Source organism: Parasteatoda tepidariorum, chromosome 7 (assembly GCF_982258835.1).
Source record: "Parasteatoda tepidariorum strain Cologne lab strain chromosome 7, Ptep-v5.0, whole genome shotgun sequence".
Taxonomy (NCBI): domain Eukaryota; kingdom Metazoa; phylum Arthropoda; class Arachnida; order Araneae; family Theridiidae; genus Parasteatoda; species Parasteatoda tepidariorum.
This window is the reverse complement of record NC_141761.1, coordinates 16,474,804-16,536,513: the sequence shown is the minus strand read 5'-3', so window position 1 is coordinate 16,536,513 and position 61,710 is coordinate 16,474,804. Positions and strand designations below refer to the sequence as shown.

The 61,710-nt window shown below is 28.7% G+C and overlaps 1 protein-coding gene and 1 long non-coding RNA gene across 7 annotated transcripts; both read right to left on the bottom strand.

Annotated features, from left to right (window-relative positions):
- Window positions 1-3,029: 3,029 nt before the first annotated feature.
- On the bottom strand, window positions 3,030-49,588 carry LOC147806916 (uncharacterized). Of its 6 annotated transcripts, none has more exons than XR_015435378.1 (5): window positions 40,278-40,516; window positions 36,792-36,935; window positions 33,079-33,202; window positions 13,003-13,077; window positions 3,030-9,131 (listed from the first exon to the last, which is right to left on the bottom strand). It is a non-coding gene; the product is annotated as an uncharacterized LOC147806916 (long non-coding RNA). The 6 variants fall into 6 exon arrangements; XR_015435379.1 differs by lacking the exon at window positions 3,030-9,131 and adding an exon at window positions 46,296-49,588 and having other exon boundaries at window positions 12,836-13,077; window positions 40,278-40,349; XR_015435381.1 differs by lacking the exon at window positions 3,030-9,131 and adding an exon at window positions 37,137-37,157 and having other exon boundaries at window positions 12,836-13,077; window positions 40,332-40,508.
- On the bottom strand, window positions 19,834-23,858 carry LOC107436711 (E3 SUMO-protein ligase ZBED1). Its single transcript, XM_043051631.3, has 2 exons — window positions 23,656-23,858; window positions 19,834-21,753 (listed from the first exon to the last, which is right to left on the bottom strand). The coding sequence occupies exon 2, from the start codon at window positions 21,739-21,741 to the stop codon at window positions 19,834-19,836; it is 1,908 nt and encodes a 635-aa protein (XP_042907565.2). The 5' UTR covers window positions 21,742-21,753; window positions 23,656-23,858.
- Window positions 49,589-61,710: the final 12,122 nt, after the last annotated feature.

Below are 61,710 nucleotides of genomic sequence, written 5' to 3'. Positions count from 1 at the left end.
AAGGTCACTGTCGATATTAGATCATTTTACGACGAACAGTTCGAACGGAACGGAATTTCCTGATTGGTTAAACGTTAGTCACTGCCTTAAATTTAACTATAGACAATTTGGTTTTGTCACATATTTTAAGTATAACATCAGTGACAATATCTGGCTTATAGCTCCATTTGATAAAAGAAATGACTTATTGCGCGAATTTAAATATGGAATTTTTTTTATGTCAGATAAATTCAATGAGCAACATGATGTGGTAACACGTGAGAGCTTCTTCGCAAAATTTATACTCTTTTAACGTTCTCTGATACCACACGTTTTTTTTATTTAGATTTATTTTAAACCCTTTTTCCAGAAAAATTTAATTTAAAATCAACAGTAATTGAATAGAAAAAAAATATTTATGCATTTAAAGGCAAAACTAATAGGAATGTTGTATTTATTTGTTTAAGTGAAACGTAAAAAATCGCCACATTATTATTGATGCCAATAATGCTTAATTAATTTAAATAATGTACGCACATTGAAATAAGCTTAGTACTAAAAAGCAGTAGTAACGGTGTTTGTCTAAAAGAAGCGTAAGGAATCGTCATATTATCAATAACGACAATGATGCTTTGTTAATGTTGGTAATTTGGACATAAGAAACTGATCAAAAATATAGGAGAAAGGATACTTAGTCATTTTGAATCGATATCTTATTACTGACACTAATGCTTTATTAGTATTGATAATATGTATTAATTGAAATTAAAAAAAATATATAAGCTATGCTCTAAACAGCAAAGTTAAAGGGGAAAAAAATTGCTAGGAAAACCATAGAAAATCACCATTCACAGATAATGCTTAATTTATTTGTATCCCTGACGGTATTGTGTACTACTGGTATTATACTCATTAGTGCAGTTTTGATAAAAATTCTACAACGGGTTTTCCGCGGTTTCAGAAAATATTTTTCCAGTGGTAGCAAAGATAATTTATTAATATTATAATGAATGAGAGCACAAGAACTTTGTTCTTTCACTACTAAATCACTACTAAATATTTTAATAATAAATTAAAGGTTAGACAGAGAAATGGCTATTCTCCAAAATCCCTATCAAGTTTTCTAATAAGAATTCGGTTTGTTTTTTAAATTTCGGCTTTAGTTGGCTGTCACTGACAAATATATTTTTCACAAAATTTAAATGTTGAAGGGTTATATAATAAGTACCAAATGTGCTAATATAGATATGAAATATTATAATGATATACTTCGTTATGATTAAAACAGAACCGATACTAAGCAGTTTAAGTACCGATACTTTATAACGCCCCCTCAAAAAGGATATGTACCGGAAAAAATTATTTGATAATGGTAAGGTTTAATTATTATTGGTTTAGTTGCAAGTAATAACATCATGCCAAGTGATGCTAAATACATTTTCTCTTTATTTTAATGGGAGGAATTACAAAAAGGAGGTTTTACTTCAATAACGTAAAGCCATTGTAAATGGCACCAAATAATATTGAATAATAAAAAAAGTAATTTTAGGTATATTAATTGAAAAGCTTAGTAGAAGAAGCAGGTAAGTGATATTTTCATAATGAAAAAAAAGTTGTATCTGAACTATTTCATTGCGAATTTAATACAAGACAGGACTAATAATTCTTTGCTTTATTGTTCCCAATTTTAAATAAAATCTAACTACCTAAAAAATAAAACCTTATTGCCTAATGTGAAATAAAAAATCATACAAGCATACTAAAAGTTTATGTGATTTGTTGTGTTAAGATTTATAGAAAGGCAAAACCAGTGATTCATCAATTCCCTTAAAAATGTCACTTACCTGGTTCTTCCATTAAGCTCTTTCATAGTGGCATAATATATATGCTTTTCAGTTATGAGCATGATTTCGTTGTGTTTCTCTACAGTGATTTATTGATACTTTATTTTTTATTCACCCCGTGCGAAGAACGAGCATTCAACTAGTTATTCTATAAAGAAGAATGTTCAAGAACTGTTTTACACGCCTTAAGTCAAAATTTTTGATCGTATTTTTTAAAAAAAATTGATGATTTATGCTGGACAGGATGATTCGACATCATCTAACATTTTACATTATGTGTTCATGATTTTTGATATGCCAACAAACTTCTATCATTCCATGGTGGAAAATGCTACTTTAATGCTAGGATGGTTAGCAATCAAGAGAAGTTGGACCAACAATCCGTGATGGTTCCAACTATACATTTCTATGATAGTTTAGTAGGAATTCTTGTTGGTTCTCAAAAATATACAAACAAAAAGAATTTTTTTTATTTTTTATATTGGACCATCATAAATCAGTTCAAATTCCTACATTGGGGTGATGGTTGCTCATGATCGTTACAGCATTTGATTTTTAAGAATCTATGATGGACATTTTCGATGGATCAGCAAGAGCAAACTTTTAAAACAAGTTGCTGTTCTTTTATGGACCATCATAAATGAGTCCAAATTCCTACATTGAAATGATGTTTACTTATGTTGGTTACTATCAAAAATATAATGGATCATGATAGAATTATTGATGATTACCATCAAGATCATTTTGATCCATCAATAGAAAACTATCAGGAATTTTGACCTTTGGTATGCCAAGAGGAAGGATAAAAGCAGGTATATATATATATTGGTATTGCAAATACTATATTCAACTAATTTACTGGCTAACAATTTGAAGTATCGGTATAATATGAAGTATATACTATAGGGCCAACGCTAAGGACTTCAAATTAATAGCCAGTAAATTAGTTGAATATAGTATTAGCCAAATTTCAAAATTCTTAGCCAAAGGTAAATCTTAACAATGTTTAATGATTAATTTTTTACCATAGAAAACTTCAAATCAAAATACAAATTTACTGTAAATTGAAATATTTTATAAAATGCAAATTCAAATCAAGAGTTGTGTTGCATTCAGGGAGAAGTAAATGAGAACTGAACGGGTGAGAGGATAATAAAATGCAAGTGTAAAGAGGATAATTGTAAAATATTAATTATCACTGCCGTAATTATAAATTTAACACATCCCGGTTGGGTTTCCTTAGTAGGTTGAGTATTACTAATTCTAGATTTAACCGAGAGTGAATATAAAACTTTTTTATTTTTCATAAAATAGAGGCTTTATCAGTCAAATGCCCAGAACTGTTGCTATGACGTCATCAGTTATTTTGCACCCCCACTATCCATATTCTCTGCAAAAACAGGAAAACGGAGCGAGTGAAGATAGACAGCGTCTGAAACTTTACATCGTTCATCAGAGAAGGATTGCCGAACTTCAGATAGCTCAAATTTGCTGTTACTTTGACGCGTTCTTTAAAAAAAATCTTAAAATTGGTCAACACTCGAGGTCTACAAACAGAGTTAAATGTATCCTTTGCACCATCAGTAAATCTTTTGTTTGGAAGTTCTTAACAAAACTTTTGTCGTGTTGTTCTAGGCAATCCCATTCTGCCGATGGTTCCTCAGTTCTTTTTCCCCAAGGATTGAGTTTAAACAGGAATTCAGTGGAAAAGATTAAATCAGTTTATACTGTAAAAATTGAGACGATATTTTACAGAAATGGCGAAGATAATTTTTTTTTCGAACTACATTAAGGAAAGACCAAAAGAGAGGATTTTCTTTGAAGGACGTCAACTTTTTCGTATTTTGCCTTCACTAGATAAAAGAGTCAGCTGCATCCATTCATCTCATATGTTTAACACGATGGATCTGGATATGTTCCGCCATACTTAGGTTAAAAAATTAGAAAAATTGTATTATATACTATAATTGATATTGTATATGCTAAACCAGTTGATGTAAGTAAAATGTTATTTTGTGTGGGTGTCATCTTTCACAGCGAAAACAAGAACTTTTAGTTAGGTAGTGAAATAATTGACTAAAAAATCGACTTTTAGTGCAGAAATGCAACTTTGATAAACTTTTGGTACAAGGAGCAATGCTCGCTGAATGGACGTGTTCACTTAGGAGAAAGACTCGTAAAGCCAACATTAACTTAATAGATAAATAAATTGATAGGTAAATAAATGAAAAATTCGAAATGGGAATTTATAGTAGGATTAAATAGAAATAATGACAGAAAAAATAAAACTTGATCTAGCTCGCACGCCGATAAAATTTTTAGGTTCGTGAGATTGTTTTAGAAAATTGCTCAATGTGATACCCGCTAGTGATCGAAACGTGGTAATTGTTTACGTAAGAAACTGTTCTTTCCATTCTATTTCGAGTAAACCAAGCCCGTCCAGTATCAATTGTCTTCAGTGACACGTTCTAAATTCCGTTACAAAGATATTTTAATAATTTCACTATTTTTTTACAGAGACAGGCAAGTAGCCATGTAGAATATAAACAAAACTATATCACGGTTACAATAAAATGCGCAAATAAATAATAAGTTAAATAAAAGTAGAAGACGAGGGAGAAATATATTTCAACAAATTCGATATCGCTCGGTAGTTGACATCTTTACTCATGTAGAGAAACTTGGCAACATTTTTTTTCCGCGCTATTCTGCACATACAGATAAGCTGGCAATGACGTAATAGGTCATGTGAGGGGGTATGTTAGGCCTTGTAGTGCAAGTACTCAAGTAATAGTAGGCTCGAATGAAGATCATATGATAACTGGTTTGAGTAGCGATAAACGGGTAATGGGTTCAAGTTTAACAGTTGCTAAAAGGAACAGTTTTAAACAGTGGTCAAATGACACTGACGTCGAATACTGTTCAAATGTTAGGCGGCTCGAATAATCAACAAATGATATTGAGTTAGATTATTAACTAAATAGTTGTAATTTTGGCTACCATTAATCGGTTTGAGTATTTAGCAAAAAGTTGACATTAATGATCGCTGTTGAATAATAATAGATTACAGGGATCGAGTGATGCGGAAAGGTAAGTTATAAACGTGCTAATTAATAGTAATATCATGTTATGTTCAAATAATAGTAAGATCGAATGCTGATCATTTATAGAGGGTTCGAAGGAAAGTAGGTGCGAGTAACTATAAATAGTTCGAGTACTTGCATAAAGACACTTTTGACCTCTATGCATTCAGCCACAATACATTCAACCACACCCTCTACCATTTGAACTTTTCTGAATCTCATTTAATATTCAAACCCAGGGCAAAATCAGTTCTCAGACCCACTTAATTTTTATTGGTATTCGAACTCATTATCATACTATCAATAATCGAACCAATAACTATCAATCCGTAACCGAACTCACTATTATTTGACCGGTACTCAATCTATTAACTTCCTATCTGTCCGAAAACTCACTGTCTTTTGATCAGTTCTCGAATCAATCATTATTTCACTAATAATTGATCAGACAGTCTTGTTATTTGCACTTTAATGCATTCTGTCTTCATCGATTTACGCGATCTTCTAATAGGTTCTGGAATCTACTGTCATTTCATTATGAATCGAACTAACTATGATTTTATCATCTGCTAACCTGCAATTATTACTCGATATCATAATATTTCATTCAATACTCGAACCCACTTCCTTTTCATCGGTCTCTAACATTTGATCAGTTTTTGAATCTACTATCATTTCGATGATCGAAAACATAGCCATAGCATTTGCTCATAAATTAATTCTATTCTCTTTTTGGTTAATACTACGAATCTTTCTGATATGAGCAGATTTGGAAAAAAATTTTAATGCTAGAACCCACTATCCTTTGATCAGTATTTCACTTACGGGCATTTAATCATTATTTGAATCCACCATATTTTTATTAGCTCTCAACACACTTTTTTTTATCCCTCTCAAAATCTATATAATTTTATCAATACTTGTAACCACTATTTTTTGAGATCGATACTCAAATCCCTTAACTTTCAATTTGTTCTCCAACACACTCTCTTTTAATTAATACTAAAACGCACCACTGATCCAACCGACTCTGATTTTTGGCAATGTTGAAACCCACTTTCACTTGACCCACATTTTTCCTTTCTCCTATTACTTGATCAGCAAATGATCTTCCAGAAATTTGATCATTACTCTAAACCAATTTCTTTTAATCGGTTCTAGAACGTACTATTTCTTGATCAAATATAGAGCCGATGTTGTTTCTTAGTTCACAAAATCGCTATCAATTATTCTACTCACAAAATAGGATCGAGTAATATTCATATAATAGCAAGTTGGGATAATATCGTTTGAGTGAGTTGAACACTTCTCTAACTTAACTCTTGTGTCGAGCCTAATTCGTAATATGGCAAGCTCGCTTGCAGATCAAATGATCGAGTACAAATTAAAAGATAGTGGGTTCAATTACTGTTGAAAAGACAGCGGGTTCGAGCAGCTATATAATGTGAGGGTTAGCGAATCGATACAGAAAGTGTTTTAACAATGTTAAGGCTGTTCAAAAATTGATAAAATGATAGTGGGTTCGAGTATTAATCATATGATTTAAGGTTCGAAAGCTGATCACTTGTAAACTGGCAGGAAAACATTTATTGATTCAATTACTAATGGTTGGATACTTCGTTCGAGATTCTATAAAGAGATTGTTGGTTCAGATACTTTAACACGCTGCCATTTAAATTTTTTATTAAGACTCGAACTCAGTATCATTTGAATCGATCTAATAACTTTTAATCGGTTATAGAACTCGCTATTATTGGACCGGTACTTGATTCACTACCATTCAAATGGTCCCCTAACCCATTCTCTTTTGATCAGGTCTCGAACCGACTTTCTATAAATTGATTCTCTTATCCATTATCATTTGATCGATACTTGAATACACATTTTTTAATTGGAACTTGCTTCCGTTATCATTTTAACAGCCTCTTGAACTCACTGTCTTTTGTACAGTTCTCGAACCTACTTTCATTTAAACGCAATTCGAACCTTATTTTTTTGTGGCTGGAGACAACTATCATTTGATTAATTAAGTCACAACTTTTATCGGGCCACAAACCCATTTTCACCTACTGTTTAATCATTATATGCACCCGATATCTATTTACTAGCACTCTAGCCAACACACTTTTCATCCGCTCTCAATAACCACATTTTATCGATACTCGTAATTGTGTATTGATCAATACAGAGTAGGTTCGAGAAACGACTAATAATAGTGGATTTGGGATCCGGTATTAAATGAAATGATTTACTGTCCCAATAAAAAGATGTATGTTAAAATTGATCAAATGAGAGCAGTAAAATCAGGGATTTCATTATTGATCGTGGGTTCGAGTACTGCTTAAATGATAGGGGTTCCGATAAATTCTTGTAATGCGGATAAAACTTTAGCGGGTTCGAGCATATTCTATAATGATTAACGGAAAATAGACGTTTCGATTATTCATCAAATGATAAGCGGTTCATCAGTTCGAATACTTAACTGAAGGGAGTACAATTGATTGTGAGATCCAGGTGTGTTGTTTAAATGATAGTAAGTTCTAATGTTAATCAAATGGTAGCGGGTAATGATTAAAATAAAGGTATTTCGAGCAATGATCAATTGATTGTAGATTTTGTTCAAATTAATTTAGATATCAGTAACGAAAATAAGTAGGTCCTATTATTGATCTAATGATAATGATCAAAAGAGAGTGAGTACTTATTGAAATGTAGCGATTAATTGAGTCGGCTCTGAAATCGATTTAATGATAGTTGATACAAGTACTGGATCAAGTTGTGATCCTTTCTTTATATTAGCATGATACTGTATGTACCGGTTCTCTAACTGCTACATTTTATCAACTTCGCTATCATTTCAACAGTACACGAATTTATTTTTATTTGATCCGTAATTGAACTTACCATCTATGGTCGAGCTCTCTGTTATTACATTTATCTGTAGAATACTCTCTTTTGTTAAACTGTTGGTTTACTAACTAAGAGTATTCCAACTTGCTATCATGTGATCGTACTCATTTGAATATTAAACGATCGACTTATCATTTGAACAAATATTCCTTTTTTTAATACTATACTCGAACGCACTATCCATTTCATGGTATTTGAACCTATTGTAATAAAATTTGTGCATTGTTATTTAATCAATAATGTGACCGGCTTTTATATGTATGATACTATATGATTATTTTTAAAAATCTAGTGCACACTAATTCATTAACAGCATTTGAACGCTATCATTTGGTCACTATTTGAGCCTATATTTTCAGCACTTTTCTAAATTGCTAAACCATTTAATTGTTAACCTTGAATTATTTATCGTTACTCGCACCCACTTTCATATGAACAATAATCGAACCCTCTATCACATGATCAGCATTCGATCTTACTATTATTTGAACATTACTTGATAATACTATCAATTGGCACGTTTTTAACTTACCTCTGCGCATCACTTGCTCCCTATAATCAATGACACATCCTATTTATTCAACAGTATTTGAATCTGTTATTATTTGATTTGTACTTGTCTATTGTCATCGTGCATCATCTATTATTTGATTGTTAACCGAACACACTGCAGTTTCATCATTATTTGTGCCTACTACTATTTTAACGATCCACACCAAATTCTAACTTTATAACCATTCTCATTTGTTAAACTCTAGCCAATAAACTATTTATCAGTATTGTATCTCGCTCACCTGTTCTTATTACCATGTGATCACTTTTTAAAACATTTTATTTTGATGAACTTTTAGTCATGCCTAATATCAAGGCAATGCTCGATCACACTATTATTTGGTACCACATATTTTGTTAAATACATTAAATCGATTACCTATTTAATGGTTGCCCTATCATTTCGTCTAACCCAATATAATTTGATTATTCAAGCCTACTAACATTTGAACAGTATTCGACTTCCTTTTGAACAAATTTTTGGATTGCTCGTTTTAGTTCTGTTACGTTGTGAAAGATGACACCCACACAAAATATATTTTACTTACATCAACTGGTTTAGCATATACAATATTAATTATAGTATAATACCATACAATGTTACTAATTTTAATCTAAGTATGGTGGGACGTATCCGGATCTATCGTGTTAAACATATGAGATGAATGTTGACCACTCAATTAATCTTTTCCACTCAATCCCTTTTTATTCTGTATCCTTGGAGAGAGAAAAAACTGAAGAACCATCATCAGAGTGGGATTACCTAGAACAACACGAGAAAAGTTTCATTACACCTCTTAAGAACTTTCAAACAAAAGGATGCATTTAATTGCGTTTTTAGACCTCGAGTGCCCCTGATTTCCTTAAACGTTCGGTTGTGGCAATTTTTAAGATTTTTTTTAAAGAACGTGACTATGTAACAACAAATTTGAACTACCTGAAGTTCAGTAATCCTTCTCAGCAGTCAAGTTTTATATTCTGTCTATCTTCATTAGTTCTGCTTTCTTGTTTCTGCGAAGTAGTGCGGGGTTAGTGGGGGGGGGGGGGGGGAATGCTGTCGTCATAACAACAGATCTGGGAGTTTAACAAATGAAACTTCTATTTTATGAAAAATAAAAGGAAAGCTTTATATTCGCTTGAATCGTTGAATATCGAATTAGACTCAATTTAGTAAAGAGAATTAGTTAGTGAAGGAAACCGGGATGTGACAACTTTCCATTTATATTTACTGCAGTGATATTTGTTATTTTAAAATTATCCTCTTTATTACTTTTTATTATAATTTCATCCCCATTCATAGCTCATTTTCTTCTCAACTGCAAAATGACTCTTGATTTGAATTTGCATTCATAAAATATTTCGCTTTATAGTAATGCCTTTGACTACGAATTTTGAAATTTGGCTAATACTTTTGATATTTAGCTAATTTCCTGGTTAATAATTTAAAGTCCTTAACGTTGGTCCTGCTTCAATATCTAACTACACGTTTGTGTGCGTGCGTGCAACAAAAAGCTTTAATTAATCATTTTATGTTATTTATTTACCTAAATTTTATTCTCTAATTATTATTCTAAACAAAACGCTCTTTCTCACACTTTAATACTCACATCCTGTCTTTTAATCTACAATTTTGGGCTTCAAGTTCTGCATTGTGTGTATGTTTAACATTTTAACGTTTTTCCCTTTGCTAACTCGTGAGTAGGACTTATTCCCTCGATAGTAGTCCAATTAAAATTTTTAAGATTTCTCTTATCCCCCGAAACGAAAAATTTTACGGATTTATTTCAAAAGATTTTCCCCAACTTTTAAATAGAGAAGCACTTTGATGATTGTTCTCTTTCTAATAATTATTAAGTAAATATTGTGTCCTCTTCCATTGCTCCCGCTTTCCCAACTGCCCATTGAGGTGAAGGGTTGCGTTTGTGGTCTTGAATTCGTTCGCCACGATGTGGTGGTCCCCTATAACGTAACAGAACCCAATGTATCTGCGAATGAAAAGTTCTGCCATTAGGTATAACTGGTTTCAAGCTTTTACTGGAAGGCGTTGGTAAATCATAGGTTTATCAAAATTTTAGCAAGCTACTTTCGTAAATACTAGGTTTTACCGATAAATCCTAAGATTTACTAGACTTCAGCCTTTTACAGTAACATAATTATTTTTAGGCACGCTTAATTAGTACCTGTACAATCGTGATCCTTTTCTGATCATTTCCTTATAGGGTTTCTAATTCCAATATTTTTATATGACATAACGACACAAGAATTTAAAATTGTAGAGTTTTCTGACAAACTTGATGTGTGAACATTCTTCCAGTAATGCTTTTCTGATCAACGAACATCATTTCAGTGAAATGGGAACTTTCGATTTCGTGATCGCATATTATTACGGATACTTATTACGGTAAAATAAGTGCTTTAATGTTCAATTCAATGTAAATTAAAATGAAGATATTAAAGTCCCTTGCCCACTTCTTAGTGAATAAATGTGATTTAATAAAACCCAAGTCAAAATTTTTGATGGTTTTCAATTGATGGTCCAACATAATCTTGATGGTATAACCAACCTGAGTAACCATCACTTCAATGTAGGAATTTGGACTGATTTATGATGTATAGTTGGAAAATGTATGAAAATGTATAGTTGGAACCATCATGGACAATCGCGGATTGTTGGTTCATGAGAGTTAAACTTCTCTTGATTAACCATAATAATATTAAAGTAGCATTTTCCATCATGGAATGATAGAAGTTTGTTGGCATTGCAAAAACTATGAGCACATAATGGATGATGGTGACCATCAAATGATGTTGGACCATCATGAGTCACACTGAAACCAAGATAAACCATCAAAATTTTTTTATTTTATTTTGGGTTTCTCTGGACTTATAAAATCATAATACTTACCTGTATATAGCAAAAAATTGACATGTAAATAAATTTTTTCTTTTAATTTGAATATAGTTGTTCTAAGCAAAATGATTTTCTAGGTCTGATTAAGAATTTCAAGATTAAGAGAAAAAAATCAACTCGATATAAAAATCTTTCATTTCAATATGAGGAATCAATATGACGTCTATATTGTCCCCTGAATAATTAGGAATATCATTTTTTTTTTCAAATGTAGTTAACCACTTTAAGAAAAAGACGCAACCATGCTACACTGAAGAAATTTCTAGAGCAACTGAACGTGTTATTCTACTGGCAGCCATTCGTCTCAAATAACAACGCCCTCCATGGGTCGTTGCGTTCGCGAATAATGACACGCGATTAGGAAAATTAATTATTATTTATTGTTTTTCGACAATTTTCACACGCTTTTTTTGGTTCTGATATTTTTTAATTTGAATTTGATAATTAGATTTGACGCTACTCGATAGTTTATCAGCTATATATAATTTAAAATAGTAACATAATTGTTAAATAAATTTAAAATTTTTCCGAAAATGTCAATTTTTAGCTATTTTTTGTAAAAATAGTCTGGGCTAAAGAGCAGATATAAAAGGGCTGGTTCATTCCATTCTCAAAGCTGAAGTTACGATTCCCCACCTCATGACGTCACGCCATACACAGATCTCAAACATCAGAGCTACAGGACATAAAAAATTTACTGCTTTCGGTAAGAAATGAGTTGAATGTTCGATTTAACGTTCGAAAAAAATTCAGACTTAGAAAAATATCTCAATGGTTTTCCTCGTTTTCTTTTCATTTTCTAATTTTAGTTTTTAACCCTTACTGTTAAATAAAGAAAAGTATATAAGAACACTTTTATAGTAACATATTGTTCGTTAATAATGTGCAACTATAAAAGTCTCATATTTTATTAATTTTTATGCCTCATTTTAATATATTTTCTTAATTATAATTAAAATAACAAGTTATTTCTATATATTATCACTAGGAAACAAAAATATAAAATACTAATTACTAAAACAATAATTTTTGAGCATATAATAATGGAAATAATACACGTCCTCATAAATATTTAAAATAAAGACGTTATAATTAAAACACATAAATATTTTGAATAATGTCATTAAAATATATCTTAATTGGAAGAATTTATAATCATTAATATCTTTTATTTTTGAAATTCAAGAGTTTATTTTCTTTGACCTGGATTTTTTTCTTTCTTTGTAGATCAGAATTTTTTTTCTTCTTTTCTGCTTAAAGTCATCCTTAAACGTCTAAATAAAAAACAGGAAATATAATGTAGAAGGTAAATTCTTCCAGTACATTTTATTCTTCATTTGATGTCACCTTTATATTCTCTAAAATAAAACGCGGAAAACTGCGTTTTCTCATTTTGTGTTTTATAATAACTCCTGCAGGTCTCTATCGAGCAAGCTGATTTTTGAATACTGCTGTTGAATTTTTGAAAACAGATGAAAAAAAGAACCTCAAAAGAGAAATAAAAAAATATATAGGAAACAGTGAATGTATTGAAATAAGGTTAAAAAAGATGCTAGTTAGAAGCGAAACAATTTATTTAAAAAGCTAGAAGTTGATGCTTTTGCCGCCGTGACGTCACTGACTGAAATCAGAAGCTCGGAGCGGCACGAGTCTCTTCAAAGAAGTAACCTAACCCTTTTATTCTCTCTTTAGCCCTGTGAAATAGTAGCCTTAGTTGTTTCACCTCGATCTTAGTAGCATTTCTCTTGCCAAAGGAGCACCTGAGACTCTTCTTTACCAGGAAATTAAATGCGACCACCTGAAATTAAATATAGGGAAAAAATAAGAAATAGCAATCAAATCACAAAATAAAATAAAATTAAAAAATTCATGATTTTTTTTGTTTTACAATATAAATATGTACAGTGCTAAAAAAAAATCACCCTGAATAAATTTTTACTAAATGATGGGATTTTCTCGAAATCGGACACAAAAACGTACATTCTCTAAATACACAAATAATTTTTTTTTATGCATATTTCAATTTTTAACCTTCTAAATATGCTTCATTATTGATATTATGACTCAAATAGTTTAGTTAGGAGAGCAGATGAAAGTTTGGTCCCCTAGATTTCTTTTTCACTTTCAGCGTTTTTAATCCTGTTTTAAAGACTAATTTAACAACAATTAGATTGCACCCATTCATAAAACTCATTTACCCAAAGATCATGCAAAAACAATAATTTTTAATATTTATTTATTAATTTTTGTTATTTAATTGTAGATGAAAAAAAATTGAATTAAGGTATAAATTTTTTATACTATTATTATTTTATATAAATATACGTGTATTTCTATTATAAAATATAAAGTTTCAACTGTTTTCATTTAATAGAAACCGGAAAAAGTAAAGTGAATTATTTTTAAAAAAATAACTTGGTGACAAGAAGAAGTATTTAGATGGGGAGATTAATATTTAAATGTGGTTAGTTCACGAGACGAACTTGACTTACGCACTCGTAGAGTAAAATTACATTCATATTTTTGTAGACGGATGGTGGGTTAGAGTTCTCTTGCTGTTAGGCTAACCGTGGGAGGTTTTCGAGGTCTTCCTCTATCTTTTATGTAACGGAAACGCTCGTTAGTTCCATCAAAAAGCCCTCCACGAAGGCAAATTTCTCCCAATCCAGGAGTTCCCTTGTGCTCAGGATTAGGTTCAAAATTTTAAGGCTACGAAGTTAAACATTACTAGTCGCAAACCCAAAATTGGTTCGGCTGTTCAACGACGGTTATAATATAAAAGAATCAATTGATAATATATTTAAAAAAAATTCGAGATCGCAACGCGAGAATACGCCCTCTATCGAGGCAGAAATTTTCAGTCTTCTATTTATCAAGTTTTCATTCAGTTTCCATCAGAATAACTGCAGCGGTAGGATTTGTTTTTTTTCCACGAGCAAATGGGAAACAAAATTTCTCTAAGAAAATAGCTGAGGAACTTGACAAAGCAATCTAGAACATACGTAAATCTTTTTTTAACAGAACGCAAATAACATTTAAAAAAATTTTTTTTTTCATTAATGCTTTCCTTATCAATGATCATCCAATATCATTTCGGTGAACTGAGAACTTTTGATTTTCCAATTGCATATTATTACGGATACTTATTACGGTAAAATAAGTTTCTTAGTGTTCAATTCAGTGTAAATTAAAATGAAGATATTTAAGTGCCTTGCCGATATATGTACATATACATACATATATATATATACATATACATACATATACATACATATATATACAGATATATATATATATACATATATATATATATATATATATATATATATATATATATATATATATATATATATATATATATATATATATATATATATATATATATATATATATATATATATATATACAGATATATATATATATATACAGATATATATATATATATATATACAGATATATATATATATATATATATATATATATATATATATATACACACACACACACACACATATATATATATATATCGGAGATTGTGGCTATAATTGTTTAGTCAGGAGAGCGGTTGAAATTTTGGTCTTCTAACAGTTATTTTCACTTTTTGCCTCTTTTGCCATATTTTTCAGACTAATTGAGCAAGTTATAATTAGATTGCATGTACTTGTGAAACACATTTACCCAAAAATTATTTCATGTAAACAATGATGTTTTATAATTATTTATTTTTAATTTACTTAATTTAATTGTGGATGAAAAAAAAATTACATTTCGATGTCTGATTTTTTTTATACCATATTAATCAACATATATTTCTAATGTGAAATCTAAAGTTGCAACTGTTGTAACGTTGCGAATGTGAAGAAGAAAACTTTATTAATTTCTAATGTAAATAGTGTGAATTAAAATTTTTATTTTTTTTCTCCTTTTTCTTTCTTTAAAAAGGGTTTATCTTAATCAAAAGGAATTTTTCTTCATTCAAAGAAATTTAAAATATACATGTTTATGCTTTCATAAACTGAAAAATTATTTGTTTTTAAAGTATTTGTAAATTAATTGAAAATGGAAATGTTTGTTTCTGAGTTCTAAAGAAAGACTTTAAAAAGTGCTTAATTTGTATTTTTTGGAAAATAATTATTTTTTAATTAACTTGACAATTTTGTCAATACAAATTATTTTTTTTAAAATTCTATTACGAAATGACATTTGTCTTGTGCCTTAAAAGTACTTGCAAAATTGTTTATTGAAATTTCCCTTAATGGGAAGGGTAGGAGTTTGCATTTTAGAAAGGAAAATGTTTATCTCTTACTTATTTGTTTATTGACTCAAAAAAAAAAAAATGTTCTCTTTTGAGCAATGTTTTTATTGCTTTTAGTTATCTCAGTAACAATTTAATAAAAACAAATGATTTAAAAATCTACAGCTTATTTTTATTCTTTTTCACTCTCTTATTTTTCCAGTTAGTAGAAGGTAACAATTTAAAATTTAAAAAATAATGTCAAGACAAAAACTTAAACAATTTCTTTCTTTGTTCAACCGTTTGGTAAATAAATCTTAAATATTCATAGTTACGTTAGGCTCTTTATTATTACTTTTGTCCACAAATGTGGACCTTCGCTTTTTAGATTCTAGAAAAACACTTTTATAGTTTTACCCTCACTGAAACATTCGTGCTCAATCCTGCCTCGACATGCACGGTGGACACTTTGAACATCTGTTTTAAATTGTGCATAGTTTACTGCTGTTGATATGTACAATAAAGTGTTTTTTTTCCCCTTGCACCGGCAGTGACGTCATACATTGTTTTTCGTATTTTTCTCGTAAACTATGGATCGTACAGGAACGCTTCTTTGGGCAGTTTTTATGTACTCCCAACGAGGAATCTAGCTGTGCAGAGTTTATGCAGTCCTTTCGGGACGCGACATTCCACTAAGACTAACTCTGGGGCACTTCCTCGCCAAACTGCGTGTTAACTGCTTAATTTTTATGCGTGCCTATGTACGAACGAGTTGAAGCGTCTGTGGGCAACCCTTCACTGTAAACAAGGAACATCGTCTTTTTAAACTTTCGTTATGGAGCTCCTTAAAAATAATTGCCTTAACGAATTACAGAAGGAATTTATTCTGGTTTTAGACGAAGAAAACTCGGACGATGAAACTATTATTCTAAGATCAAATTTGAACGAGGATGAGAGTAATCGATTCGTCAAAAACTATAGTAAAGTTTCAAATACTAGCTGGATTGTTTATTACAATCGGAAAAATTTATCGAAAAATATTAGACATGCTAAAAAGCATGGAGCAAACAATTAGCAACTTTTAATTCATTTTATTTAAATGAAATCATTGATTACTTAATAATTCTAAATTGATCTATTATTTTATTGATTTTACTTATAAATTTTTGTCGTTGAAACACATTGCTTTCCTCAAAATTCAGTGGTCTTAAAAAACTTTTTTTTTGTAATTTACATGTATTAATAAGAGACTTGTGCTAATAATTTATTCATTTAAAATATAATAAACCAAAATTTAAATTTTGTTAAAAATTTTTTTTATAATGATTTATTATTTATTTTCTGCACCAGTTTTTACTACAATTCAGCTATGTTAGTGTTGTAAAATTAACTATTTTTTATTTTTATCTGCTTATTTTCACTCAAAATTTCTATTTAGATCTACCATACCTGTGCTTTTTTTTAAAATTTTTGATATTGCTTAATTTTATTCATTAATGTTTCTAGCTATTTTCTAAAAAATTAACCTAAATATTTTAATACAATATTAAATATATGCTGATAAATAAATATTACATATTTAATAATGTATATTTTAAATCAAATTTCTTAAAAAAAAAATTTTTTTTAATGTCGATAATACGTTTGATAATTGGATATATAAAGTGTGATCTATCAAAAATCAAGATCAGTAAAATGGAAAAAAAATATATAAATATTTATTTATAACATTCTGAGAAGGAAATCAGATAGTTATCAATTTCATATCTATTTTTAAAATTTAATTAATTTAATATGCTTTTATATTTAATAATAAACTCTTAAAATTTATTATGCATAAATACAACCCATGGGTTTTGTTGCTCAAAATATATCAATTCATATCGTAATGTATCGTGATGTTCGAAAAAATCAAATATATTTGGCTTTTTAGGCAAATAAGCTAGATATAAAATAATTTTTGCATTATCCCTATTAATTCAAATTTACCATATATTTTTCACTTCATAAATTGTTTAAAATTGTAGTTTCCCTGAACATAATCAAAGACTAATGATTTCAAGAGTGTTTTATAATTAAAAATTCAAGATTATCTAAATTCATGAAGAAAAAACATTAAAAAAGCACTTCTAATAGAAATGCCTGTGCATGAACGAAAAGAATTGTCATTGTGTTTAAATTTTAATACATAATCATTAAATTAAAATGTACTCATTAAAATGCAGCATATTTAGTATTTCTCTCAAAATTTAGTTGCTGTCTAAATGCTTCACCATATAATTAAGCAATATATTTTATTTATGAATCAAGTTTTGTTTCAAATTTTTTACTCTATAAACAAAATTAAATCTGATTTCACCCTAATTAGTATATAATTACAATATTTTATTTTTCACATAAGGAGTTAATAAATGTGACTGATCAAGTTCGAACATTGTAGGTTAATATAGACTGCACAAAACAGAAAATATCAGTTAGTAAGCAAATTTACTTAGAAAGAAATGTTTAGTGACTGTTTACAGGATTTTAACTTTTTACAGGAATGAAATGTTGATAATTTCATATTGGAACGGTGAGAACATTCTAAGAATTGGGCTTTCTTTTCGATGAGAACCATTGTTTCTTGATGGTAAAAAGAGTTGGATGAAATGAAAATAAAGACTAAGCAAAATTTAAAAAACTGAACATAATCATAACAAAATAATGCATTATTTTTCTGCATTGAGTTTTAAATTAAATTAAAATTGTTTCTATATGTATTAGTTTATCCTTATTTACCATTACAGTAAATTGGATTGCATTTAAGAAAACATTTTTTATTTGGATTTCAATTACTTTTTAAAATTAATATAACTGTATTAAAGTAAATATTTTAATAAGATAAGTAAATATTTTAATAAGTAAATATTTAATAGATATAATTGTTTATATTAATTCAGGTTTTATTTTTGAAATTTACCAGAAACTGCCAAATATTATGCTTACTAATACTTTTTCGAAACTAAATCTATTTAAAAGAACAATAATTTTTAGAAATCAGTACTATTCTTGTGAAATTTTCAAACATCGTTATTCACGTGAGAACCAACATATTATATCAAGCAAGTCTTTAAGTTTGACTTAGATGAGTTTTTTTTTTAAATTGTGATGAAAGAAACCAAAAATTACATTCAATTGATTGAGATATATATATATTAACCATATGTTCTATGAAAGGTATGGTAGTTGTTGTTTAGTGCTAAGCTTCCTGATATTAATTATTCTTGTAGCAAATTTATAAATAAATTTTCCACATTTAGCTCTAAATGGAAATATGATTCTATAAATGAAATGGTGAATGGTAAAAATGCTTGTTTGTCAATATAATGAAATTGCGTTGCGCCATGTAAATACAAACATATAGTTGTATAATTAATTATTGCACCATTTTCACGTTACTTGAACTAAAAAAGAAGTTGCGTTACATAAAAAAATTATCGTGAAACTAAAACGTACTAAAAAAAAAAACAATTTCTGTATCCAAAGTAATTTTATTGTTCATTTAAATTAACAAATTTTTGCACAAACGAGTTCCACTGATCATTACATAAAAGAAAATAAAGTAGAGGTTGAAGTTTAATCTCATACGATTCGAGAATGCGTGAGATTCCTTGATTTGGCGTGTTAAGAATTCGCACGCCAAACAGTGCCAATTGGAGTGCCCTAGAGTTAGTCAAAGTGGAATATCGCTTTCGGGACACCCTGTATAAATATAGAATATTTATTACATTAGGTATTACATTAACATAGTATAATAATTAGACCAAATTATTAGATACAGTGTAGTGTTTTTATAATTGCATGTTTTGCACGAGTACATATGCAATACTCTTAAATTTAAACATATATGTAATGGGTTTTTATTCAGGATATTTTTTATATACTTCCCATTAGGGCTGGGCAATGTCAGAATTTCGATATTGTGGTATATTGTGAGCTTCATATCACGATATTATGATATACCGCGGTAATTAAATTGTTATGTATATTATAAATGCTAAGACTTTTTTGCAATTAAAAATTAATGTGTTTAAAGAGCATCATTTAAAAAAAATGGGGTACTTATCCTATATTAGCTCGCAGCATAATTATCCCATAGAATCAACTAATTATAAAGCATCATTATTTTAAAACAGAAAAATTTTATTATTATAAACATCAATTACTAATATAAACATCAACACAGTTATAAACATCAACACAATTATAAACATCAACAATTATAAATATCAACACAATTATAAACATCACAACACTATTTCTCAAAATTTTGCAACACAATTAAACATAATTGGAATTTTTACTTAGAAAGATCTGCATCTCAGCTTTGTCAGGCAATAAAGAGGCACGATCTTTAGTAATAACATTGCCTGCTACACTGAATACACTTTCAGACGGTACACTTGTCCCTGGTATTGCAAGGAAGCGCCTTGCAATTAACTGCAATTTCGGAAAAGAGGCATAATGTCTTTTCCACCACATTAATGGGCATTCCGAAATGCTTATTTTCGAAATATTCAAATACTCATTCATCTCCCTCTCAGCTTTTGCTATTGGTGTACATTCCCTAGCATTTAAGTCCTCTTCTTCATCTGAGTCAAAAAACTTAGCAAGTCCTTTTCTTTCTGTTTGAGTACTGGATGAAGAAGGAACACTCATTTGTGGGTCATCCTGCATAGTATATGATTCAGCCATAAGTTCAATCGCTCTACTTTTAACTGCAGACACATTTTCTAGATATTTCACTTTGAATCTCGGATCACATAATGAACAAAGACCCAAAATCAATGCCATTGATGAGTCTTTGTATTTGGCCTCCAGAGCCCCCAGAATTTCTTGTTTTATACTCCTACTAACTTCAGAATCACTGTCATTAACTTGAAGATTTTTTTTTACTTTATTCAACAGCGGCAGAATGCAGGAAGCTGTAATATAGTTGCTTCCACTTAAAGATTTCGTCATTTCTTCAAGCAAATTCGTGACACTTACAAAATCTTGAAGAACATTAATGTCAGATCCCTCAAGCATTAAGTGTTTTCTGGAGGGATAATCCAGCAAAACTTTGCAGAGAGGAAGCTGGTTGGACAAAAATCGCCTGCAAAGTTTTGTTGTGCTCCACCAACGTGTTGGGCATGCACTCGGCAAGCTTTCAACATTCATACTCAATTGCTCTTGAGCTCTCTGTAAGTCTCTTTTCATCTTCCATGAATGAGAAATCGTGTTCTGTAGCTTTTTCAAGCGAGAAATTGCTGTCTTCAAGAAAGACTGTTGCAAAGATTGGTTGACACCAATGTTTATATTGTGGGCAAAGCATGAAATCTGGTTTACCTTCAGATCTCTTATAGCTTTAACAATATTAGAGCCATTATCAGATGTTATTGAGGGCAATGTTTTAACATCAATATTCCAATCTTTTAAAGTGTTACTTAACATTTCAATTAAATTTTCTGATGTATGGTCCTCTATGAAATGTTTGCAGTTCAAACACGCACTTAGAAGTTGCCATTCATTAGAAATAAAATGAGCAGTCACTGCTAGAAAAGGAGTATTGGTTATCGATGTCCAACAGTCAGTAGTGATTGCGATATCACAACTCTGTATGGAAGATAATTCAGCCTTTATCTTTTCAACCGTATCATTATATAATTTCGGGATAGCTACAGTTGAAAAGTGTTTTCTTCCAGGCAGCTTATATTTTGGGTTCAAAACCCTCACCATTTCGATGAACTTCGGATTTTCCACTGTGGCAAACGGCTGCATTGATGTTGCAATAAATTTTGCCACAGCTTCGGTGCAATTTTTAGACGATTTATTGTCCAGCGGTTGAAAATCTAACATAGTTTTTTGCCGCTTTTTCACACTTTCACTTGGGTTCTGCTCAGCATCAACTGGAGCTGAAGGATCATCAACATCAATGGCAGGTATAGTACTTCTTGTCAATTGTTTGCTTGAAGTGTTCAATTCCCTAAATTTTAAAGGATGATGATGCTTTAGATGACTTGTCAGGTTACTTGTACCCCCACTTTTTGATCCAACAGTTTTTGAGCATAATTTACATACAACAATATTTTGGTTTAAAATCCGGCCTTTATCATCAGCTGGTAAACCGAAATAAATCCAGACAGCGCTTTTAGTGTTGGGCTTTGATACTACCTGGCAATATCCTGGACAATCAGTAAGAGCATCCATAACAGAAATATTCTATAAAAGAATAATAATGAAATCAATATAAATTTTTTTTTGACAAAAGTTTTCAGTCTTACTTTACAACTCAACAATTAACATAATCCATAATGTGACAAAATCTTTGCTATTATTATTATTATTTTTTTAAATTTTTTATTTAGTTTATAAAACATAATTTTGGGAAAAATAAACAGAAATGAAAAAAAAAGTACATACAATCAAAAATCTTCCAACGCACTATTTTAAAATAAGACTACATATTTTTTATAAGAAATTTAATTCAAGAAAATTTATTCTTTGATTTTTTAAAATTCCACAAAACCGCATTAGAAACTAACAATCTTTCAAATTCCAAAAATTCAAGCATTTTCTAATGCAAGTGTTTTGTTAAAATTTAAATACAAAAATAATATAATTTTATTATAAAAAAATTTGTAGCCTTTACTAGAATATTTCGCCTTTACTAATAAATATTTCGCCTTTATTAAATATGCAGCCTTTACTAATTATTATACATTAACTAGAAAATATCAACAAAAAGAATTTAAAAAAAAAATCGAATCCCTAGAATCAAAACAATTGTTTTCAAATGTGCTACTTAAAATACTAAAATATTACCTAAATATATTTTTAAAATGAATTTGAAGAATTAGATAAATTTCCACTATTTTCTAAAATTCAACAAAGCCTTAATAATAATTTTTTTAAAAAAATTTGCTAAAATTAAAGTAATTTTTTTATTTTAAGCCATTGTAAAAAAAAGTTAAAATATATTATAAAAATATTAAAATATTGTATTAAATGACAACATTTTCTAGAATTCTTCATAACATAGATAAAAATGAATAAAGGATTTCAAATCGTTAAAATCAAAGCAATTTTTTCAAACGACGCTATTTAATATTTAAATTCTAAACTTTTGTCAGCAAGACATTTTTTCTTAAACGTAAAATTTTTTAAACTATAAACTCCCGCAAATCATTGCTAAATTTCAAGCGTTATTTTTAAATGTAGGCTATTTTAAATTTAAATACAAAAATATTATAATTTTAATACCGTTTTAAATAAAACTGCGGCATTTTCTAAAATTCTTCAAAACATCGATAAAAATAAAAAAAATTTCAATCGCTAAAATCACGGCAGTTTTTTGCTATTTTAAATGCTAAAATATTATTTAAATATATTTTTTTTAAAATTAAAACTGCGGAATTCTATAAATTCTCGCAAAACATCGATACATATGCATTTGATTTTCCAAAATTCAAAGAAACTCCAAGTGCAAAGTTTTTTAAAATTGCTAAAATTCAAGCATTATTTTCCAATGAAATTCCGGCATTTTCTAGAATTCTTCAAAATATCGATAAAAATGTAAGAAATTTTAATCGCTAAAATAGAAACGATTTTTTTTGAAAATGCTATTTCAAATTTAACTACTTAACCATTTCTATCTGAAAAATTTTTTTCAATTCAAATTGTGAAAATTTATAATTTCCACAAAGCATCAACAGAAATGCATTTTGGGGGAATATTTCCGCATCGTGATCTGTTGCGCCACTTCATTCGAAAAGGGGCGAAATAGATTCAAATTAATGTTTTAAATTAAAAAATAAATAAATGATAAAATAAAATAAACGAAGAGGTTTTGTCCGGGGGTTCAAATTCTTCTGTTACTTATTATTCAGCCACAGATCACGATACGGAAATCCCCATTTTTTCTAATCGAAAGTATTTTTTCTGTTCAGTAATAAATAAATAAATGAGATAATTTAAATTTAATACAAAACAAATAAAAAAACAATTTTTTAATGAAAATTGCTGAACTTTGAAACATTTCTCAAAAACATCTATAGAAACGAAATTGCATAATTAAATATTTATTTATGCATAAAATATTTATTGAAAATAATAGATACATACCTTGATTATTTTTATTTCCTCTGTATTATTCGTTTTCCGCAGGAGATCCAAAAGCAACGTCGACAATCTCGGATATTTTTAAAATCCAGAAGCACGCTATTCTCAAAATGAAACCAAAATCAAATGAAACCAAAATCAGTAACTAAGTATACCGTGGAGGGTTGATATAACGTGCGGGTGTTTGAAATCCGATATCGCCAATACCACGGATATGACGCATGCGCTTTAAAGTCAACTGATACCACAATATATTGTAGGAGAAATTTCTAGCCGCCGAGAGGAGGTACCGTAAATATTACGCGCAAGCCTTTGAGTTCTTCACCCCTAAATCAATCACGTGCCATACCAATACCACCTAGATACCATACCATACCGCCACTTCCTCGCCGCCGGTCGGCCGAAGATATTGGCTAGCGGTGAGTACCGAGAGGTGCAGGCATACCGACGTTCAATAACTCGGTATTGCCGAAGACTATACTTCCGAATACCATTACCGCGGTATCAAAGAAATATCGGTAAATGACGGTATTGCGGTATATTGCCCAGGCCTACTTCCCATTTGTATTTATTTTTAACGCATTGCATTACAATGTTAACCCATTGATAGACGAACTTAAGCAAGCCTGTTACAGCCGCGTAAGAACATTAAAGCTCTATAGAATATCACCTGATAATTAAGATTTTATATAGAATCTTAGAATGCGTGTAATAATTTGGTCAGACACTATTGATTCAGAACATGTAAATTGTTTGGTAGAATTCCACGTAAAAAAATGATTTTCGAAAAATGACACTAAACGCATGTGCGCGAAAACTAAAAAAAAGTAGTTTCATATATTATAAAATTTGATAATTCTAAAAACAATTATTTTTCTTTTGACTTAGTAGTTCTGTTATCTTTATGAAGCTTTTAAATTTATATTTACCTAACATTTAAAAATAGTACCAACAAGAATCTTCATTGTGTACCTTGGTGCGTATAGCGACATACATTTAATAACTTTTAACTTTTTGAATAATTTTGAAATGTAATCCCCGAGTTTTAAATATTTTTATTATAATTGATGTTAGATTCTTTACAATGATTATTGATTTTGCATAATTAAGATGGTTTTGAAACTGAGATTTGATGCAGTATTGTATTTTATACTTAAATATAAAACTCCGCATTTAAAAAAAATAAATTAAATAACATTTAACATTTGAAAAATTTATCTTCTTTTACTTAATTGAAACTTGAATTCTGTATATGTGTACCTAAAATTATTAGCCCCTGGCAATATAATTCATATTTTAATTTTCTTATTATGTCTTACTGCCGGTGGCATAGTTTTAAAATCCGTTTGGAGGGGGTTATCTCCTTCTTACATTATATATGTATGCTACTGTGAATGACCCAAATCAGTGACTTCCACCGGTGAATGTTGACAATCACATAGTCGCTATGGTAAATGTGTGAAATATCTAGTTAAGTGCCCGGTATGCCCTACATCAATGTTTTTCAAAGATTTAGTGCCACTGCCCAGTATGCATTTAACCCAGTCTGCAATCTGCAATCCCAGTCTTGAAATCTGCAATCTAGGAACTGTGGTTCTTATATTTTCTTATTTTTTGTGGTTTCCAATGCTTTTTTTCTGAGGGGGGGGGGCGGGCTTACGCCTACTTATGTTCAATTCCGTATTCTTGTGAATTTGAACCCAATCCAGAAGACAAGGGAACTCCGGGATCAAGTATTGGGAGAAATTTGCCTTCATGGAGCACTTTTTTGATAACCCACATTTGCGTTACATGGAGAGAAAAATCACGAAAACCTCCCACGGTTAGCCTGTTGGCAAAGGGACTGTAACCTATGATCTGTCTATCATTGAGTATATTTTACGTCAGCACACAGTGGGCAAGCATCAAAAGTTTCGTGACCAAATTTAGTATTTCGATAAAATTTGTATTTAGGGGTTTTAATGTGCAGGTAAATTGAATTCTTAGTTGAAATTTTGAATTACACTGAAAATACCCCCCCCCCCAAAAAAAAATGTCGGCTGAAATATGGCGAGCAAAAATTAAAAAAATAATAAAGTACGTTTAAATAGTTAAATATAGCAATGAAAATATAATAATTTTCGTAATTTTATATTAAAAATGAAAAGCAAATTATATTTCCTAAGTAATGTTACAAAATAACGCAGATTAATAACAAAATGACGCGAAAACATTAAAAAAAACATAATTTTTGTTTTTCGGTATATTTAGTTCACCTTTGCAATACGGGCAAAATGGGGCAGGTTTTTTCGAAAGAAAAAACATCAAAGAAGACAACAAAAAAAAGTTTAGCCAATTACCTCGTGGAACTTTTTGGAATTAATTTTCGAAAGTCATTCAAACATGGCAAAATTTCAAATGATAAGATATTAACTATAAGTTTGTCAAGAGTTTTAACTAATCCAACAAATTGAAAAATTGTACTGTAATTTAATACTAATTACTCTAATAAAAACGTAATAGTGAGGTGAAATTCCTATATATATTTCTGAAAGAAAATTTAGAAGTTACATTCAAAGCAATTTTTTTAAATATATTTTTCATTAAATTGTACTTTGTCAGCCCAAAAAGTAAATTATAGTGTTTGGAATGATTACTTAATTTGCGATATATTAAAACTGCCTACACATATTTAATTGAAAAATTAATTTTTTACTTTTGACCAAATAGCATAGTCTTCTGGCCCATAGTCTTCAGCACTGTAGGATTCGTATCGATCAGCTGTCGCTCAGGATCGAACCCAGTTCATCTCATTGGGAGGCGAACGCTCTATCCCATGAGTCGCCACGACTTCAAAGAGGGAGAGGGGATGAGAGTTATGAGCATGCTTGCTTAGGACCTTAAATTATCCTTATTTTAATTTCTTTTTTTAAGTGCTAGTGATTATAGTGGCTAGTGTTAAGCTCCTAACATAATTTGTTGAAAAAAAGTTATATTGGTAGTAAAGTATTTTGTCTTAGCTAAGCATGAGATTTGTATGTGTCCTAACATATTAGCTGCAAGAATCATAAAATTTTACCCACCGTCCTTGCGATTGAAAATACTTCAGATTGTCCACATTTCATTTTTTAAGCTTAATAATGATCTAAAACATATTTTTAGCATTTTTTTAAAATTTCTCTGATATGGGAATTGGTGTGTTTAAAGTTAAAATTCAAAGTTTCGTTTGTCAATTCCACAATTTAGCCACAATTTTTTATTGTTATAGCTTTTTTTAAAGGGAGGTTTAACGAAACTTTTAACTGAAATATTGATTTCCTACGAAAGGTTGAATGAACTTAGTTATCTAAAGTTTATTAACAAACAATTTTTGGTGGGTCAATGATTTATTTTCAAGAGTTAACGTGTGGAGGCAAAATTCAAACTTGTGGTAGGGTAAACCAACCATTGAATGAACAATTAAGAACAGCTTATATTTAAAAAAAATCATAATATTTTTCAAATATTTAATTTTTGGTAAATGAAAGTGTCAACCTATTTGTTGCAGAATGTAAAAAAGGGGATGAAATTTTTAAATTATTATTTCAAGATCTTTGTGGTTCAAGTAATAAGTAGTAAGATAACTAAAGTGATCCTACCAGTGAATAAACATGAAATTTTAAAATGTTTGAACCCTTGTTATTATGAATATATTGAGACTTTTCATAATTCATACAAATGCGTGATTTTTTTTTATACTGAAATTGAGGCATACAATACTAATTATTTAGAAAATTTTTTCTAAATATGATGTAAGGAATTTGCGTATCGAAAAGTAGAAGTCGATTAAATAGAAGAAAAAAATTGGAAGTGTTTAATCTAATCCTTTTTCTTTTCCTCTTTCAGCTGAGCTAACAAAACTTGAGTTAATATTTGGAGACTATGAGTTAATGTTTGGTGAAAAATTCAATGCCGTGGTGTTTGGTCAAAAATAGAATGAAACGTTATGGGTCGCAACTTTTTTTAGATGCTTGGACTTTGAAAAAATTCGTAAATTAATTATTTTTGAAACCATTTTTTAGATTTTTTTTTTTAAAATTAGTTTTTTCTCTTACATTTTTCCCGGTTCATTTAAGTTTTCGTCAATCAAATATTGCCTTCAATCAAGAGGTCTTATCGTTTACAGGCAACCATAGTTTCTGGAATGATTGCAACTAAGGTTTGGGTTTAAATTTTGTAGTTTTAAACACAGAAATTAGTTTAAATTTTTGACGCAGAATTTTTATTAAACTTCATTTAATACTTCATTATTTTTTATTAATTTAGGTGAAAATAAGTAAAAAAATATTATATTCAGTACTTTAATAATTCATGGTTTATATAAATAAGGAAAGAAAGGCGTCCCTTTACAAATATCGACTCAAATGACAAAAAATTTTTTAAATTGCACTTTTTTTGCAGTTATTTAGAGAAACTGTTATTCATCATTGATAACTAGGTAAATTACAATTTTCGAATATGAGTGTTTACTACTTTGTTGAATGTGAAAAAATGCATATAATGTTTTTTTAATTTCTTATTTTAGTACAAATATATAAAAACTATCCAATAATGTAACAGTTTTTTGGTAATACTAGAACGCGTTTTTGTTTGTAATTTGAACATTAAAAAAATATTTATAAGGGACACCGATGTTCCATCTGGGTCAAAGGGTAAAGCTAATTTTTGCTTTATTTCTTCATTGAAGTGTTACTTAAAGCTTTTTGGAGGGCTAAAGATTTCCTTCGATCGGCTTAACATTTGAGACAAAATTCTTAGGATGATATATTTCTAAAATTCTAGCAAAATCACATTTTAAATATAACTATCTTTCAATGGATTAATAAAAGCGTCAGGCACTCAATTATGAGCTAATAATTTGTTCTGGTACGCTATTACTAGCTATTAAAGTGTAAACTTTATTTGTTGATTAAAATTTAGCTTAAGCAAGTTTATAGCAAAAACCTATTTTTGAGGGTTGGATAATCATTTTTTACTATTTGTTTGTTAACAAAATTATCTTTTCTGATTGCCACTTTAACAATTTAATCATAATTTATTTTTGATGTTTTCTTTTTTTACAACGGTTTTTAAAAGAGATAGATGCAAAATTTAAACTTAAGGATTTTTTGCTAGAAATTTGTTAAACATGCTTATGCTATAACTTATTTTTGGTGGATACGCAGAGTACGAAAATGTTGGCCGAATTGGAGTGGTCTAATAATTTCCTTCAGTGGGGATAACGCTTGAATACAAAGTTGAACTTGTGATATCAAGGTCAAAAATTAGCCAAAGGTTAGCCATGAACTAACAAAAATTTCTATATTAGGAAGTTAAATTCAAAGGGTGATTTGGATTCAAATTTGTGATATTTTAGTCAATATTTATAACTTGCTTTGGCTATAACTTTTTTTTTCTTGTTCTATTTTAAGTTGTCATGTATAATTTTTCGCGGTACAGTTCAGCTAGGGCACAAGTCATCGCGGCGACAATTCACCGGGAGGACCACTCGTCGTAAACACAATTCATTTCGGCTACAATTTGTATTCTTCAAAATTTGTCGCTAGCACAATTGTCGAGCAAATTTGGATGTGCTGCAGGGCCCTCCGCGGGTCATCGTCTAACGAGCAATATTGGGAAGCGCTCCTGAGGAAATGACTTTTTACTTTCTTGTTTTGTTCCTGTGTTTTTGTTTTTCAACATATCAATTCACCTCTGCCATTTGAAATAAATAAATATATATAAAACAATACTATCGCATATTAAAGACAAAATCATGAAAATTATTTGAAAAAACTTTTTATGGGATATCAAAAATGGTTTCTTAACAACCTTACTAGAGCATAGAAATTGAAAAAATAAAAAGAACTTTTTTAAAATAAATATAAGTTTCAGGATTTGACTGGAAAAAAATACTTTGTTCGAAAAAATGTAAGTAAATAAAATATTTACCATAATTCAAGTGCTGGAACAAGTTTAAGCAACATTCTATACTTAAGCCAATTACCGAGTTTTAACTTAATGGGTTTATTAAAAGTCAAAATATTTGAGTTGAGAAAAAACAGATAAAAAGGCATAACTTTGAATAAAGAAAAATATGTGATTTTGCAGACGATTTCAATTAAGACAATTAATGAGATACCTTTTGCTTTCAGTAAAAAGTTTGCAGTATTTTCGCTATAATTTTAGAAGTTTAGAACTGTAGAAGAATTAATATATTATCTTTGGTATTTAAATGCTCAGCATAAAATAAGTTATAGCACGCATTTTTTTTCCTTCTAAAAATCGAACATTTTGTTAGGAAAAATCTTCGAGATCCCTTAAGGGTGCATAATAGTGATCCAAGAAACATACATTCTTTTGAAGTACACGCAGGAATTTTAAAAATAACTGAACAATGTTTTAGTACAATGTTTAAAAACTTAAACAGTGGTCGAACACGCATTGCTTTATACGTTTAACGAGTTCCTACAACGGGCGTACTAATTTGACGGCTAACATTGTTGTTGGTTGAATGGTTTATAGTGGTTTAGATTTTAAGATCATAAGTTAGTTAAAACTTAATTTGACCATAACTATTTTTTACGGCTATGCTAAAAGTCATCTTATAGTTTCTAAAAAATTTACTTTTACAAAAACCGTATTTTTAAAATTCAATTTTCACGAAGTATTTGATCGACTTCGCTCAAATTTTGTATTTTGCCGTGTAAAATTACATCCTTTAAAGTATAAATTACGTAGTTTACAATTCAATATCTTTCTGACTTTTATTAAATAAAATAATAAAAAATTATAAATATTTACAAAAAGTTATTCTCTGAATTGAATTATGTGGATAAATGAATTTTATAACTGTAACCTAAAATATCGTCTTCACTAATTAATTAGCATATCACCTTCTCTAACCATTAATACTGGGTCCTAGAATGTGAAGATCCAATCATCAGATCAAAAATTATTCTGGGTGGTTCATTTTTTGAATTTTTTTTATGCAGTGTACATAATGTTGCCAACCTATGATATGTCACATAAGAAATTTGACAAATAAGTAAAAAAAAAGTTATTAAGATGCCTAATCATGTCTTTAATAACAACTTCTTTTATTTGTTACTAACTTGCCTTTAACAGTTAACTTTGTTTCTGTGGAATGTTCAGTAGCATGTGAGATAAATGTTACACTTTCTCGTGATCTATCATAAACAATCTACAGTTGCCACCTGACGGTTTTCAAGAGTACGCCAAAATTAGCAAAAATAATTAATAAAAGAAATGAACACATCTAAGCTTCCTCAATTATTTAGGTTTCACTTCAAGTGCGTATGAATACCCAATTCAGTATAAGCTTGAAATAAAGTATTCACTCTTTTCAAGTTGATATTTGTTCAAAAATTGAGTAACAGAATTTTTAAAACAATTAAAAAATAAAACATTTAAAAAATAAATAATAAGTTCGTGACTAATTACAATACTGAATTATACACATTTAGTACATATTTTGAGTACTTAAATAGTACAGTTAACAAAACAGTACTGAATAGTACACATTTTGAGCACTCCTCATGAAATTTAAAAGAGCAAATGATATTAGAAATTCCATAAATATCACAAATGATTGCTACAAAAATTAAAATAATCTGTAATAGTTTTGAAATTTCACAGAATCATAAGATAAATATAATGAACAAAATATTTTTCAGCGGTAAGGGTCTGGTAGAAGTTTTGCTTAAATGTCTTAAAAAAATTCGACAAATACAACAGTGAAAATTTTAACCATTAAACTACGGCCTAACAAATTATCCACAAAAGCAATATCATTTTTCTGCACGTTGAAGAGTTTAGAAACATTTTGAAATATATATGTAAAATACTGGCTTGTATTTTTACGTCGTATAGTATGGGGTATATACCTTTTTAATTTTTTACTCATTAATTATTAATTTTATTTTTATTGATTAAGGCTTTAATATCTAAATACTTTTTTAACTCAGACATTACACACATTTTACGCAAACTTACAGAAAAATGCTTTAGTATTTCTAAAAATTGCATGAATTAAAAGTGCCCAAAATCACAGTAGTCCAGATAGTGTATCAGGCTGGCCACTAACAATCAATAAAAAATTCCTTGACTTTCCTCTGAGTTTTAAAACTAATGGTAATTATTTCATTATTTGTAACTAATACAACACATTTTTAAACACAATTTTTATTGAAGGTTCAATATGTTTTTTAAAAAAAAAACTTTTTTAAAAAGGATTAAACTTTGCAAGCACTTTTTAAGAGTGAATTCTGGTAGATAATAGGCATCATTCATAAATGTCTAGGAGACATTATGAACGACATACACACATTTTTTACTGTGTTACTTATTCTTGAATAACGTACAGAGTTTAAAAACTTTCAAATAACAAAATATTGAAGCTAAATTCAAGCAAAAATAAATCATTCTCAAAAACAAAATAACATGTATGACATTTAAAGAATAAGTCAAATTTATTCTTCGTTCATCAGTGTCAAACTCATTGCTATAACTGATACTTGCTTCATTATTATTATTACATATTTAAAATTCCAAACAAATAATGTACTGAGTAAATATGCTCATAATGACAGATATAATAATTTAAAGGAAATTTCTTCTAACATAAGCAAAAAGCAGAAAAATATTGCAAAATTCTGTTTAAGTTTTTTACAGCTATGATGTTCAAATATTTATATTAATATAGTATTAAAAAAGTTACTATTAAAGGTATTAGGAAATGTAAAAATTACCAATAATAATAACCCATTCATACAAATAAAAAAAATTATCAAGAGAATATTATTATGTTTCAGATAAAAGAATTATTTTAACCCGCTCCATTCAAAATATATCCGGGTGATGTTCCACCCTCTATTTTTCATGACCGTGATATTTCCGGACTATTGTTTTTTAAAAGTGACGCGCCAGTGAGATTAAAGCAACCTTATTTTTTATGCCCGAATTATGCATATTACCCAATCTACACACCAGATGGCAGTGCAAGACTATCAGCACTCATCAAACATGAAAGCTAAAAAATAATTCAAAAACTAAAAATGAGTACATGGACTGTATAAACACTTAGTTTTGTATAATTCTCTTTAAAAAAATTTTTACGACTGCTTTCTTCAAAATTATGCTACTATTAAGGGGTAAAATGCAATCTTTCACTTAATTGATTTTGATACCGAAACAATTCATTGAAAAAGATAATTTTTTCTAACTCTTTAAAAAAATTTTCAGTGACAATTATGATTTAACAATTACATTATAGTTTACAATTTAATGGTTTAACAATTACACTAAAAATTACTACAATTTACACTAGTACTGAGCTTTAAAAATACTAAATAATGCAATATTTTTGGGCTTTTGTTATCAAAATATCTGAGATTTAAGAAGACGTACCGAAAGCTCTCCAAAGTCACAGATGTTCTGAAGTAAGGAGTTTTTGTCACTGAGTAGACCACTGCCGGGACTGTTGCCGCATAATCAAACAAATTATAAGGACTCAACAGGCTTCTGCTAAAACCTAGAAATGCGCAAATTTTTGTTACAGTATCAAACATATTACTTTTAAAATACATTACTTATGCAATATACAATATATTATTACTCATATTAAAATATTTTATTAATTAAGTATTAATTTTTTAAACTTTGAAAACAAACAGGAAACTATCAAGGTTTTATCTTTTCAATCGGAATTCTTTGTGAAAAATTAATATGTTTAATTATATTGATTAGATTAATTCATTAAATTACGATTTATCAAAAGCAGTGGTTGGAAAAACTGGTTTTTTTTTTCAGTAGTTAACAGCAACTACTTTTTCTTTTTTTGAAATGTAATGACTACAAACTACTTTCGAAATGTTTTCTAAAAATGGGGAAATCGTGACTACAAGTTGGACAAGAGAACTTAATTTTCACCAGTATTCAAAATGAATTTGAATAAAAGATTAGCTTGATTAAATATGAGAATATATTAAGAAGTTTTAATTTCTGTTTAAATTAAATACTTTTTTTTTATTCTAAAGCACTTTTTACGAATTTGCTCTTTCAACTTTCAAACGGTACGCTTTTTTCGACAGTGGTTTAAGAAATACTTGGAAATTATCAAATATCTGTGATTTATGCGATCAATGTTTTTTTATATCCAAAACATTGAAAGAAAAATTTTAGTTTTTATTTCATTCTTTTTTATTGTTTAAACTTGATTGCTATTTCACTCTGAAAAAATATGCATTTCTCTCTTTAGAATCACATATTTAGTTTACAATTATCTCAAATTAATCGACCTACTGTTGCAATATTGTTTGACCTTTTTTTACGACAGTGACCAAATATATAGCTTCCTAAAAAATCCAATTTATAATCCAATTTTTTTTTCAAAATTTTTTCTACCTCCCATATTTTGAGGGTCAGGTATCCAAATATGTAAAAAAATGTCTGTTTATTCAGATAAATCATTTTTTTTGTCTTTGATTTCGCAATTTAATGAATTGTTAAGATTAATTAAATAGCATTTTGGTAATCCCCTCTGGAACCATTAAAACTTCCAATTAGTTGTTGAAAATTAGATTATTAGACAGAATGTCTGGAATTTGTACACGGAACATTAAAGCTAAATTAAAAATTAGATATAAATAAGTATTCAAAAGTATTTCAGTGTTTTAAAATGCGATTCATGAGATTGGTTATGAAATTCAAGCATGTATAGAGAAGCTTACATACAGGCTCATGTGGTTTTTCCTTCGTTGTTAAGTTGGATTACAAAATGTCGATAAGTGAAATATGTTCTATTTGCAGAATAATTTGGTGGGCTGACGAAACATTTTAGTGGAATAACGATTTTGTTCGATGGGCTAACGTATTGTGGAATAATTTCAAATGTTGCTCGAAATCAAAATTTTTGGTAATATAATAAATAGTCGATTCATCAAAAATTTGATACAATCCGTTTTGGCTGTAACTCTTTTAGCAGTTGGACTAAAAAAAATTTTTGATAGGCTCCCCAATAACGGTTAATGTGATTGTTTAATCAAAAATCATTTTAAACTTTTTTTACTATATCTGACCAACGAAAATATTTGTTGGTCTATTGCTCTAACATTAATAGGTTAATTTCGTACTTCTTTCCTTCTTTCTGGCAAAAACTTGTTTAGGCAAAACTTTTTCCCGTGGGGTAACAATTTTAACTTTTGAAGATAAATTCAATTTTGTTTTTTTATAGGTTTAAATTCGGCTAAAACTTGTTTCGACTGCAGTTTTTTTTTATGACAAACAAAAACGGTTAGTGGAACTTAAAACAATTCTTAGAAATTACGAAATATACAAAAACGAAAATTAAGAATAATCATTTAATGATCTTATAATTTTGAAGAAAACGATTATAAAAGTGCTTTTTTTTTATTCAACAGAATTAGACTTCCTTTCACATTAGTTGCTACATTTAGGTCAAAAATCTGGACCGACTTAGTCGCTACATTTCAAGTAGGAAGAGTGAATATCAAAGCAGTTAAGTTTACCGACACCAGTAAAATTATATAATTTATGGAATTTGTGATTCATTTGTCTGGAAAAAAGTTTTTACGCTATTGTTGGCAGATAAGTCCTTTCAATATGTGTTAAAAGCATGTGTACCCCGGGATTTTTAAATAATTTTTTTAATTTTTTAACCCAGAATTTTTTATATCTCATCAAATTATTTTGATGGTTTATGTTGGTTTCAGTGCGATTCAAGATGGTCCAATATCATTTGAAGGTCACCATCATCCAACATTTTCCCTTATGCGTTCACAATATTTGATATGCCAGCAAACCTGCATCATTCCATGATGGAAAATGCTACTTTATTATTATGATGGCTAACCATCAAAACAGGTTTGATTCTCATGGACCAACAATCCGTGAATGTTCCTTCTATACTTTTCCATGATGGTTTAATCAAAATTTCCATCTGTTCTCTGGAATAATCCATCAAAACAATTCGGGATTTTTTATGTTGGCCCCTCAAAAATCAGTCCGAATTTCTACTTTGGGGTGATGGTTGTTCATGATCGTTCCAACATTTTATTTCTAAGAAACCATGATGGAAATTTCTGATGATTTGACATGAGAAAAACAACAAAACTAGTTGCTATACCAATGTTGGACAGTCATAAATCAGTCAGAACTCATACATTGGAGAGATGGTTACTTATGTTGTTTACCATAGAAAAATATAATGGTTCATGATAAAATGGTTCATTGATGGTTACCATCAAGATCATGTTGGTTCATCAATGGAAAATTATCGAAAATTTTGACTTGGGTGGTTTAAGGAAAGAATGATTGGTAAATAAATTTTGTTGATTGATAGCGTAACATCCTGAAATCTCTGAATAATGTTCATACGAAATCATCAATATCAGTATAAAAGTAATCAAATGTAGCAATAATTTTCGGACATAGAGAGTATAAAACTAAGTGTGTGAGCAATATCTTTTTTAATTTTTGAAAATTTTTTTAGCTTAAAATAAAATAATGACGAGCGCTGACATCTAGCTTAAAATAAACTATCTCTAAACTGAAATAATCTAATACTTCCATCTGATCTTGAGAAATATATATGATTCGGAGCATAAGAAATAGATTGTCTGAACCTTTTTTTTTTTTTTTTGCGTATTATTTTTTAACACTATCAGCCTGGAAATATCACGACCATGAGGAAATCGAAAGCAAAACTTCGTCATTTTGACAGGAACGAGATATTTCGGCGGCTCCTCTGACTGAACTACTTTCTCAATCACGACAACTCTATAATTTGCGAGAAAAAAAAAGTACGTTTATTCAAGGGAAGTAGAATTGTTTGTCTAACTTAATTAATAGTTAATTAATTAGCACTATTTGATGTTACTTTTCCTTGTACCATTATGATTCAACCTTCTTTTCTGGTTACTAGAACAAAAGTTATTTAGAATTATATCTATTCAATTTTCGCATAATGCATATTAGCGTGAAAAAAATGATACAATAAAAAATTTAAAAAAATACTGCTTTGTGCAATGTGTATTTAGTTTTAAAATTAATAGCAAAGTTTTAAATAGTCGATAAAATAGATTGAAAAGTTTTTTACTTACAAATAAAATGGCAATATTCCAAAATAAATTTTCTTGCTCTGTTAGGTCTATATCAGGCAGTCAGTCCTGCAGGATCATTTTGGAATTAATCTCAGGCAGACTCTAAGCAACATAACAGATCCCATTTTGTCAGATTCTTCCTCTCTGTCGGAGTATTAAGCAGATATATATAAGCAGAAATATATAGATAAATTACGTGGGTTTATAATAAATTAGAGACATGGTAAGCTTCAAAAATTGTACAGGTCATAAGAAAAGAAATTAAAATTGTAAATAGTTAAAGATATTGGAAACAACTGAAACACAGCCTAATAATAACGACTGAAAAAGAATAATTAGACTTACCCAAATTTTTGATAACAAGAGCTAAAAAAAAGGTTAAAAAGCAATAAAATAAATTAGATAAAAACCAGAAAAAAAATTTCTATGTAACACATTAGAAAATAAATGAGAAAAAAAAACTATAAAAATAAAATTAATAACATAAAATATAATTACATGAAATATAATTACATAAATTAATTACATAAAATTAATAACATAAAATTAATAACATGAAAATGAAAATTTGCAAGGAATTGGAAGGCATGACAGAAGGATAAAATCGGAAATACTTGAACTAAATATTAAAAAAAAACAGAAAAACGAATGCGAAAGATGAAGTTTAAACTTTATAAAAGCAGGAAGATACTGAAAACGAGGTAGGGCGATGGACATGAATGGATTTGATCGGTTACACTTGAACGGAAATGTTACCAATCAGAAAAACTAGCGCACACATCGCAGAAGAAAGGGATGAGAAATCATAGTTGGGAAAACGGTACATCAACTGAAAAAAATTATACATTTTCAATTAACATACAAGTAAAAGCACATTGGAAGTAAATACAGAATATTTCAGAAATTAAAACAGAAAAATATTGGAAATGAAAGCAGCACAACAATTGGAAATAAGAACACAGCAGATATTGAAATTGAAAACAAAACATATTTAAAAATACTATACATAAAAAATGGCACAAGCATTAAAAATAAGCAGAATATACATATTAATGAAAAACAATTATTAAAATCTGGAACACAATGAACAAAACTGGAAAACATTGTGAAAAAATTGGAAAAATCAAAAATGAAATTTAGAAGGAAATGGAAGAATTAGAAGGAATTGGAAGACATGACATTATGATAAAATCGGAAATACTTGGACTAAATATTAGAAAGAAAAAAAAAACAGAAAAACGATTGCGAAAGATGGAAGATAAGGAAAACGAAATAGGCCGATGGTCACGAATGGTCAGGCGCACTTGAACGGAAATGTTACCAATCAGAAAAACTAGAGCACAACATCATAAAAAAAAGGGATGAAAAAACATAGAAAGGAAAATGGTACACCAACTGGAAAGAAAAACACTCATCGAAAAAAACATACATATTCAATTAACAAGACAAATAAAAACACATTCTAAGTAAAAACAGAATATTTTAGAAATTATATCGAAAATCATTGGAAATGAAAACAGCACATGAATTGGATGTAGGAACAGAACACATTGAAAGTAAAAACAAAAAATATTTAACAAATTACGCATAAAAAAAGAGCACATGCATTAAAAATAAGCAGAATATACATACTAATTTAAAAAAATTGTTAAAAGACAATGAATAAAGCTTGAAAACATAGTGAAAAAAAATTGGAAATATCAAAAACGAAATTTAGATGGAAAAAAATTCATTTGTACAAAAGTGTCACCAAGAGAAAAATATTGAGAAAGCTAAGGAAAACATGGAAAAAATATTTTTTAAAAAAAGCACCCATTAGAAAACTGGAACAAACACACATCGGAAACTGAAAAACATTAAAGAAAAAAAAAACATTGAAAAAGTGGAGAAATCAAAAACCACAATGAAAAAAATAATGAATACGAAAAACGAAATAGGAAAAATAAAACATGAACGGATCTAATCAACGTAAATTGGATGAAAATCAATCGAAAAACATATTAGTAAAACATTCAAGAAAGAAATAGTAGACTACTTGAAAAAAGAAGACTACTGGAAAAAAATAAAAGCATTGGAAAAACAAAATACTCTCTGGGAAAAAACGTACCCAAACATTTGAAGCAAATAAAAAAAAAAAAAGAACGTACATTTAAGATAAAAACAGAATGTACAATAAAAACAAAGAAAGAATTGACACAAAAACAGAATGGAAATTAAAACAGAACAAACATTAAAAAAATTAGCACATACCTGGGAATAGAACAAAGCATTAAAAAAAATAGAAAGTGAACCATAATGAATAAAACTAGAAAGCACACCAAGAAACATTGTGGAAAAAAACTGGAAAAAAATGGGAAAATTAAAAAAAATTGGAGCATATATTGGAAAACAAAGATTGGAATACATACTGGATTAATAAAAATTTGATCACATATTAGAAAATAAAATTTGGAACAACTGTAAAGAATTAAAACAGAAGATCTATTGGAAGATAAAAATTTGAACACATAATAGCAAACGCATTGGAAATAAAAACGAAAAAAAGAAAACACTCTGAGAAAGCTACAGAAAAACTGGAAAATGCAAGACACACTAAAAATGCACAGATTAAAAAATGGGACAACATTGAAAGAAACTAATTGGAACATATAAATTGAAAGAAAAAAAAATTGGAACGTACACTGGATGATAAAAAAAACACACTGGATAGATTATAATACTAGAATAAAGTTCTAGAAAACAAAATTGAAAAAACAAAGAATGAAAAAATTGTAAAACACATTGGATGAACTATAACACCAAAATAAAATACTAAGAAATGAAATAGAATTAAAAAAGGATGAAAAATATGGGAACACACACTGGATGAACTATAATACTAGAATAAAATACTAGAAAACAAGCTAGAATAAAAAAAGGATGAATAAACTGGGAAACAAATCAGCGAACACATGAACAGTAGTGATTTGGAAAGCAAAGTGAAAAAGATTGGGGGGGGGGGAAGGACAGAAAACACACTAATGTGCATTAACATTTGAAAACAAAATAAAATTGGAAAACGCAAATACAATGATATGGTACCAATGAAATTCGCCGCTAGTCATTTGGAGAAAGAAAAGCGGAAAAAAGAATAAAATAGGAAAATGAAGTAAGAGAAAACATGATGAAAAAGTTTGAATAATATAGAAAACGAAACAAACGAATTTCGTCGCACATAATTTAAGAGCGGGCGATTCTCGAGTGCATGTTGAGAGCGGCGCCGCACCTGATTGAAAAATACGATAACCGACGCGTCGGTCCCGTCGCGACGGGCAATAAAATAAGACCCGAACTGAATTCATTCCAATAATAAATGGCCATTTAATTAAACAAAACGTAAGATAAATGAATACATTACCAGTACGATCTTACCTTTTAACATAGAAAAATGCACAACCATTTTGTGATCGTCACGTAAAAAATCTTTTTAAATTAATAAAAACTTACCTCTAACTATTCACTTACTTGAATCTGATTACACTCATGAATGCAGGTACTTACTGGAGTTTTCTGCAGACTCTAGGGAGGAAAAAGGAAGAAAATTAAACTGGATTCATAATGGGCAATCGAATGACTCGTTCTATGTGTAAATACAGTTATTCATTTTTTTAAAAAATAGTTTTTGTTTCTTATGCATATGTGGATGACCGAAATAGGTCGTTTTTGACTTCCACCAGTGAATGTTGACAAAGTCGCTTTTTGTCTGAAATATATACTAGGACTAGTTAAGTACCACTGCACGGTATACGCTACAACTGATGCATTTCTAAGGTTCAGTGCCAGGTATACATTTGCCCGGTATGCCCTACAGCATTGTTTTTCTAAGTGCCACTGCCCAGTATACATTCAACTCGTACTCCAAACACTCACGTTTCTCCTAATCTACCCTCAGAAGATCTTAAAATATCGAATAAATGTAATAATATCAACGAATAAATCAATATCAAATAGGATTTAACAAATATTTTTGACATAAACAGCGGTACGGACAATGAATGTAGAAATCAACATTCAGTGTAATCAATGATGTCAACAGCTTTTGTACACTATTACATTCAAATCTTTATTAGTATTATTTTAACATTAAATCAGACAACAGTAAAGGTCCGCCATAAGGACAATCTACAGTAGAACGTGGGATGTTTTTCGCTATAAGCCACTATGCATGTTTAACCATAAAATAGCGTTATTGTAAAATATTTCATTAAAGCGACTATGAGTGGGCTGACATTCACCGGTGAAAGTCGACATTCTCTGGATTCCGGCACTCACGGTAACACATCTTACTTATCTTCCATTATTTTCAATTTTAATTAAATGTATCCCAATTAAAAAAGTAATCATTTATATGAAATTTCATTCTTACATATTTTAGCAAACAGAAGAGAAAAGAGGACCATCTTGTGTTTAAAAATAGAATTTAACCCTTTAGAGCATGATGGCATTACAGCGAAACCACGCTTTTTTTAAAAACAAAAATTTTCCAAGCGCACTGAGGTCAATCTGCGAAACCAAAGCTCCAAAGTAAGATTTAATCCTTGATAATAACACTTAAATTGTATCTTTCGTTGAGAAAAATAAAACTTTTTCTATGCATTTTTTTCAATAATTTAAATTTATTCATTTTTTCCAAATAAAATTCGAAAAGTATTTAAAATTTAAACTGAAAGTTGTTATTTATGAGCTTCTCTCGACGTATAGATTTATCCTACAGTCCCTGGCCAAATTTTTAGACGATAAGATTCTAATAGATAATATAAGATTCTAATAGCATACCTGCCAACTTTCACTCTTTCCGAGAATGGATTTTCAGAGTGGTTGTAAAACAATAAACGAAAAACAATCTGACTCAAAAATATATTTATATCCTGTTGAAATCCGCTTGTGCAAGGATTATTAAGCTTTTATCTATTAATTGTAATTATTTATATGTAGTGGTGGTCAAACTCATTTATAATTATCATTATAATTCAAAAAGTTAATTGGAATAACATGAGTGTTGCTACCACTTTAAATATGAAAATAAAATCTTCCGGATTTTCCGGAAGAGTTAGCAGGTATGTAATAGTACATTGGTTAAAACTGCCATGCAATACGTTAAAAATAAATACAAATAGGAAGAATATAAAAATTCTCCTGAATAAAAACCTATTACTTGTATGTTTAAATATAAAAGTATTGCCTATAAACTCGTGTAAAGCATGTCATTATTAAAACACTACAGTGCGTTTAATAATTTGGCCTAATTGTTATAATATAATACATTATACAATAATTGTTCTATAATTTATATAATGTCTAATTTATCAAATCGTTGAATTTATGTTATAGATCGCTTAACTTAACCCATTGATACAAGAACGTAAATAAAAAAAACTCGCAAAAAACAATAATGGTGTATCACCTGATAGTTAAGATTTTATATAGAATCTTAGAGTGCGTCTAATAGTTGGACAGTATACAAATGTTCTTACTAAAAGCTTTCAGTTTTTACATTTATTTTTGTTGGTTTCAGACTGATGCCACCGTGCTGAAGATAACCTTTTTGTTCCCTTTACTAACTCAGCCAGTGAAGTGATTTATGAAGTTTCATTTCATTCCTGTGAAACAGTGTAAATGAACAGTCTCTATATTGAAAATATAAGGTTGGTAATTTCAAATCTCTTATCTGAAATTAATTTTTATTATCAGTCGTGTTCTTTTTGAACTAGTGATGTTACATTTCAGTGGTATTGAATATATTTTCCATTATATTTCGATTTCTTGCTTTTATTTATCCAAAAAATATTGTGAATTCAATCAAACCCTTTCTTTGTTAACATTTTTATACTCCTGATTTCCAACTTCATGGCTAAAGGTTTGGGTAATTTTTTTTAAAAAAATTGTATGTTAAGTATCATTTTATATTTATTTTATTAATCTTTATAACAATTTTTATGAAAATTAAAAATATTCTAAGATTATTAAACGTATAAAATACAGGAAAATAAGGACGCATTATTATTGTACTTGAGTAAAAAATGCTAAAGTTTTGCTAGCTTTTAATATTTACTAGTTTTCTCAGTAGAAACATAATAAATTTATAAGTTATTTTCAGGTTTATAACTTATTTCATTAAATACAATGTATATTTTATGTACTGCAAAAATAACTATTAAAATGTTTAAAAATAAATGTAAAAATATTTTCTTGTTATATGAAATCAAGACTCCCCTGGAGACCCATGTATGAATTGTTTCAATAAAACTATTTTTAAAATCAACGGTAATTGAAATTTTAAAAAAAATAACTAGTTGTGTACTTAAAACCAAAATGAAAGCAGTAAAGGTTCGTTTTTGGGGAAACCGAAAATCGCTATACCTCGTTATGAACTAAAGGAAAATATGGACATTTTTTAAACAGTATACCTGATTACTTTTAAGTTAAGACTAAAAAGGTACAATTTGATCTACTTAAAAAAGGCAAATTTTATTGCAAAGAATAATGAATTATTTTATTTTTAAATTTAGATTTAATTTGTTTAGAAAAATTTAGCAGTTCACAGTATAATCTTATTAATAAAAGCACTGAAGATCTCGTAAAATTTTCCGATCAATATATAAAAACATTTTATAGCAGAGTCACATTAAAAAAATTAGTATCAAAAAGTTAATATTTTCTCATATTAATATAAAATTAAAATTCCTAAGTGAGTTCAAGATTTTCATATAATTTAAAAGTAGTCAATAATCTCAAACCAAAAACACAGATATATTTTTCTACAACAGTAATTTCGTGCCTGATCCCTAAATGTATTAAAAATTCTATGATGACACTGCATTGTTAATATGAATCTATTATTTTTGAGTCCTAATCTGATTCCAATAATAAAGAAGAATCAGTTATAAAACGACAGAACTTTTGCCATAAATCCTGAAAAGTTTGAAACAATGAACCTTGTGGTTATATGGCCAACCCATATACAGTATACTATCGATATCTAAAAAATGAAGGGTCGCTAAAAAAATTTCGAGAGTGAGAATTTCCAAGATAACAAGTTCAGGACTTTAAATATGCTCTAAGAACTATAAAAATGATTCTAAAATATTACTCCAAAAAGTAGAGTCATGAAACTTTAAGAATAACTACTGTTAAATATGCACACTTTTAAGCTTTTCAGAAAGGTGTTTTTCTAGTGGTAGGACTGGTAGGATAAAGCTATGTCGGTATTTAGTAACAATATAACTAACAATTAAAAAATCTATCAGTGAACTATCAAGCCTATAATATGTATGTTCAAATTATACAAATGTACTGGTAATCAAAAAACATTTTTATTTATTTAGTGACCAATAAAGTGCATCTCTATATATTTTGCCACCACATTAAATATAAAATCTTTCGGGAAAAGCAAGTATGAATACGTATCTAATGATAGTTGACTATAAGTAACAATTTTATTTTTAAAAGTAACAATTTATGCATTAAATAAGTTTAAAATGAACCTAGATTGTGATTTTTGTAAAAAAAAAAAAAAATTCTTTTCTGTTTCGAAAAAATTTGACCTAGCAAGGTTTTGAGAAGAAACCCTTCGACATAGGAATTCAAACTAACATTAGGTAAATATGTAATGGAAAAAATATTTTTTTGACACAGCAAAGTTTTTGAGATGTCGAAAGTATACTTTATATAAAATTAATAAACACTCCCTAAATTTAAATCCCCTACCTAAATGTTTTCACTGCAGTACCTGGTCAAATTATTCGACACACTATAAGATTCTACGTAAAATCTTAATTATCAGGTTACATGTACGTTTAAATCTAAAAGTATTGCCCATAAACTTATGCAAAACATGTAAAGATTAAGAAACTACCGTATGACTAATAATTGGATCTAATTATTACAATATAATAAGATATAATACCTGATGTAATAAATATTCTATATTTATATAATAAGGTGTTTAATATATGGATACCAAGGCTCCTCGAAAGGGTACGGTAGGAAATTTATTGATTATGGTAAACTTTGGCCTCAAGCAATGCCCCAAGTAATACTGTCATCATACTATCGTTTACAGCATTTGTTTTTATTTCAATGAAAACCGTTATTCAGTTTCATATTAAAAGTAAATATAGAAACTCCCGAAGTGCAAATTTAACCTTATCTTAAGATTGATAAAATGAAGAAATCTTAACTTTCAAATTAATTATGAAAACAAAATTAATAAAATAATTCAAGATTGATAACGGATTAGCAGTTAGTCTTATTTTTTTGTTAATATGCTCACAATTAATTATGAAATTTATTTAGAAAAATCACTTCTCCTCTAAAGAAAAGTCGGCAATTTAGGTTAAAAAAAATTGGGAAACCCTCTGTGACACAAAGTGAAAGTAGTAAAATTTAAAAGTAGTAAAAAAAAAGTACACTAAGTAGTAAAATTTAAGTTATATTATGATACCACTCTTTAAGAATATTTCCCGATGACCGTAACAAGTTGGCAGCTATGTAATCATCATCATCAGCGATTTCGTTTAAGTTTAAATAACGATTCTTTTGTTTTATTTGAAGATAAGGAAAATTGTGATGCGTTTACAAAACTTGTGAAGTGCAGAAAAAAATCTTATATTTAAAATTTAATTTTTCAAGAACTATTCGACCGATTTCGTTCAAATTCTGTCCCTTAAAATTACTTTTTTAAAAATAGGACACAAAATTGTATACCTTACTGCTCAAAATTTTTCAACCATTATAAAACAAATCAATTATAAATAATAAATAATTATTAAAAAAATTCCATGGAATAATCTTTCGATATACGAATTATATAATTCAGTGGGAAAAAAAATTTCAGTTCGCTTAAAAAGTTTGAGAACTATAGTTGAATTTGCAAAAAGTAAATTTAACGTTAAAGATACCCAGATTCGGACCTATATCGCTCTTCTGATCAAATATGATTCAAACCGCTCTCCTGTCGTATGACTAAAACCAAACTTTCATCCGCTCTCCTGTGGTTTAGGGATTTATTTCTCAGATTCCAACAACCCCTCTCTCCCGAATTTTAAGGGTCATGAATCCAAATCCGTTGTTGGGAAAAAAAGGCATGTTTATTCCAAAAAAAAGAGCGTTTTTCGTACGCTTGTAACTAAAGGTTCTAAATAAAACTAAAAGTGCGTTCATAACTAAAACTATCGTCAGCAATAACTAATAAGCATCTGTAAAATTTTGGTTCTTGAACCTCTAAGATTGAGTCATAGTATGTAACAATCAGACCATTAGATCAAAAGTTGTTCATAGAGATCTGTTTGCGCACTGTATGTGACTTCCATTCAACCCGAGAGTACTTAATTCGGGGATTTTATTCACCAGAAAAAAAAAAACAAATCACTTTAGTTATTATCAACATTTGCGGAAATAGGTTTCAGAACATTATCAATTAATTATCAAGTAATTTTTAATGTTTAATTTCATTTTTAAGATTACCTGATAAACGAAAAGACAGGCTTGCAGAATTTTCTAAATATTTCCTCCTCTCTTCATCTGTGTGTATGCATACAAAAAAGTCATTCATCCATACGAATGAAATCAGAGAATACAAGTCAGCAACGACTCCTAGAAACTAAAAAAGAAATCTAAAATATTGATTAGTTTACCTGAAAAAAATATCATTTTATGATAATCAAAAATTAAATCTTTAAAAAATAAACATCGCACAACATTTTTTAAAGAGTAAAAAGTAGACACATGACTACCGACGTCGTAAATTTGATAGGTGTTACCTTTGATAATCATCTTTGCTCTCTATTATTTCTCCCTCTCTTTGTTTGAACTCCGAACTCAGAAGACGTTAAAAACCTTTCATTATCCATATTCACTTAAAATTTTACCGTCTGTTTTATGTATGGCACAAAACAGAATAAATAAAGTTAGCTACACATATGGAAGAGTTCTTTCATAGACTAATAATATAGGTAGACTGCTCATCTATGATTGCCAATTGGCAACTAGGAAGAATTTTAAGAACAAAATGGCAAATCCTTGGTGTGTTTGGACAGGGCTGGACTTATCATTTAGTGAACCTAGGCAATGGCAAAAGGAGCGCCAAATAAAAAGGGCGAAACATTCATCTTTGATTACTTTGAAAATAATTTAAAAAAGAGTTTTTTTTTTTTTTTGTTGACTTTGTACTGCTTTTAACCAATTTTCGTAAATAAATTTTATAGGCGATTGCTTTAATGTCAAAGCAAGATAATCTTCGAGTCCAATTTCGCAATCATTACTCATATAGCTAATTGAAGTCAAAGCGACAGCAAAATAAAAAAATAAAAAAATCAGTATTTTCTTACAAAAAAAATTTTGCAATACTTTATCTATCTGAAATAATTACTTGATAAATCAAAGTGAAATTTAGTGATTTTTCAAAAACTTATTTATGGCTGAAAAATTTTATGAGTGTTTAATAGTGCTTCTATAAAAGAAAAGATCAGTGATTTAAATTTATTTTTAATAATCAATTCATTGCGCACAAAATAATTTTGTTGATTCTTTCCTTAAAAACAATAAAGATTACGAATTTAAAATTTTTAAAGTTGAATAAAACCTACATTTTAATAATTTTCTTCTTGAATAAATTACAAATATTTGCACGGAATTATTGAGCTGACTTGTAAATTTTAGATCAATATTTCATTTTAATTTAAGACAGAAAAAGAGTTTATATATAACAATTCCTTTTGTTTGCTAATGCATGAAAATTAGTGCTAACTTTGTTTTATTTAGTTAAGTGTTTTTATAACTAAAAATGTAATGATGAGCGATATAAATGAATGTATACAAACATTCAAACAAACTACGCTGGAATCAAATTTCGTTTTATATTTTATTTTAAAAATCATGTAACTGTAACAAAAAAATTACTACTAAAAATATTTTTTTATTAAATTCAAAGCTCAATTGAAATTAAATTTTGAGAATTATTGATCAGGGAAAAAAACTGCACTTAGGACAAACTCTTCGAAGTTGTATATTTGTTTTTCAATTGAGTAAATTATATTTTGTTCTGCGTAAATAAATTTCTCTTTTCCTTATTCACAACTCATCATTTTTATGAAAGAAAATTGCAGCATTTTAGCTTCATTAAACTTAACGTGGTGTCTAACAATTTTATTCAACTCTGACATAATTCAATTTAGAACTTTATAAGTTGGCTAGTGTCACAGAAAAAAATTATAAAAATATAATAAAATCTTTTAATTATGAAAAATAGCTGTCAATCTTTTTTATTTTTTATGTACTTTAGTTTTTCAAATTTTTTCATATTTTTTATGCTACATAAATTTTTTAGCATTTTCGCCAAACCAATTGAAAACCAATAAGCCATTCTTATAATTAATTCTTAAAGGAATCAGTTTTGATTAATTAAATGTGATGAAGGGGGGGGGGAGGGAGTTTCAAGAGCAGGGGTGGGTTTTTACGATTAGGGTAACAGTCTAATCCGATTTTATTTGTCTATGACTAATGATGCAAAACATCCGCATGATAAGCCAACAATCAAATTTTCTAGAAGCTTTCTATTTAAGAAAACAAAGAAATATTACAATCGTATTTCAGATAACTAATATAAATTATAAACATGGTCAGCATACATCAATAGTAATAGATTTAAAATTCCTGATTTGCATTTGACCTCAAGAAAACACTTTAAGAAATCCATGGTATCAAGTGCCATAGTATTTAAACCACAATACCGAAATTGTATTTATACATTTTTCTTTAAATTGGAACAAATTTATGAGAAATAGAACAAAATAAAAACAAATAAATATTGCTAAATCAAGGAATGAAAATTTAAAATCTCTAGATAAAAGAGTGCCAACTTTCCAAACTAGATATCAGAAATTAGAAGTATTACAATAATATATATGTGTATTATTGCAATATTTCTAATTTTTGATATAGTATAATATATACTGTGAATGACCGAAATTGGTTGTTGATTTACACCGGTAACTGTTGACAATCACATAGTCGCTTAGGTAAATGTCCGAAATATATACTAGGTATATTTAAGTGCCACTGCCGGGTGTACATTTGCCCGGTATACCCAACCCTGAGGTTTCTTACAGTCAAGTGCCACTGTAAGGTGTACATTTAACCGGTACTCCGAATACTGATGTTTCTCCTAATTTATCCTTTGCAGATATTGAAATATCGAATAAATGTAATAATATCAACGAATAAATCAATATCAAATCGGATATAACAAATATTTCTGGCATGAACAACATTACGGACATTGAATGTAGAAATCAACATTCAGTGTTATCAACGATATCAACAGTTATCAAATCGGATATAGGAAACATTTCAGACATTCATCAAAATGACTATGTGATTGCTAACATTCATCGATGAAAGTAGACATTCTCTTGATTTCGATCCTTCACGGTAACATATATAATCTAAAGAAATATAAAATAATCTACTTAATTCTATATAGTCTGTCTTATAATATATAGTAATACTAATAATAAAATATATCCTTATATGTTTATTAATATATATATACAGTCTAACCCCGCTATAGTGAACATGGTTTAAAGTGAACTCCCTGATATAGTGAACAAAGTGTTCAGTACCGTGCCTCGTTATACACGTATAATGTTATTTTTTGAGGATATAGTGAACCAAAAAAGTGAGGAAGTTGGGTATAATGAACTTCTTTCTGTTTTCGACTGATTTTTTTTCTTCTTTATTTGTAATAATTTTGATATTTTTACTTCAAAATAAATACATAAACCGATTTTCAGAACCATTTATAGAGGGGAATGTAGCGATAAGTATTTTTTCTTGTTTTTGTAACGGATATAGTGAACCAAAATTTCGGTCTCTTGAAGATTCACTATAGCGGGGTTTGACGGCATATATATATATATATATATATATATATATATATATATATATATATATATATATATATATATATATATATATTCACACACTCACAATATTCAATATATAGTTCCTAGCTAAATATTACCAACAAACCGTAATAGTTGGCGCCTCTTTAAAAAGAGGAATAAGTAGAAAGCTTTTAAAATATGAAGTAAGTTCGCATTAAAAAAGAATTTTTACATTCTAAAAACAAAAATTTAGTCTTCTTAATTATCAGAAAATTTTAAGAATATTTCATTTTTGTCTAACTGAAATAAAATTGGAAAATTGATATTTAAGAGCCTCCTCAAACATTCATGCATGCATTTACGTTGTTATTCGTAAATGCTGAAAATGTTTAAAAAAAAATAGTATCATTGCATTTCGTTTAATGTGAAAATATGACACAGTTGACAGCTTAATCTATGTTCAGAACACAAAAAATATCACTTATATTTTCTTAATTGAAAGAATTACCTCGTTTAAATCGGAACGGAAACAACTAAACATTCAACTGATTTAATTACTAAAATTTTCCTATTAAAATGTCCTAAACTTTGTAAGACGAGTGCAATGTAGTAAAAAAAATATCTTAAAATCATCATAGCAATGTAAATATTAAATTTTAACAATAAAAAGAAAGTGAAAAGCTTTACTCTTTAATGCTTAGATTGCTTGGCTATAACTTTAAAATCTAAGAAAGCAGCAGCTTTTATTTATTTTTTTTATAAAAATGTTTTTTTGTACATGCTTATTTTGGTTAAAGCGTTAAAACAATTTTAATGTTTTCAATAAATAACCTAAAATAACTTTAATGTTTCAACATTCATACTTCACAAAATCAAAACTTAATTACTTTTAGAGAATCCCATGTATTAAAAAAAACTGATGTTTAAAATTGCTTTTTCCCCAATCAAGAAAATAAAGGATATTGTAAATGAAGAGTATTTTAAAATAGAGATTATTTGAAATGGATAATCTAGTTTCTTTATGAAAACGAGTTTGCATTTAAGTTTTTTTTTTCCTGAAATTTTGTTCCATTTATGGAATATGTTTTTCCTTAAAAATTACAACAGTACAGAACGGAATTGTCAAAAACTTAGAACTATGTAAAATACATGTAATCAAATCTAATAAATAAGAAGTTTCTGCACTTAAAGAAGGTATTTTCATTGAATCTGTTTCAAGAAAAAATTTTACTTTGTGAAAACCGGCAGTTTTCTTACCTTTTCTTCCTTTAAAAAAAATTCGTTGAATCATATTGCAAAATATTTATTTATAGTTTTAATAAATGCGATTTTTATAATCTTACTAGCCACCCACATTTTTTATACTTAGTTTCGAATCAAAATACAATTTTTTGAACAAATAGGTTTTTATTAGTTGGGATTTAAAAACAGTTGCGACACTTCTTTAAATTCAGAACAGAAACTTTTCAATTTGGAAAAACAAATGTATTGGAATTTAAATTTAGAGAACATTCCATTTTCATTCTTAAATCAAAAGGCAACAATCGTAGAAGGCAATTAATAGTGGTGTAATCTTTTCAGATGAATTGATTACAAGTGTGGTTGTTTGGTTTAAGAACCAATTACCATAAAAAGTCCATTAAAAACAAGCACTCAAATTGCTAATCTTGAAACTTTTTTGAAAATATTTTCTTCTGCGGCATTTGTTTTTCCATGCATTAAAAATATCGTAAATCTAAAAGTTTAATAAAAGTAAATAGTAAGCTCTAGAATTCTAAACCCATGAAAGTCTTATGAATTCTTCTCTTTTAAATCACATTTTAATATATATCTTATCACATTTTAATATTTAATATATTTTAATGTATACAGTTTCTCATAAAAGTATTTTAATCAATGCTAATTAAATATGCTTTTCTTTGTAAGTAAAACTGGATAATGAAACAATTCTCTTATCTCCAATTACTTTCCAGATGTCCAAAATAAAGAAATTTTTGTGAACAAGTCAATGTGATAATTTTAATTTTTTCCAGAGTCCTTAACTAATACCTGAAAAAAAGGGCCGAGAACAGAGTTGAAAATTTACCTTAAACGAAAATTCTCTATCCGAACGGTCCATCTTCATATTTTTCCTGGGAAAAATGCGAATTTATTGTAGAAATATTAGACATGATTTAATTTACTCCAAAAATTTTTTAACTACTTAAAATGCGTAATTTTAGCAAGTGAGTCTTAAAATATTTCTTTGTGGTTACTTATTTAAAAACCATTTCTTTTATAGAATAAGATTCCAGTCATTAGAAGTTAGCAATGCATCAAGCATGATTTTCGCCAAAAATTAAGGATATAAATGAAGATGGACGTCACTGGGGCCCCGGGTATGTGAAGCCCGTATTTGCTAAACCCTACAATTTAAGCGGATGAAATAACAACTAAAAATCAAGGGGGGAGATTTATATCCGTGAAAGATATTTCTCGTCTTGGAAGTTTTCAAGATTATTGTAATAGTAAAGGTAAAAATGTATACGAATATCACAAGCATTTATCTGCGTCCCTTGGAAATTTCAAAACGAAATTTACAATTCTGGGTGTTGGGAATTGTATTTGAATATCTGGTTGTTCTTGAATTGCTCAATTTTAAAATCTGAATGGAAAAACATTTCCTCCAAACTTCTTTCCCATAAATATTCCCTCGCATTTCTTTTCTTACTCACTATACTTTTCTTATCTATGGACCATTTTATTCAAACACGGCCTATCTTCACTATGCAATAACTCTCGTGAAAATTTTTCACTGTAATGATTTGTCAAAACTTAGCAACCCTCAAAATTCACGAACCAATCGTTATTTTTGTTAAAAAACGAATATAAGCCGTTCTTCTCCATTGATTTTCAATTTTCTTCTAAACATAAAATTCTTTTTAAACGTTAAAAAATTTGAATTTTAAAATTGGAAAATTTTCGAATTTCTTTTTGAAACTTAAAAGTTTTAAAATTAATACATATTTAAAAATTAAATTTAAAAAAATAAAAATGTTTATTTTCAAATTTAAAAAAAAATAGTTACTTTTAAATGTGATTTTTTTTCTTCAAGGGAAATGCACATAAATAAATGCTTTTCAAAATAGGAATTCAAAAATAGTAAGAATTAAGAATAAAGTAAATCCGTATTGTAGGATTAAGCAAACCCCCTGGGGAAAGACTTTACTTCAATTAAGGAGAAAAAATTGTTAGCCAAATCAATCACAACTTTTAGTAAAAAAAATCAAGAATTGAATATTGAACTCTTGTTTTGAGGTTTGAATTCCAGCTTTGAGAGTTACGTTAGCATTATATTTAACTGTCCACTGTATAATTTAAAAACATATCCTTAATAATAATAAAAAACACATATCGTGAATTACAATTTTATTTGGATTTCACAAATCGGAAAACTTTCTATTATCTCTTTATATTCCTCTTTTGGTATATAGTGTCTTTGCCTTCTGAGTTCAGTTCAAAATTACAAGGATTTATAGACAATGCAATAAAATCTATACAAATCATTATGTGAGATTCCAAGTTAAATCTGCATATCGTTAAAAATTATTGTGAATGCAATTCGTAATGTCACAAGCTCACATTTTCGATAAGCTCAAATTTCGATAAGCTTCTGCAAAGCTCAAATTTGTATTTTGGCACTATTTTATAAGAACTTTAAACGAAAAAATAAATTTAAATATCAATTAAAATCAGCTAATCAGCTAATTAAAATCAGCTAATTAAAATAAATTAAAATCAGCTTGTAATTTTATTTTCAAAAATTATTTTTAATATCAAATTTCAAAATTATGCATTTTCAAGAAAATTTCAAGCACTGCATTGATAACTCAGTAGAAATAGTAAATTGTAAAATAGTACCTAAAAAATAAAAAGTAAGATAGGTAGGTATATAAAGCGCACGTAGAATTTAGTTATTAGAAGCAAACAAAATCTAGGAACAAAAAGGTGAAAAGCAATTATGGGTTAAAGGTAAGGAAGAAAAAATTATTATACAAAAAAGAAATCAGATTTAAAAAATATATACATATAATGAATTAACACGGAGTATAACAAGAAAAAAAAACCAGAAAATTAAATCGAGAGACTTAAGGAAAAGGAATTAAAAAAACATGCAAAGGGAGGAAAACCTAAAATTGTGAATGAAACACGCAAAAGGAAGTAAATATGCAAGAAATTTAAGAATATGTTCAAAATTTGATCCACCCTCCTAATTTGAATTACGCATTAATATGAAAGTAACTCAAGAAGTTAAATTCCGTATTTTTGCAAGGAAAAAAAAAAGAGAGAAAAAAAACACTGATGTCCTCACATATACACTATGAGTGTGATTGGTATATCGATTATAGCCCATGAATCAATAGAATGACGCGAGTCATACATATGAAAGCTCTGCTTAATGAAAGCACCATCGAGTAAACTGTGGTATAGTGTTTCGCCCCATAAATCGAAAGGTTCCTCAATGATGCATTCATGGAGTAGTGCGTCCATAAATTTGCCTCCCCGACATTCCATTGAATGAATGGATATTCCAACTTCACTCAGAGCATATATGTGGTGACTTCAGATAACACAATAATGCAAAAATACGAAATTGTCTTTACTTTTTGATTTACTTTTGTTTACTTCCTTTCGCAAACCATGGATTTTAAATCCAATTGCACTGGAAAAAACAACAAAAAGGGGAATTTACATTGTATTTAATGTCTAAATATTTTTTTTTTGGGTTCATTGCGAAGACCGAGGAAATCCATAACATCATTCATTGTTGGAAAAATGGAATTTTTCAGGGGCACATTTTAAATTCGTGTTAGAAACCCTCCTTATTTTTTCTAGTCATTCAAAACAAGCAATAATTCTCCATCAAACATTCTTATTTTGATTGTCCCTTATAATAGACAAAAACACTTCCATTTGTTTCTATCATTTTTGTTATTCCCCGTTGCAGCATCTAACATTTTTCTCTTTTTTTTGGTTTTGGAACGAGTAAAATTAATTTTTAATGATCATGGGCCAACTGTTTTATCTTAATGACTTTTTCATTTCAAATCTGAAGCTTTTTACTGCTAAGCAAATGAAGGAATGCAGGAATTAACATTTAAAAGTTGATTATCAGCATGCATCAAGTCTAACTTATTTAGCAAGTGTTGAGAATATATTAACCTTACGTATTGAAACTAAGCTTAATAATAAGTCTATTTATTCTTTCCAATCATATCTAAGCAATCTAAAAGATTCCCTCTTTGGTGAAAATTAACCTGATATTGCTTTGAAGCAATAATTGGATACAATTTCATCACTGCATCTCAAATCTACAACATATTTTCCTTGCACTCACAATTTGATTATCACACGGGTCCAGACTTCAAGACTTTAGTCAATCTTTTAATGTATGGGGACACTATTCGAGCACGGTCAATGGTGTGCCCTATACATAATACTGTTCGCAGTCGGAAACTAGATATCCATGCATGATACATTTAAGGTAGTAGGAAACCACCATATCTGTATGATAGAGAAGGGGATAAATAAGCGAGAAAAGTTTGTCCCTACAATAATCAATAATGAAATATTTTCCCCTGAATTTTCTTAGTTTTCCTTACATTTTCCCGGTTTCAATTTTTGCTCTATTTTACCGGAGTTTCACAAAAAAAGGAAAAAACAATTTGATGTGAAAGGGTTAAACTCTTCTAGATCTAGCTCTCTTGCTACAATTTTTTCCAATCTGGAGTTCGGATTATATCCTAAAACATCAAAACAAAAAATATTAAATACATCTTTTGCGTATCGAACATAAAGTCTGGAATAATATTAAGCTATAAAATTCTTTCTCTTGGGTAACGTAAGCAACCTTAACTCACATGCTGCGTATCAATCGTGGTAAAAATGTCATTAATAACAGTACTTTCTGAAAGAGCCATGGTAGACCAGGGGAGAGAGATTGCCTTCTAATGAAGTGAACCGGGTTCAAATCCCAGTGATGGCTGGTTAATACGAATTCCATACTCAGCTCGCACTGACCACAGCGCTGACGTAAAATATCCTCAGTGGTAGACTGATCATAGGTTAGAGTCCCCTTGCCTAGAGACTAACCTTTGGAGGTTTTCGTGGCTTTCCTCTCCATGTAACGCAAATGCGGGTTAGTTCTATCAAAAAGTCTTTCCCAACGGGTTATTTCACCCAATACTTGATCAAAGAGTTACCTTGTATTCTGGATTGGGTTCAAAGTTTTAAGACTACGGAGTGGAACATTAGTGGTGGTTAACCAAAAATTGGCTGTTCAACGACGGTTATAAAATAAAATATTTGTTGAAAAGAAAATGAAAGTCGATTGCTATCGTTTGAACTGAATAAAAATGGAAATGGTGTTTACTATATTCATATTAAGAAAGTCAATAAGTGTGAGGTTGGAGAATATATAAGCAGATGCCTTTTATTAAGCAATGATAAATAAGATATGAATTAGAATATATTTTGAATATTTTTTTAAAAGAAATCGCTCTAAAAACTGAAAAAAATAAGTTAGATTGTATAAAAAAAATAAAATGCAATGCAAAATGCTTAAATTTGTATATGAATTTTAAAATCTAAAATTGTCTACAATTTTAAAAAAAGTATTCATACTTTTGCATTTATTAATCTTATTTATGAATCTAATACTTGTAACTCCAATACTAACAATATAATAATGGATCAGAAATTTTTTGGAGTAAAGGAATTTGGAGAAAGGTTTGGAAATTTTTTGGAGGGAGTAATCCTCTCTCCATCTGCTGTACTTAAGCACTTTTCTAAAATTATTTTTTTCGCTTTATTTCCAAGATATAAAATTAGTCTCCAAAAATTTCTAGAAAATCAAAATCTTTGGTTTTACTTTAGCATATAACAAACAATTTATTGTTGCTGTCTTTGGATTGAAAAGTAAGAGGGTTTTAAGAAATTGCATAATTTTGGTCTAGAAGATGTTTACTCTAAGCCCAAATAAAAAAGAAATTAGTCTTAAAACGAAAATATGTATATATAAAAAATGTTCAGCGTGACAATTCTGGCCGTTTTATTTTCGTTCTATTTCACCCAAGAAAAAGGAAAAAAATCTGCAGAGCCCTGGAGTATTGTTCCTGCTATCGTGTTTACTAGGAAATAGGTTTTGAAACAATTTAACTTATATTTGCAAATTTATTTTGATTAAGTTGAAATAGAAGGTTTCTATGTTTCGAGAATTACCGCCTGGTTTTATCTACAACGTAATCATGAATCGTGGAAAGAAATTAAAAAGTGGCTGTTAAATTTTGGGAATTTATCCAAGCTAGATCACTGGCAGAAAAAGTGCTTTATTTTAAACTAAGGTATGCCAAAGAATACATCAACTGAAGTAATAAAAATAAAAGAATTTGTGGAGACATGACATTAGTCCAATTCTTATATTTTTCTGGAGTTATACGATTTGATTCTCTTCTGCTAATTATTTATTTGAAATTTATCGCGCCAAATATTATTGCAATTTATACTTATTAAATATTTAACTGTCTTTAGTAAATTATATTTAGAAAAAGACAAGCTACAAAAGTAGTGTGTAATTACTGATACGGATACTGATACGTGTGTACAAACAATAGATATAAATTACTGTTATTTTATTAATTAATAAGCTGCTAATAGAAAAAATTAATTTCTTCAACTAGAGCAATTACGAAGAATTTTAAAGAATTTAAGGAATTAGTTTTAAGAACTATTTTCTCACTAATCATTGGAATCATCATCAATTATGAGGGTGGAGGAAACTATTGGAAAGATGATAAATTAGTAAATATTGATCAATTATATCGAAATCTCAATTTGACATTTTAACTGCTATTTCAATATATTATGTAATTTTAATGAATGATTTTCAGTTCATATATGGAATTAAGATTTTTTTTGCACCCTCTTAAATTATATTTTTTTCAACAGGACCTTAAAGTAAAGATGAATATCAAAATAATATTGAAGTTTGCATAATTAACTACATTTCAGTATAATTGAATTTTATTTTGGGTAATTCGTTATCATATAATTCCTTGAACACATTTTGAGACCACTTTAATAAGAAGTAGTAACAACTTGAAAAATATAAAAATCAAATATATTCCACTTCACTGCAAATCACAAAATATCTACTTTAAGGAAATAGATGAGCAACCATTTAAAGTTTTAAACTTTGTCTGTTTTTATTTCAATCATAAGCTTGGAATAAAAATTATAGTAACGAAACACTGCTGTTATATGTTTTAGCTATTGTTGTTTTATTCAGTTGACGGTTTTATGTAATAAGAAAATCTTTCTGAAAACGGATAGGTTAAAGAAAACACATAAGAAAATTTGATTGAAAAAATGATAATTATCTTCAAAAAGAAATGTTTCCTTTTAAAAAACAACTATATAGTTTTTGACTAGAGATAAATGCAATCAGTTTTTTAAAAATGATAATAACACATAAAAGAGCACAAAGTCCTTGGTTTCTGTGATAGTGTCTTTAAAATGTTTACCGCATACGCATAAAGCAAAGTGATTAAGTATATGGTAAGGAGCTGGACAATGGTAATTTTAAATACAAGATTTTTATCCGATCATTCTGAAATTTTTGCAGAATATTGTGATCACAAATTTAAATTTGTGTAAGAAATTTAATAATAAATTCTTAATTTGTTTTGAAGTTGTGTTCTTTTTATTAAAAGAAATTATTTTTTATTTAGCTTTCAATATTACTTTTCGAAAAAATCTTTGAAATAAATAGTAATAGTAGTACTTATGTGTTTTCAGAAAAATGCAATAACGTATCCAAAGAAAAATTTTTGCACGACAATTTTTTTAATGGTAATATTTTGTAAGCATTTTTTTATTAATTTCAAGAGCTTATTTTTACTCTGCATGTGTCTCATTTTAATAACGATAAAAAAATTTTTAATGCTTAAATTTTTTTAAAAAAAATTAATTTACACGTTCGTTTATAACTGCCTAATACAACATACTTCATTACTTACTATCTATGAAATGACGTTATTCTAGCTCTTGTTTAAGCTCTAACAAATTCAATCTTTATTTTATTTTAGTTTTAAAAATGCTGTTAAAGAAGCTGTTCAGTTTCATATTATTTATAAGTTATTAAATATCTGTTAAGTAGCATATTTCGCTAAAACATTGACCAAGGTTTTAGCTTTGAATTAAAAATAATACTAATGGTTAAAAAAAGTACTGAATGCTGAACCAAGATTATTTTATTTAAATGAATTGGCTTTTATTTCATAAAGAGGAAAAATTTCAAAAAAATGCATTAAATAATAAATTCAAATTTATATTTTTGACTCAAACTAAGCATGAAATTTACAAATTATTTTATCCCTCTTATTTTTTCATCAAACTTGCTTTACATCACTGTTTGATTTCATTAAATTGAATATCTTAAGTATCCTAAATCTCAAACAAAATCAACGAACTTTGAAGAATCCGTCACAGAAATGAGTTGCAAATCATTCGATCCCGACACCAGCAAAGAGAATAATATCAACCACAAAATGAATTAAAACTATAATTAAATTTGAGGATAAGTATCTTATGCAACACTGATATATAAGTGTTTTAATAAAATTCTGAATAAGCAGGGCTCGAAAAAACTCAGAAATTTTACCCGTCCCCGAGGACGGCTTGTCCAACAATGTACCCGTCCTCCTTTGAAACTAACCCGTCGCTTCTAAATAAATAAAAATATAATTTTCTCTTATTTATTACAAACATTTATATAAATTGCACAATGAATTAGTAGTTACAAGGATTACATTATACAGTAATAAAAGAAATACTAGGTTACTGATAGTAAAACCTAGTATTTCTATTATGAAATAATTTATTTCTTTGATGAAATAATTTAAATAACAAAGGTTAAGTTATCTGTCAATTATCATGTCAATTTATCCGATGGTACTGCGTTTTTTAAATGAATCAAATATGATCCACAATCAAGCCAATGATTTACAGAGGTTACAATGATTTACAGAGGGCACAGAAATCTGAAAGAGGCTTTCCATTTAGGTAGATGTTCATAAATGCGTTTAACGCTTCTTGTTTAAGACCAGTAAGTAAAGTGTTTTTTTGTAAGTTCATTGCTGAAAAGCCCCTTTCAACCGTTGCAGTACTCCTAGACAGAGAAAACATCAATTCCACCATGCGCAGTATGTTGCTGTATTTCGAGATTAGAGGGTCATTTTAGAAGTGAGGCGCTGGACTCTTGTAAGATAACAAAAATTGAAAATGTATCACGAACATGAACGTGAAAATGGCCGTCCGCGCGGACGCTGGATTCGAGAAATTTGTTGTCCGCGGGGAATTTTTTAACCGCCGAGGACGGGCGGACGGGCGGTTTTTCGAGCCCTGCTGAATAAGGAAAAAAATAGTCGAGAATTATGTTTTCATAAATATTTCTTTCTTAAAACAGACTTAATAAAATGCAATGGTTAAAAAAACGTATTGGCAATTTCTTTGATTCTGTATTTTTATTACTTTAAAAAAAAAGCTCTCATCATTTACACAATTTGCATATTATCATAATATTGAGAATTTTTTATACTTATCACGAAATAAATTTTTTCTTAATTTCAGAAAAATATATTACTGACAATTTTATGGATTTCGTATTTTAATTTATCGAGCAAAAAGCAAAATATATTTATTAGAATGAGCTATTGACAGGTAGTAATGTCGTCGTACGTCTATTGAACTTTATCCCCCCCCCCCCGTTTCTCATAGTTGAGAGTGTGTTTTTGCGTTTTTTTCTTTTTAGTTCGTACTTCTATGTGATAATTAAAAATACTAACGTAAGGAACGGTTGTTATATTATCATTCGTGCATGGGTATTATCATCAATTATTTCCGATACTTTCTGGCTATCCGCGAATTGTAGAGAGATTGAAATTCGCTGGCCCTGAAAAAAGCTTTTTTCGGTTGAAACGCTGGGAGTCACTATCAAAAACCTGAGAACTCATCGCTAATCTCAGGGATAAACTACAAAGAAAAGAAGTGCCAACTCACAGTTTCGTTGTTAACTGTTGACCATAAACGAACAAAAGCGTAGTGAAATTTCTTTTAAAAAAATTGTATATGTAAGATATTTTGTTTTTTTTTGACAACATGACTAATTGAGTTATAAGACTAAATTTAAGAGAGAATTGTGAGTTCGTTCCTTGTTCATTTTTTTAATGAAATGAGTTTTTATGGCATTTAAATTCCAAAAATACTAATTTGAATACTATTAAGGGCTTAAAAAAATTTGCACACTAAATTTAAAAATAAAAAATCTCTTCAATGATATATTGGTTTCTTTTTGACATAATAATCAAACGACCAACAATTTTAAACTCTTCCAAATTTGCAGATGTTTAAGAAAAAATTAGTGCTCATCGCGACAGTTCATATACTAGTTAAATACTAAACAATAGGGATAATGCATATTTAAACAAAACATGTAACTGTGCTCTATATATTTATATTTTTAAGCTGTAATTATTGCCAATGTTTTGCACAGGCAATCAATTACTAGTTAAATATTTAAATCATTGGGCACATTAACATTAAAAATTCAGGATATTTGTTTCTTTTCTGACAGTTTTTCTAACTTGAAAATAGTTAAGAGATTCATGTTGGAAATGATCCGGCAATTTGTAAAAATCAAAGAAGGGAAGTACGTTTAAAAGAGAAAAACTTTATATTCAGAAACTCTTTAAGATATGTAACTTTTATAATCGACGAGTCACGCATTTGAAAATATTTAGAAAATATAAATTAACCCATTAATTATGAATTTGTAATATACTCATCGCCAAACTGAGAGCAAACTTTTTACACATTGCACTTAACCACTCATTCGAAGTGAATTCTTTCTATGCAGAGTCATTATAGTGTGTGCATTGATATTACAGCCACATAATTTT

Excerpts from the sequence above, each read along its gene's own strand:
- LOC107436711 (XM_043051631.3), bottom strand. The coding sequence starts at position 21,741 with ATGGATGCTCTTACTGATTGTCCAGGATATTGCCAGGTAGTATCAAAG.